The sequence below is a fragment of the Cyrtonyx montezumae genome, unplaced genomic scaffold, assembly GCF_038088225.1.
Source record: "Cyrtonyx montezumae isolate F1298 unplaced genomic scaffold, pur_monq_1.0 scaffold_16, whole genome shotgun sequence".
Taxonomy (NCBI): Eukaryota; Metazoa; Chordata; class Aves; order Galliformes; family Odontophoridae; genus Cyrtonyx; species Cyrtonyx montezumae.
Window position 1 is genome coordinate 4718718 of NW_027071892.1, and position 67355 is coordinate 4786072.

General features: G+C 52.9%; 6 protein-coding genes across 11 annotated transcripts in view; all 6 read left to right on the plus strand.

Moving 5' to 3' along the window:
- Positions 1-274: 274 nt before the first annotated feature.
- On the plus strand, positions 275-2245 carry LOC136046073 (hemoglobin subunit pi). Its single transcript, XM_065732390.1, has 3 exons — positions 275-463; positions 1332-1536; positions 2068-2245. Exons 1-3 carry the CDS (start codon positions 369-371, stop codon positions 2194-2196), a joined length of 429 nt encoding a protein of 142 aa, XP_065588462.1. The 5' UTR covers positions 275-368; the 3' UTR covers positions 2197-2245.
- A 2063-nt stretch (positions 2246-4308) lies between these two features.
- LOC136046074 (hemoglobin subunit alpha-D) lies at positions 4309-5293 on the plus strand. The gene is made up of 3 exons (XM_065732391.1): positions 4309-4454; positions 4603-4807; positions 5118-5293. Exons 1-3 carry the CDS (start codon positions 4363-4365, stop codon positions 5244-5246), a joined length of 426 nt encoding a protein of 141 aa, XP_065588463.1. The 5' UTR covers positions 4309-4362; the 3' UTR covers positions 5247-5293.
- A 2090-nt stretch (positions 5294-7383) lies between these two features.
- Positions 7384-8206, plus strand: LOC136046077 (hemoglobin subunit alpha-A). The gene is made up of 3 exons (XM_065732397.1): positions 7384-7535; positions 7686-7890; positions 7981-8206. Exons 1-3 carry the CDS (start codon positions 7441-7443, stop codon positions 8107-8109), a joined length of 429 nt encoding a protein of 142 aa, XP_065588469.1. The 5' UTR covers positions 7384-7440; the 3' UTR covers positions 8110-8206.
- A 6941-nt stretch (positions 8207-15147) lies between these two features.
- PGAP6 (post-GPI attachment to proteins 6) lies at positions 15148-29660 on the plus strand. 6 transcript variants are annotated; one of them, XM_065732394.1, is made up of 13 exons: positions 15148-15319; positions 19632-19809; positions 20816-21023; positions 21114-21247; positions 21640-21905; positions 23060-23370; positions 24047-24140; positions 24675-24798; positions 25548-25684; positions 27110-27288; positions 27682-27828; positions 28269-28385; positions 28832-29660. In XM_065732394.1, exons 1-13 carry the CDS (start codon positions 15226-15228, stop codon positions 29126-29128), a joined length of 2286 nt encoding a protein of 761 aa, XP_065588466.1. In that variant the 5' UTR covers positions 15148-15225; the 3' UTR covers positions 29129-29660. The 6 variants fall into 6 exon arrangements, 3 of the variants coding, with proteins under 3 accessions (XP_065588466.1, XP_065588465.1, XP_065588467.1); XM_065732393.1 differs by lacking the exon at positions 15148-15319 and adding an exon at positions 16749-16890 and having other exon boundaries at positions 18487-19809; XM_065732395.1 differs by lacking the exon at positions 15148-15319 and adding an exon at positions 16749-16890 and having other exon boundaries at positions 19632-19813.
- Positions 29661-31793: 2133 nt separating this feature from the next.
- Positions 31794-34873, plus strand: MRPL28 (mitochondrial ribosomal protein L28). The gene is made up of 5 exons (XM_065732396.1): positions 31794-32081; positions 32158-32310; positions 32522-32656; positions 33321-33407; positions 34488-34873. The coding sequence occupies exons 1-5, from the start codon at positions 31794-31796 to the stop codon at positions 34578-34580; spliced, it is 756 nt and encodes a 251-aa protein (XP_065588468.1). The 3' UTR covers positions 34581-34873.
- Positions 34874-55852: 20979 nt separating this feature from the next.
- AXIN1 (axin 1) overlaps positions 55853-67355 on the plus strand; it is a 66212-nt gene continuing 54709 nt past the window's right edge. Inside the window, exon 1 of the mRNA XM_065732398.1 lies at positions 55853-56810. Within this exon, the coding sequence (XP_065588470.1) occupies positions 55933-56810 (878 nt within the window). The 5' untranslated portion in view covers positions 55853-55932. The remainder of the gene's footprint in view (positions 56811-67355) is intronic.

The following is a 67355-nucleotide window of genomic DNA, read 5'->3' on the forward strand; positions in this document are numbered from 1 at the left end:
ATCCACTCGCTCCTCAGCTTAAAGTCCTAATTCTCCATTACTAGAATGTTCCAGCACTATCTCTCTGTTCATACGTGCCCAGACAACTTTTTCAGGCCACACGGCCAATCCATGTTAAGAAACAAGAAGCTGATAACACCAGCAAACCAGGAGGGCAGTGCACTGACCCTTACCGAAATGGGCTTTGTTTCACGGGGAGATAAGGGTCTCCCACCTCCATGGGTGGGCCTCCAGAGTGACCAATGAGTGTGGACAGATGCCAAGGCCTGCTCTCCTCTTCCTCTTTATAACCAGGACTGCGAGGGCACTTAGTACATCCTGCTCTGGGTGTTCACTAAAGGGAGCCTGAGCCAGCACTCTCCTGCACAATGACACTGACTCAAGCTGAGAAGGCTGCTGTGGCCACCATCTGGGCAAAGGTGGCTACCCAGATTGAGGCCATTGGGGCAGAATCACTGGAGAGGTAAGTCACCCACAGCACCCACTCCAGTGGGTGCCTGCTCTGACTTTGCTGTTAGGATGCACCTTGTGTCAATGTTGCATGAGTGAAACTCATGCAATCATGTTGGGATTGATAAGAATTGCTTGATAAGCCGTGTGTTTTTTAGCATGATTTTTTTTCCTGCAGTTATATCCATGTTACTAAATTCTGATGGATGGCTTCAAAATCTTACAGCAAAAATTACTTTTTTAACCATTCAGTGGATTTGCTTCCCACTATAAGAGCTCATAGCTAGGAGCCCTGAAGAGGAATTCAAAGCCGTTCATACTCAGTGTCCTCAAATAGGGTTATCACCATTAGGATAGGAACTTTAACTGCTTTATCATATAAGTTGCCACATAATGGACCTTAAGAGAAGGTCCACCAAATTTACTAGGAACTCTTATTTCATTGCTCCAGTTGGTACGTAACAAACAACACAACTGGAATCTGCATGAAGTACAGCACAGGGCAAACTAAGCAGGCTGCCATAAAGAGGGCTGTTGGTCTGCACGTTTCTTAGATGTTGTCATTAAAAGTTATTTTAATGCTATTTATAATCAAGGTAAGATATTGTGATATCCCTGCTGGGACTCCTACTACCACTCGTACCAATCCTAGTTCATTTAGGTCATAGCAGTTTGAAGGTCTTGCAAAACTGGCTGACAGTGCTGTATAGGAAATGTAGTGACTACTTCAAGCTCCCAAACTTCAAGCTTCCAAAACTCAATTAATTGCTGAAGGAGTGTATTTCTGCAGCTGGTGGCTTTACACTACACTTGCCCTGAGGTTTGGCCAGATCATGCATGCCTTTTCCACTGCTTAACTTCATTGTCTCATTCTCCTCCAGGCTTTTCTCCAGCTATCCTCAGACGAAAACCTACTTCCCTCATTTTGATCTCAGCCAAGGCTCAGTTCAGCTTCGTGGCCATGGCTCCAAGGTCCTGAATGCCATTGGGGAAGCTGTGAAGAACATCGATGACATTAGAGGCGCTTTGGCCAAACTCAGCGAGCTGCATGCTTACATCCTTAGGGTGGACCCAGTGAACTTCAAGGTGAGTGAGCACAACTTCAGGGATGAAAACTACTAGCCACAGAACTAGAGGCCTCAGGTCATTCTGACTAATGGTAGCCTGATCCCTGTAGTATGGCCTCATACTGCTGCTGGTTCCCCATCTGATTTTTAATCTGAGACTGGATCTTCTAGCAAACCATATGGTCCAGCTCAAGCAAAGTGTTCAGGTGGTGTTTTTGTGTTAAGACAGGCCTGGGTCCTTGCTGCCTTTGTGGCAGATTATGAGTCTTCCTCACATGTCACCTTTCCTGAACAGTCTTTGTGAAATCTGAATTCTCCCTGAAGAAAGAAGAAACATTTGGATGGAGGGAGTGATGATATCGAACAAAGAGAGTGGATTGGGCACTCTCAGTGGATTGGGTATAAGGCAATGCTGCTTCTTCACAGCTAGCATCAAGCAGTAGTGTTACCTGGTTAGGACATGTATTTTTTCATTCCAGAGCATGTTGCAGACTCTTAGATTGGCTTCTGTTACTGATTACAACTTCTTTCCTTTTTTTTTCCCTTTCAGCTGCTTTCCCACTGTATCCTGTGCTCCGTGGCTGCCCGCTACCCCAGTGATTTCACCCCGGAAGTTCATGCTGCATGGGACAAGTTCCTGTCCAGCGTTTCCTCTGTTCTGACTGAGAAGTACAGATAAATGGCTTCCACACAGGGTTAGGGATGCACATCCGTGGCACACAACAGCTGCCAAGTTCTGGAGTATTCTTCCTATGCAGTCCTTTCAACTCCCTTATGCAGGGGCTCAGCTGCCTGCAGACCACAATAAATAATTCAACTGTGATCTATGGTCTCTGTGCTTTCATCTTTCATGTTCCACCTTAGTGTTCAGGCAGTGTGTTTGGAAATCACTACATAATACAGAGGGGAAAATACTGAGCTGTATAAGTTCATGTACATAATGAGATTAACATACAGTTGTTCTCATACATATTCTCATACAGCTAGGACAACCAAATGTAAAGCTGATCAGGAAACATTCTTTTACCCTGCTAGGACAATGAATGGACACAGGCTTTTTGTTTAGTCTCTCCAAAATCCAGCTCGGGTTGTTCTGAACAACAGCTGCACTGCCCAATGGCGTGATGTGCACAGGGCAACGCTGTGTATTGATCATGTGTGCTCTTCTCATTGGGTGTGGACAAGGCAAACGCCTTGGGCTACCCCACCTGCCAGTCCCAACTGTTTGCTAAAGGGACCATCCCTTCAGTATTACATGCCCTATTTTTGTATCAGGAACTTTACATGCTTTTGAAATTTGGGGAGATTAATGGCCCCTGGAGATCAATGATGATATCTGAGGAACCAAAATTCTGTGTTTGGCACCTTTCATGCCCCTTGTCCAAGTCCCTCCTGACTATACCCCAGCTCCCAGCTGATAAAACACATGGGAATTACTTTGTTTACATCCTTGCTTCCTCTTCCAAAGTATTTCCAAGACTTTAGTACACATTACTTCTTCATATGCACATACAAAAACACTTGGAGTGTTAGAGCAGCTTGAAATTCGGAAGCTTCTTCATTGTTTGTTGGTGTACTCTCTAACTAAGTGATTCAGGTGTTGAGTGCAGGCCAATGAGTGTGGTATCACTCAGTGCATCTTAGGAAGGTTCTGTGTCTAAGGGCAGAGTGATTCCAGCTTCATTTACTGAGCTGTATCCCTGCTCTTCCAGTGAGATACTTACCAAGAGACACTCACTGCTCATGCATGTCTCAGAAGACTTTTGATGTGCAAAGATGGGTGCAAAGCCTTAAGCAAACAAGCACAAGCTGCAGTGTTCAACTCATTTACAAAATGTATTTGGGCCATGGGGAGAGATAAGACACAGAAGTTCTAAGCCACTGAGCTGATCTAAACCTGCACCTTCTATGAGCAGCAAGTTTTTCAAACATTCTGTCCCTGTGGATCTCTAGGTGACCTGAATGTTTAAATCAACAATTTACACTGTAGGTCAGCATGGAGTACATCCCTAAGCCCAAATGTGTATCAGTGTTTTAATGCAGAGGCTAAATGAAGGATATGACAGTCCCCAACCATTGCATGCCTTATGGGATGTCCTAACATTTATGGAGAGTAGCAAGAGCACACATTGGCATTGGAACAAGGCAGCAAGTCCCGGCCTTGTGAGCAAACAAGTACGGGCTTTGGAAAGACCGGGTGCCAAAAAAAAGAGGTTCTTTCTCACCCAGGTTTATCTGGGCTGGTGGAGTAGAATGATGGGAGCACACAGAGGGCAAAGGTGGCACAGGGAGGGGAGGAGGCCCAGGAGCTCTTTGTTTGGAGAGGGATGGATGTGTCAGGGGCTGGAGGACAGGAGGGCTGGGACACGTGTGGGGCAAGGAGCCATGCAGGCCCTTGGTGAGGGAAGAATTGTGCATCCTGACAGGAGCACCAAGCAGCACTGCAAGGCTGAGGCTGCAGCCAGCCTGCAGCATCCTCAAGACCATGGCTGCCAACTGCAGGGTGCAGCCTTGATGGGTGCCTTCCCACAGCCTGGTGAGGGGCTGCCTGGGATCCCCTCTGCCTGCAGTGTGAGGCCGCCCATGGGGGCCAACCCAGCTGGCAGAGCAGAGCAGGGCAGGGTAGGACAGGGCAGGGCAAAGCAACAGTATCCCCCCAGGGCCCCCTCCATGGACACCAGGGCCCCCCGAGGCACTGCTGCTCCCTGCTCCCAGCATTGCACAGCCACGGCCCCTCCGTGTGGATAAGATAAGGCCGGGGCGGGTGTGCAGGGAGCTATAAGAGGTCGGCCCTGCAGGCTCCTCCACCACACACTGCCACCAGCCTGCCCCACCAACCACCACCATGCTGACTGCCGAGGACAAGAAGCTCATCCAGCAGGCCTGGGAGAAGGCTGCTTCCCACCAGGAGGACTTCGGAGCTGAGGCTCTGATTAGGTGCAAACCAGGCCCAGGGGCACCTGATGGGGTGGGAATTGGGGAGTGGGAGCCAATGGGTGTGGGTTGGGTCCCAGAGTGCTGGAGTGTGTGGGCTGGGGCAGGGGGAACTGCAGGGCTGCAGAGCTGACCAGCTTCGTTCCTGCAGGATGTTCACCTCCTATCCCCAGACCAAGACCTACTTCCCCCACTTCGATCTCTCAGCTGGCTCTGACCAGATCCGTGGCCATGGCAAGAAGGTGTTGGGTGCCCTGGGCAACGCCGTGAAGAACGTGGACAACCTCAGCCAGGCCCTGTCTGAGCTCAGCAACCTGCATGCCTACAACCTGCGTGTTGACCCCGTCAACTTCAAGGCAAGCAGTGGCCAGGGTGTGGGGGTCCTGGGGTCAGAGGGTCCTGTGGTTATAGGGTCCTGGAGGAACTGGGGTCCTGGGGGTCATGGCTCAATGGGTCCTGGGGTATAAGGGGTCCTGTGGTCAGGGGGTTCTTGGGTCAGGGAGTCCTGGGATCTTGAAGTCAGGGTGTGCTAGATTCCTGGGAGCTGGGATCCTTGGGGCCAGGAGCTGGAGGCCAGGGGTGGTACCAGGGCCAGGATGAGGGTCAGATTGGGGCTAAGAGCCCTCCATCCAGAGCGAGAGTACTGAGCCCCTGTTTGCCTTGCAGTTGTTGTCACAGTGCATCCAGGTGGTGCTGGCTGCACACATGGGCAAAGACTACACCCCTGAGGTGCATGCTGCCTTCGACAAGTTCCTGTCTGCCGTGTCTGCTGTGCTGGCTGAGAAGTACAGATAAGCCACCATCTACAACTCCAAGTCTTCAATAAAGACACCATTGCTGCAGCACTGTGTCTGTGTGTGCTGGGGCTGGGGACAGGGCACAGGGGTACAGGGTGGGTTGGGGCAGACCCAATGTTTCCCTGCACCCCTGGGGAGGGAGGGAGGAAGGAAGGAAGCTGCCAGCAGGTCTGGCATGGGGCCTCCCTGGTTAAATGTGATCCTGAAGCTGGTAGCAGGAATCTTAGGGCAGAGCTGAGCCTGTGCCTTCCCATGCCTGCAAACCTGCTTGGGGTGGGTGAAGCCAAATGTGTTCCTTTGAACTCCTTCAGTGATTTTCCATGGAGAACGGATTGACCTCTCCTGGCTCTTATCACCATGACTGTTTAGGACTTGACCAACGATGCTGTGGGAGCTAAATGCCTGCATGAATTCCGTGGGCAACCAGATAAGGTCACAGAGTGCAAAAAAATCCATTGTAAACCATGAAGTACAATCACTGTTCATAGCCTCAAGCCCCTGAGACACAAATCTCTAGCAATTATCTGGGAAGGGCCCCTCCAATCCTGCCCTCGGTGCCTGTTTCTCCCATGGCATCTGGAGAGGGTGGAAACAAGCCCAGGCAGAGCTGTTGTCCAACACAAGTCCAACACAATTTTACATCATTGGCTTTAGATCTGAGGGAGATGGTGGGTTATAAGATAGTGAACGAGCCCTGGGTTTGCTCTGCACTGTGACCAGAGGAGGAAATCAGGGTTGTGAGGAATGAGGGAAGCTGCACCAGGAAATCAGCACCTGCTTTGGCAGGGAGTCCCCATACCATGTGTGCACACTCCCAAACACACAGTGCTTTTCCTCTGTACTCTGAAGCATGTACTATGTCTCAGCATGTCATTTACACCTAGTTACTCCTGTGCCTTCAGTTTGAGGAGCTCTTCTGCCTTTGCAGTTTGCCACACTGACGTGTGCATGGGCAGCAAATACACAGCCTCCCCATCGTCTGCTTCCCAGAAGAGCATCCCCCCCTCCTCCACTCTTCCCCTCCTCCTGTGCTCTGACATGGTGCCAGGTCAAGCTAATCTCCCCCAAACACAAACGATAAGAACCTCTGGAAATGGAGGAAACATGGGTGTAAACTGTCCCTCCCACATTGGCTCTCGAACCTACTGGAACCACTGCAGTCTTTTCCACCTTCCCAGCCCTCCTTATCCTCCTCATTCTCCTCATCTTCCTCCTCACCTTCATCATTCAGAGCATGCAGAGCTCACCAGGGGCTGTTGTGGCCATACATTCCACTCTTCCCCGCTGTGAGCTCCTGTGGCTGCAGGACAGTGCCTGCAGCAGGATCTGGCACTGACCCTGTGGCTCTTCTGTGTGCCCCATTTCCAGCAGTCAGGGTCACCCCATGCCCCTGCAGCAGCAAGGGCTGGGACAGAAGGAGTTCTGGGGTCTGTTTGCAGAGGAATGAAGCTGTGGGTCAAGGAGCAGGACATGAAGATGCACTGGGGTGCACTGGTGTGAGGAGTGCAGAAGGAATGAGAGCAGAAGGTGCAGTGAGAATGAGCGGTGGTGTGTAGGGGCTACAGTGCATAGTGGTGTGTGAAGGGACATTGTGAGTACTGGGACAGTTCACATGTGTGCATGGGCTGTGCTGGAGAGGTCAGTCTGCATGTGCACAGGGCATCACAGGGATAGTTCCTTGGGGCACAGGCTCCCTCTGTGCACCTGAACCTACAGCCCTCTCTGTCTACAGTTCCCCTGGCTCTGCCTACTCCTCCTGGGCAGAACACAACTCAGCTGGTCTCCAGAGTGTCCCCCATTGGTACCTCAGCTGTAACCCCACACCAGGGGGCTGGGATCGACTGCTCCACCTGCTCCAAGGCAGACCCTAACCTCAACCCATGCCGGTGCAGACACTAACCCTAATCCTAACCCTAAATCCAGTTTGTGCCAGCATCACACTGCCCCAGCCCTAACACCGAGCCTGAGCCCAACCCTAACCCTAACACTAACTCCGGCTCGTGCTGGGGTCCAACCCCCCCCCCCCCGGCTAGTGCAGTGTTGTGGGTGGGGCAGGGCGGCAGCCCTGCCTGGCTGGGGTCCAGCATCTATGGGGCGGGCTGGGGGGCGGGCAATGGCCAGCACAAGATATAAGGCTGACAGCAGAGGGCAGGGGCACCCGTGCTGGGGGCTGCCAACGCGGAGGTGCAACCATGGTGCTGTCCGCTGCTGACAAGACCAACGTCAAGGGCATCTTCTCCAAAATCTCAGGCCATGCTGAGGAGTATGGCGCCGAGGCCCTGGACAGGTAGGTGTCTTTCCCCCATCCTCCAGCTGCCCCTCTCCTGTCTGTCTCCGATCCTCTTCCTGTCTTTGCCTGTCCATGTCCTGTCCTTCCCTGTCTTGTCTGTCCCCTTCCCCGCATACCCTGCTGGCCCTGATTCACTGTGCTCCACAGGATGTTCACCACCTACCCCCAAACCAAGACCTACTTCCCCCACTTCGATCTGTCACATGGCTCCGCTCAGATCAAGAGCCATGGCAAGAAGGTAGTGACTGCCCTGGTGGAGGCTGCCAACCACATTGATGACATCACAGGCACTCTCTCCAAGCTCAGCGACCTCCACGCCCACAAGCTCCGCGTGGACCCTGTCAACTTCAAAGTGAGTGTCTGGAAAGGGGTGACCCATCCCTGTCCCATGCGGCCGTCCCTCGCCTCACTGTCTCTCTCACCCTCTCCTTTTGCCTTGCAGCTCCTGGGACAATGCTTCCTGGTGGTGGTGGCCATCCACCACCCCGCTGCCCTGACCCCGGAGGTCCATGCTTCCCTGGACAAGTTCTTGTGTGCTGTGGGCACCGTGCTGACCGCCAAGTACCGTTAGACGGCACAGCGGCCAGAGCTGGAGCCAACCCATCGCCAGCCCTCCAACAGTGAGCAGCCAAATGAGATGAAATAAAATCTGTTGCATTTGTGCTCCAGCCCTGGTGTCCTGCTCTGGTTGCTGCCTGCGGGGAGGGAGTGGGAGGGATCTGTTCTGGGGCTCCGTTCAGCAGAACTGGGCGTCCCTGGGCCAGGTGGGTGTGTGAAGGATATGCGCTCAGGTGGTGGTATTTGGGTGGTGGTGCCCAGAAGACAGACACATATCTGCTGTCTGTGTGCATGAGTAGATCCCTTACAGGTGCTGGTGAACAGGAAAGCCTTATAGCAAGTGGTTCCTGAGGGCTCCCCACAGGGTCCCCTTCCTGAGCTTCCCACCAGAGCCCCATACCCATGCTGGGATCTTATGCACCCCTTACCCCATGAATCCTAGACGTAGGGAAATAGATCTCATTCTGGAAGTGCTTTGTGGGAGATGGTGGGGAACAGTTCCCGACATCTGCCACCATCTGTGTGGTGGCACAGCGAGGAGATGCTGAGGACCCTCTGCACTGGAGCAACTTTTTGTGCATGCCCATAAACTGTGGCACTCATAGGACTTCTCTGCTTCCATCTCATCGGCCTGCCACACACCGAGTGTGCAAGCAGACTGGGGAAGACCACAGCACTCCAACAGGAACTGTCAGCACCTGGGGCTCAGTTCCTGCTCTTTGGCCTCATCGGGGCAGGGGGATGAGCACAGGTAGTGAAGCAGTGCTGAGTGTTGTGCATGGCCCCCAGCTCTTATCACAGCCAGCCAGCAGCGGGGCTGGGGATGGTCATAGCCAGCAGGGGCTGCAGCTGGCTGATAAAGGGCTGCACGGGCTCTCCTCCAGCCCATGGGTGTGGTGAGGGACGTGGGCAGCAGATAGCCTCCAGAGCAAAGCCTGCCAGGTGCTGAGTAACTGCAGCCTGTCCCTTCAAGAGCTCTTAATGCAAAGATGAAGGTTTGAGAATGCCCAGGGTGTCTGGTACAGCAAAACACAGCACGGAGCCAGCTTGTTACCATGGGTCCCCTCCTTCCTTGCCACAAATACCATACAAGTGGATCCAGATGGAAGGATGGACACTTGACCCTGTCCCACATTCTGCAGTGACCATCAGTGACCAGTGCCCACAGATGACATCAGAGAGCTTCCAGCCCTCAAAGGTTCCTCCTACAAAGCTCTCATCTCAGCCACCACAACTCCACCAGGCCATGCTCCAGTCTCCCCTTCCACCTCACACCATCCTGACACATCTACAGGCATCGCTCCTCTCAGCAGAGAGCCTCTGCTCCTGGGGAGCACAGTGAGCAGGGGCATGGTGCAGGCAGGACAAGCATGGCACTGGGAACCAGCATGCAAAGCACTGGTAAGAGCCAGTGCCAAATCCTGCAAAGATCTGGGCTGCTCCAAACCCTGCTGCAGGGGATCCTTGCAGTCTTGAGTGTAGCAAGCTTTTGGATGGGCAGTGCGTGTGCAAGCAATGGGCATAGCTGTGTGTGTCCATGAAAAGAAAAGCAATGCAGGGGGACGACGTGTGCCAGGTTTGTCTGTTGTCCCTGCTGTCTCTGCCAGGCCTCTGCCTCTAGTTGCTCTCACACCTTGCTGTGACCTCAGGCAGGACTCAGCAGGGACAGTGTTTCAGAGGAGGCAGCAAGCAGTGTCTTGGCTCAGTCTGGCTAAAAAATGCCATGCTGCAAACAGCTGGGTGTTTTGTCCCAGCTACTTGTCCCTGCTGCCACAAGATGGAGGTCTCAAGCCGTGGTGCCTTTATCAGAGCCAGCCAGGCAGCTCAGCCTTGAGTTGGAGCCTCCAGCCTTGGCCAGGGCAGGCTTCCATTAGGCCCCAAGCTCCTGAGCACCTTGGGGTGCTGGTGCAGGCTTGGAGGGGTGCATGGAACCTGGTGCTGTCTGAGGGGCCAGACCTGATGCCAGGGTCTGCACCCCAGGCTCCCACCCCCCTCTTTCTACAGTCATAGAAATCACAGAATCATAGAATCACAGAATGGTTGGGTAGGAAGGGACTTTACAGCCCCCAGCCCTCCCCTACCTTGGGCTGACTGTCCTTCCCAGCTCAGGCTGCCCAGGGATGCTCCATGGCCTCAGGTACCTCCAGGGCTGGGGCACCCACAGTTCTCTGGGCAGCAGTGCCAGCTGCCACCCACAGAGTGAAGGATTTCCTCCTCACATCTTGCCCAAATCTCCTCTCCTTTAGTTTAAAACTATTCCCTTTTGTCTTATCGCTATCTACCAGTGTAAAAAGTTGATCTCTCTTCTGTTTATTGGCTCCTTTTATGTCCTGGAAGGCAGCAATGAGGGCTCTCTGGACCCATCTCCAGGCTGAACAAGCCCAGCTCTCTCAACCTTTCTTCATTAGCAGAGATGCTGCAGCACTCTGAGCATCCTTGTGGCCCTCCTCTGGACCTGTTCCAACAGCTCCATATCCTTCCTGTGCTGGGACTCCAGGCTTGGATCCAGTAGTGCAGGTGGGGGCTCAAGAGGGCAGAGCAGAGAGGGACAATCCCCCCATGCCCTGCAGCCACTCCTCCCCTGATGCAGCCCAGGATACAGCTGGTCCTGGGCAGTGCTTCCTGGAAAGGAACACAGTGATATGTAGCTATGGAAGAAGGCAAGCATCCTAGAGGAGTTTACCAAGAATTTCCCATTCAAAACATGCTTCCTCATTTTGCAAAGAAGCAATGGGAAAATAGAGAATTTTCTTCCCGAAGGCTGATTGAAAAATACAAGTTGAGAGATCTTCATGCTGGAGAGATGGGGGGAAAACATCACATTTACAGAATTTTCTTCTATGTTTACAGCTGCTATTGGCATTCAGTGGGCCAATAGCAAAGCCCATGATTGGTGCAACCTGTCTAAGCAGCTTGTTTGCCTTAGGTTTAGGCTCTCTCTAAATGTCAGCCTTTCCATACTGAACTCTCTCTCTGATCTTTGTAAACCATTTTTAACCCAGTGCTTTGGGGGTGCTCACAGCCCTTCCAGCTCAGACACATCTGAGATTTTAAGAAGCGTATTCTCTATTACAACACATAAGTTATTGATGAAGAAACAGTGAATAACGATGTTGAACCAAGAACTGGAATTTGTCACAGAAGGAAAACAGACTCATCTGAAATGATTCATTCTTGGCAATAGCAATGGTTATTACTCATCTCTTACTTCGATTAAATGTCCCACTGTTTGTTGTGAACTGAAGTTGACTGCCTTATAGTTCCTGGTTTCCTCTTCTTACCCTGCTAATAATAACAGACACTATTGTCTTGTTCTGCAACCCCATCACCCTCCACCATTTCTCAAAGATTCTGATGGAGTGAGACGGCTTCAATCAGTTGCTGAGGTAAAGGAGAATGTTTTCAGGCAAGCAGTCTGGAAACACTGAAATGATGGAACTGTACTTTAATCCACTCTTTTCAGGACCTATCATCTTCCTTAAGTGTTAAGTCTGTTATGAAAAATGGCATTTTAGTGAAGGCTGACTCTATTTTTTCTCTCCTGAATACTTTTCTGGTCCCTGCTGCGTCAACACCTTCCTCAGGGGATATTTTCTTTTTAGGCTTCAAGACCCTTGTGAATTTTTGTCTTGATCTTTTGATCATGTCCCTGTGTGCCCTGTATTCCTTCACCATAATGTCAGTTTTGATGGAGGACTTAAAGTATTTTCTCTCTGTCCTTTCCTTAAAGCAGAAACTGCTCCCAATGGAGCAGCCACATCAAGCATCAGCTACATAGGTCCCTAGAGAGGACAGGGCTGATACAAACAAGCATTATCAGATCACAAAACACTGTCTGTGCTTTGTCACCATCACAAGCTTAATATCACAAACAATATCTCAGAAAAACTTTTTTGCTCATTCCCCTCCAAGTTGACCTGTGAGTAATCCAAGTCCCACTCTGTGAGTTCCCTTTGACCAAGGAGAAGCATGCTGAACACCCTGCTGCTGGAGATACCCATGGCAGAACCCAGGCCTTGGTTTTTACAGCTGAGAGGAGGTGGAGCAGACCTGCGGTAGTGTGATGCTGGCCACAAATTCCCTCTCAGGGCTGTCACTGCTGCATGGGAGCCACTCACCAACCAAACAGCAGAAACTTACCACAACTCCCTCCCACTGTTTTCCTTTTTTTTCTTTGTGTGGCTGACCATGTCTATTTTGGTAATTAGATCCAGCCAGACTTCCACTGTGGCTGTACCACTGGCTTTTTAATGAAGCAACAGCACTTTTCTGTCATGTCTGTCATATGTTGTCCACTAAGGATTGATCTGATTCTTGATACAGAATGGAAATACAAACATTTCTTCTTACCAGTTGCCTATCTTCCTACCACATGCCAGCCACCTGAAATGACATGAATATGCTTAGGGATGGTGACACAGAGAGCATAAGAAATGCTCTGCTGGACCAGATGGTTGGTTCATCTCACCCACTGCTGTGTTCAGCAATAGGAGGTGGCATTAGGAAGACCACACGAGCCTCGCTGTTTTAGGCTGTGCTCCTCCACAATCTGCAGCAGCAGTAAATGATTTCAGACAGTAAGTTCCTGCATGTTGCCTTCAGCATCCGTTTATTGACCAGTTGTTCATGAATTTGCTCATCCCTTTCTAAAACTGCTGACCTCATTTTTTTCCACAGCCTCCTGTGGCAGCAGGTTCCAGAAGTTCATTCTCCCTCCCTGCCTCACATGAAGTCCCTTTCATCCGTTTCAAACCATCTACTAGACTCATCAATGGCCTTTAATTCTAGTACTGTAGAATCCAGTGAGCACCAGATCCTCGTTCCCCTTATGACCGTGTAAAGTTGTCCCTTTCTGTGCCCTCTCCTGTCAAACCCCAGTCTTCCCAGACCACTGTCATGTTGCAGCTGCCCCACGCCCATCTCACTTGCTCTCAGGACAATCAGTAGATCTTAGGACTCCCTCTGTGTGCATTGTGTCCATAGATCTAGAGGCCAGAACTGTACATCCATCACAGGCCAGCCACAGGTGGGACTCCCAGGGCAGAGCAAGAAAGGCAAACCTGCAATGAATTTGATGCATGGGAAAAGACCTGAGACGCTACTGGATCACATGAAGCCATACACTACAACAGAAAGCCTTTCATCACTCTCCTGCAATGAAAGAACAAAGTCTGCTACTTCCATCTTGAGTTGAAGCATACAGCTCTCAGCTTTTTGATCCATGCTCCTGAGATGCAGTTCTTCATTGTCATCTTACTTTCCAGATCCCCTATCACTGTGAATTCAGTTAGGCAATGAGCTGCAAGTCAGACACAACACAGGCAGGCTGTAGCTGGAGGTGGATGGAACGTAGGGTTTCCCACCCAGCTCTGCTTTTTGACTGCTTGTGCCAGAACCAGACAAACAGGGCTGTGTGAGCAGCTGTGCCAGCTCTGTGCTCTCTGCTTATGGCCAGGAGAAGCCCAGCGACGGATTTATGGAAAGCAGTACAACAAAATGTGCAGCTGCTTAGTCAGGAAGATTTTATGCCTCCTTCAACAGTTGAGCAGCTGAGTGCCTTTTTTAATAGTAGACGTGTGTTTATCAAAATTCATGGGTCAGCACTGTTAAAGCTCCATGGTCTGAGTTTGGACAGGGCACCATTACTTATTTTTCCACGTCATACCTTCAGACAGGAATGCTTTCAGTACACAGTTCCAGTTTCTCCCCAGGCCTGTTTGAAGCCCTGTAGGAAATGCACACAACAGCAGATTGCTCCACTAGCAACTTCCTGAGCAGAGGCTGAACTTGAGGACTGGTGGGCTGATGAGCAGTGAGCACATGTGGGCAGCCCTGGCGTTGCCCAGCCCGACCTGTTGGCACAGGCACCGTGTTGAGTCAACTGCCTAAGCTGGATGGAAACCCTAGCTCTGGTGTAGCCATCCTCCCCTGGTGCAGACAGAAAGAAGCTCACCAGAGGCTTTCCAAACAGTGAGATTTTTGCTGACAACACCAAAGAAGACAGATATCACTGCTGCTGGGTTATCTGCCGGGAAAAGCGCTGCAAAAATCATCACAAACCCCAGAGAAACCCCCCAATAGGCTTTTACCCACACAAATTAGCAAATTCCAGATGTAGCCCACGCTGGAGATGTGTGGGAGTTTTAATGGTACACAAGGAAGATAAAGGATTTCTGTCGGTTCACTAAACAAACAACAACAAAAAAAACCATTCTCGGAAATTGTTGACATTCTCTTCGAGGCGGAATGAAAGTGAGATCACATCCTCACTTTAAAGGCCAACCTGACTTGTGACAACAGAGCATCACCTCCGTGCAGGATGAGCTCAGGAAGATGCTGCTGTCCTTAGGAACACGAAGGCTCGGAGGTGTGACTGAGCCGGGGCGGCTCAGTGGGGACAAGGGATTTTCTCAGCCTTGGTACACACGGAAGGTTATTTGCAAGAGGCGAATAACCCGTCCCCTGTGTACACAGCAGCCGAGGCAAGAATAAACGCGGGGTGCTGTGCACTTCCCGGTGTTACTGCAGCTCAGCAGGTACACAGGTAGCATCGCCGCAGGGTGTGGGGGCTCACCGCGTCCCAGCACCTGAGGATGATGGCGTCAGCGAGCTTCGAGCCCTTTGTTTGCCCACCTCTGCCGTTCCCGGGGAGAGGGGCAGGGCAGGGTCAGCGAGCTCCTGCTGTGAGCGCCGGGCAGGGCAGGGAGGGCGGCTGGAGGTGAGCCGGCACCGGAGACCCGTGGCACTCCTGGGTGCTTTGGAGCTCCCAGGGGGACGAGCCAGGATCGCGTGAATTCCGGATCCGTGGGTTCCCCGGGGTTATCCGTGGGCACAGGGGTGCCGTCAGGACTCCCCCAGAACCAGGCGGGTCATCCTGAGGACCGTCCCCACGATGGCGCTCCGGGGCCAGGATCCGTCCCAGCGTCCCCAGCGGGCTGCCCCGGGGGCTCCCTCACGGCCGTGCCCCCTCCAGCCCCGGGCCGGCCGCGGCTGCCGGCTCTCCCGGGGGGCGGGGCGGGGCGGGGCGGCGGCGGCGGCGGAAGCGGGAGGAGGAGGAGACGGCGGCGGCGGCGGCGATGGCGCTTCGGGGCGGGCGGCGGGCGGCGATGCCGGGATAGCGCGGGCGGCCATGGCGCGGGGAGCCGGCCCGGCGCTGCGCCTGCTGCTGCCGCTGCTGCCGCTCCTGGCGCTGCCCGCGGGGCGCGGCGACCGCACCGGCGCCGGTAAGCGCGGGCACGATGGGCTGTGCGGCGGGACGGGGCTGCGATGTGCCCGGCGGGTGGGCCCGGCCCGTCACGGGGAACGCTGAGGGTCCGCGAGGGCCGAGCGTCACTTGGCGGTGGGCGGAAAGCTTTGTCAGGTGCAGCGTGCCGAGATCCCTCCGCTCGGAGCCGGGAGGTGCTGTGAGCCGCTGAGCTTCGCGCGGTGTAAAGCGTCCTCTGTGCTCCCGTCGGGCCGGGCCGGCTCCTTCTGGGGACATCGGGGCCCGGGCGTGGATGGAGCCGAGGGCTGCGGTGCCTCTCCTGTGCTGCCAGGCTGGGGGACGTGGGCCCGTGCGGCCCGGAGAAGACAGGGCTCCGGGGAGACCTCATGGTGGCCTTGAGGGGAGCTTGTAAGCGAGAGAGGGACCGACTTGATACGTGGCTTGAGAGTGACAGGAGAAGGGAGAATAGCTTTAAGTTGAAAGGGAGATTTAGGTTAAGATGTTTTTTCACTCAATGGCACTGCTGCCCAGAGAGCTGTGGGTGCCACTGCGGCCCTGCTCGGTCTGAAGTGGTGAGGGGCAGCCAGCCCATGGCACGGGGGCTGGAACTCGACCATCCTTACGGTCCTCTCCAACCCAAGCCATCTTATGGCTCTCAGATTTTCCCCTCTGTGCTTGGTGGTGGTGGCAGTTGTTTTGTTTCTCAGGTGCTGTGCTGAGGCGGATGGGCAGGAGCAGGCTGGAAGCAGGTGCGATGGTTTTGGAGGAGCGAGAGCTGCTCCTCGTGGCAGTGAGCCCGGAGCTCCCGCTGTGTGCACGGCAGGGGCTGTGCTGGGGACCCATGCTTGCCAAGGGCTTTTCCTCAGCCTGTGGAGAACCAGCCACACTTCTTGTGGTGTTGGAGAGGTGTAGGGATGACAGGTTGCTTGCTCTCTTCACCCTGATGTGGAGGTAGGTGTATGTAACTGTGGTTATCAGCTGCTGAGAGTGGTTATCATGCTGCACTTCAAATAGCCCATGGAGCACACAGACTGCTCAGGGAGCTGCTGGCGCCAGGGTGAGATGTCACTTTGCCCCAAGGCCAGCCCTGCTCCAACATCCTGCTCGGTGGGTTCCCAGCCCTGAGGAACCTCCCCTGTGTTCAAGGTGTGATATCAGGTTCTTCTTGGCGTCATCCTGCCAGATCAGAGGAATGCCACATCGCATGTGAGAGCTGTTAAGGATCAGGTCCTCCCAAGAGGAGTGAGGAGTCCTTCTGGGATATGTAAAGATAGGGTTTTGACATGGGTTACATTATAAATAGCACAAAAAAACCTGCCACAGTCATCTCTTGTGTTGAGTCAGACTGATCACTGTCCGTGTAGCTGTACACAGGGTTTTCATGCATTCTTTATGTCCCTTTAGAACTGCTGCTTGACGTAAGTTCTGCACCGTGTTGAGCCTGCTGGCTCTTCCAAAGCCCCTGAGATGCTTGCATCTGCTCTGAAACTGGGACCTCGTCCTTTTCATGGGGAGCCCTGAAACCAGCAGTCAACATGTCTAGAAGCAGGATGAGATAATCTTTGGATGAACAAATCCAAGCTGTCGCAGGTGGTTCTTTATTCAGGAATTCAAAGAATGTCTCTCCTCTGTGCATCTGTGACTCTCCTTATGCTTTGTTTTCTTAAAATCTTTTCTGCTTTCTGCATCACGTTTTTGAAACTTTTAGAAGGAGGCTGTGGTTCAGCATCAAATTATGTAGTTTCCATCCTTTCCCACAGGGATTTCACAACTGCCTTGTTGAGTTCAAAGAGCTGTGAGCACGGCTGGGCAGTCAGGTCTGACTTCCCAGGTGTTGCTATGCTCTTCAGAAGAAGAGCATTCAGAACAGAGTAGAAACAGCCACACACAGAGCACAGCAATACTGAAATGCCCTCTCAGTGCAAATAGAGTGCAGGAGTACATGCCTCACTTGCACATAACCTGTCTTTCTGGCTCTTCTCTACTAATAATGTTTTATCTGCATGTAGTATTTCCTCCTCAGCCCAGGCTGAGGGTGAAGCAGGAATCAATTCATCTGTTTCCTGGGTGCCCAGCATAGTGAAGCCTGTGAGTGGAGCCTTGGTTCTCTCCAAGCGGAACTGTGCAGTTGGACTTTGTCCACACTGCTGTACTGTGGGTTCAGGTGCTTACCTTGTCAGCTGTCACATGCTGAGCCCAGGTCTATGCCATTCCCTCAGGCTGTAACTGCACTTCAGTCAGTATAACCGACCCATCCTTAATATGACCCGTGCTTGACTTCTTAATTTTGCAGCCTGCCAGCCCTCTATTCCTCCCTAAAGACTCTCACAAATAATTCTTTTGTTTCCGTGGCCCTTTGAGGGTGAGGAGCTGCTGGTGGGTGCTGTTGGCCGTGCAGAGCATGGCTGGAGGGCTGGAGCAGGTTTTGTCAGGTGTTGGCAGAACAGTTCATCCCTGCCTGGGCTGTTTGATGTGACGTGCAGGGCCACAGCTATCCAGGCTCTGTCTTTGTCTACCCTTGCCTTGTGCTGGCACCCAATTGTCACCATGGACATCCAGAAATGAATACACTGTGAGCATGCAGAGTGCCACTGGGTGCAAAGAAGCTGCTGATTAAAGGCTTCTTTCTTCTGTAGTTCCTATGCATGAAATAAGACTGGGTTTGTAGGAAAGCACAGCTGATTCCTGCCTCCACTCTTGTCTGTAGCAGCCCGTACACTGTACTGGCATCACATCTGTGTTTGCTTGAAGAGTCCCTTCAGTGGGGTCTGCTCTTTGCTGGACCAGAGAGTGACCTAACCCTGACCTGAGGACAGTAAGTAGCCAGACAGCTGTTGTCACTGTGCAAGGACTGCCTGTGTGCTGTGCTTTGCTCTGTGAGGACTTTGTGCTGCCCTGTGCTGGGGCACAGCCCAGCCAGATGCCCTTGTGTAGCCCTGAGTGGGCTCTGATGCAGGACCCCAGCATCAGCTGGGGCAGCCTGTAGCTGTGGTGCTCTGCCCTTTTCCTTGGAGAGTAAATCCTCCTGCTGGCTTATTCTTTGACAGCAGTGAAAGCTGTGTGGCTGGTATTTCTTGCCTTCCTGTTTCCTCCTGTCTCAGTTGGGTTTGCAATGTGCCTGGAGGCTTTAGCTTGGTAATTTGCCAAGAAATTAAACCCATTATGACTATTCCTGTCTCTTTGCAGTGCCGTGTGTTCAGGTCAGCATGCATCCTGCTCTGGGGCATGAATCGTATTTCCTGCTCGGATTAGTTTCCTCTTGGCATGAAGTACAACCCAAGGCTCTGCTCCTGCCTGAGGAGCGTTTTTTCCTCTTTTTCTGGCACCTCACTGAAACTCAGCTGTGTCCTGCATGTTTCCACATGACCCTGAGCAGCATGTGATGAAGATGAGCTACACGACACTTGCTGCTTTATTTTCTGATCATGTGGTGCTTCCAAGCCTGAGAGCTACCAGAGTTTTTTTCCATTTCACACAATTCCAGAGTAGAAAAGGAGCGCTGGGGAGGGCAGTGTTGAGATATGAAGGCAAATTCTTCACCTTGCTGAGTGTGAGGAACCTCATTTGCTGGTGGACAGAATGACCTTGGCTCCCTTCCTAGTGCGGATTTGCCCTGTTCCCTATCCTGATATGATGTTCCTTTTCGATCCCTGATGTAGTCTGGCTGATTTCTTGCTGGCAGTGACAGCAGTGTAGTTCTGCATGTTGAATTATTTGCAGCCTGGGAGTGATCTGTAGGCACAACTGTGCAGAGGGATGGATGAAGGCTCTAGTTAGTCCTATGGCACTCTCACTGAATGACTCTTGTCCTTTTGCACGGTCCTTACACTGGGGCTGTTGTCACTTATTCCAGCAGCCTTTCCTCCAGGTGTGAATGTCTTTAGACACTGTAAAGTATACCTTTGAGAGCAAAGTTATGTTTGCAGCGTGTGGATTTTCATCGTGTTGCATGTCACAGGAAGACAGTGTGTTGTATAGAGCACGTGTCTTCAGCCAGTGTGCCCAAGTGCTCAGCAGAAACAGATCCAGACACAGCTCTTGCTGTCGTCTTCACATTTTGTGGAGCTGGCTGAGGCTCTTTCACTGCTCTCTGGCTGTAGGTGACAGTTTTGCAGTGAAGATCAATGCAGCTCTGGTTACTCAGTCTCATCTCATTCCTTGGACTGGGAGGAGCTCAGTAGCTCACAGAATATCTAGTGGAACTGGGCTGAGAAGTCAGGGACACAAAGGGCTCGTCTCCAGTGCCGTTACAACTCTTGTGTGCTCCTGTGGGTGCAGTGTACCCAGTGCCCCCAGCCACCCCAGCAGCTGCTATGCTCTCTCCCCTTCAGGCTCCCTGTTTGTCTCCGAGTATTTCTCGCAGAGTGCACAGAGGCTGTCCTTCTACAGCTGGTATGGGAACGCCAAGGTCTTCCACTTCCACGTGCCAGAAGATACCGTGCTGCTTCGCTGGCTCCTGCAGGCATCCAGGGGGAAAGAACCTGAGTGCACCAGCATGGAGGTCACAGTGTATGTATGTCCCTGCACCAGTGCTTGCACATGCACTCTTTCTTGTCTTTCCTTTGTCCTTGCCACTTGTGACTGTAGTCATTTGTTTGCAGGAGGCTGTGAATCTGTTCTCCAGTTGGAGCAAACATAATTTCTTAATGTTATACTACACTGCATCTGTGGTTTTAACCTGTGTGTTTTAACCTGAGCATTTCTTATTATCGTGGATCAAGGAGCTATCAAAGTGCAGCATCTAAGAGGGGCCTTAGAAACACTGGAGGGAGCTTCACAGTGAGACTGTTGTTGCTCTTCAAAAACAAAGGTGTTCCTGGACCTTTCTGTACCAGAAGAGGTGGCAGAATTGCAGAGGGCTTGAGAGGATCCAAAGCAATTGTGCTTTCTGCATCCCAGAAAGGTTAAATAAATATATCCTATATTACTTAGCTGCCTACTTTTCTGGTATTTCACGTTTTGAGATACTTATCTTGAAAGCAGAGGTGCTGGTGTTCTGAAGTCAGTCACAAAGGCCTTTCTCGCTGAGCATGTTTTAATCACTGCCCTTCTTAGGGGTGGAAATGGGGAAGGTGCAGATCTTAGCTATAAAAAGAAAGCTCTTAATTGATGGTTTAGCCTAGCTGGCTACACAGGGAATTTGCTGATGCTTGTTTTCTGTTTTGGTTTTTTTTTTTTTGGTTTTTTTTTTAAAGCAGTTTTGTGATTGGGGCTTAACCTCAGTAAGTGTTAGGGAAATTTGCTTTCAGGCTTGATGGAGTGATGTAAATCCTTATCTTAATAAGCAGCCAAGTTAAATCAATCGCTGAATAAGTCCAAGATAAGGTAATGCCAGCCAGTCCTCACCAAATGAAAATGATGGCTCTGTGCTCCACTTAAAATGCGGGTTATTTCTAGCCTGCACCCTCTCTGATCTCAGGCCAACCTGGGTATCTGTTCATGAGTTTGTATTCCAGTTTATCTTGCACATGTATTTACATCCTTTCATTTATTTGGATTCTGGTTTCTCTTGCAGGCACTTTCGCTACGGAGCCCCTCCTGTGATTAATCCACTGGGCACTCATTTTCCTGCAAATGCAACCGTCCGACCTTCCTATAACATCAGCATCACTCTGAGCAGCACAGTGCAGAACACCACCTTTGTGAACATCACTACCCCTGCTGCAGGAGACTGGTTCATTGCTGCACATCTCCCCGAGGCTGCTGGCAGAATTGAAGTGAAGGTAAGGGCTCTGATGAGTGCCTCGTACAGCCAGCATACTCTGTCCAGTGCGTCTTGCCACAGCTGACCAGTCTGCTCTCCCCTCCTGCAGGGTTTCTCCACTCCATGCACCTATATGTTTCAGGCAGATATGTTTGTGCTTAGACTCACTGATATGCCTGTTCTGGAGCCTGGTGTTGCCATGCCACAAACCATCGTCTCACCTGCTAAGCCACTGCATGTCAAGTGAGTGAGAGCAGTGGCTGGAAACACTTGGGGCTGCAGGTGGGGGGGGGTTAGATTTCTCACTGGTGCTGCTTAGGGTAAGCCACTGTTGTTTCCATGCTGGGCTGGACTGGATTGTGCTCTGGATCTCAAGGGCCTTTAACCAGCTCCATGTGGCAGGGTGATGAGGTATGTATGGGTACTGCACGTGAGGGCCCTTCTCTAAATCTTTGCAGGTAGATTTAAAGGTTTAGCTATGGGAGTTTGTCAGCTATGAGAGACCCTTCCCCTGGGAATGATACTCACGACACAAATCAGGGCATTCTAGTTCTTGTCTGGGATTCTGTGGTGGGTTGTGGCTGTCCTTTGTTCAGAGTACAAACCGTGCAAGTGGCTGGTTCCTCTTCCTGCAGGGTTTTTGTTCCCAAGTACGCTGCCAGAATGTGGTTTGAGCTGCGAAGCTGTGTGACAAGTGAGCGGAAAGCATGTGCTGTGCGGGTAGTGCTGGGCTCAATCACACTGCCACAGTCCTTCCAGAGGATCGTCACCTGCACGGGGAATGTGAACTGCAGCATAAGCCTGGATTCGCTCCCCTGGGAGAAGTGGTTGCAGATCATGGTGGAGAGTCTTGGCACTGCCAATGCCAGTGTGTCATTGGAGATGCTGGCTTCTTTCACAGGTGAGCTTCCATTTTCTCCAGCCACGTGGGGAAGAGACCAGCGAGAATTTTGTGTCTGCTATGTCTCTTGAGCCTTTGTGTGAATGGCTTAGTGTCCTGTGTTCCCCAGCATGCTGTTTGCCTGGATATAATCTTGAGGGCTAAGATCTAGGTGTTGGTTGGGGGTTAAAAGAGTAGGCTCCAGTATTCAACCAACACCTGCCTGTTTTGGAAATGCCTGAGAAGTTCAGGATGTCTGAAGCAGTGATAATTTTCCAAAGGATGTTTGGGAAAGCAGTGTCTGGTTTAAAATCTGGTGGGGACGGCATCTACTCGAAATTACACTAGTTTCTAATGGTGTGCTGACTACTTATTGGCCATAAGCAGGCTTCAGATGGGAAACCATCTCATGGAGGTTTACTTAGGGTAATTTGTGTTGTAATGAGATGTCACAATTTCGTGTGCCTTTGGAGGTCACAAGGTCCTGTGGCTGTGATTAAACACCTTTGTGTTCTCTTGTAACATGACATTGATCTCAGATTGAGTGTTGGAGCTTGGAGCTCACCAGCTAGGTGCATTTTTAAAAGTATTCTTTGGCTAGGGCCTGACACTGGCAGCTGAGCTATGAGAGGGGCATTAGAGTCTCTGGGAACTACGGACAGGCTCCAGCAGTGAGATCCAACTGTCACGTTTGGCTCCAGTCACTGTGACTTTGTGTTTTGTGCCTGTAGCTGGGGCTGAATTAGCTTCTCTGTCCAGGTCTGAGAAGCAACTAGAGCCATTTTTGCAGCCTGTGGTTCTGGGATGCTTAAGTGTTGTGCTCAGTCAATGCCTATTGAATATGCCTGTCTGCTGGGTACACTGATGTTGTGATGCTATGTATTATTCCTTCTTCAGTTCCTCTGCTTCCTTTCTGTTTTTCAGCATCTCCAGAATAGTGTCATGCACTGTACCATTTGTCTGGCTTTTGTCAGTGTCCCACATTTGGATGTGATACTAGGGTTTCCTCAGCAAAGATGGTGCCTTTCAGGGTCTGTAGCAAATTCTGAAGTGCCTGAACCAGCTGAAATACCCCACAGTTTGTGCTATAACATGAAGGTCTTGAAGTTACTGGGGCCTTGGTTGAGATGCTAGTTCTGACTGTGCTGATTCCTCTCCACTTTTTTGCTTAACAGATTGTAGACCAGGAAGTACCAGTTCTTTCCTTAACTTCAGCAGCCTAAACCAGAGCCAGGCTGGTTCTGGACCAGGGAGTCCCACCCCACCTACAGGAATGGCTTTGCGCAACGCTTCTGACCAGAGGAGCTTCTGCCTCCAGAGCCAGCCTGTTGTTCGTGAGGACCTGGATGTGGTGTCTGTGCGGTACAGGCTCTTGAATGGTCCCAGTGTAGCTGTGTATTCCATCTTCCCAACCCTCCTTCTCCTCAACTTGAACAGTGGCATGGACAGCGGGGGTTCCCTTGTGGTGAATCTCCTCCTTAACAAGGTGCAGTAAGCTTCTTCACGTGTGTGGTTCTCTTCTCTTTGCAGTGCTTATCTCTGTCCCAGCTCCTGGGTAAATTCAAGGGGCTGTAGGTACCAGTGGGACTATTTGCCTTCCTTTTTCGATGTTGTGAAGCACTCTCGTCCTGTTTTAGCTATTTACAGCATGTCCTGTTTGCCAGTTCCAGTTCAAATGCTACAGCTTACTGGAATGTGGTGTCAGGGGAAATGGAGAAGCAGCTGCTTTCCATCTCTTCCACGGAAGCCTAGAGCTTTGCTGCCACGAGAGCAAACTGACAGGGAAACCCAGGGATTTCCTGAGTTGCTGATTCCCAAACTCCTCTGGTGGCACTTAGAAATTATTTCTCTGAAAATGTTGGAAGAGCTAGAAAATGCCTTCCTGGTGTAAATATTCCATCTGAGAAGCATTTCCAGCATGCAATCTCCCTGGGAAGCTCTATTCCTGTGCCTTTCAGCAAAAAATACAATGCAGTGACAGTGCAGGGTGTGGGGAATGCAGGTTTGGCCAGAAAGAGCTGGGGAATAGACGGATGACTTTTGGTCGGCAGGTTTTATTCTCACCTGCTGCTCCCATAGGTTGTGAGCAGTGTGGAAGATGAATGGGGTGTGGGGGGTGGCATCGAGGTGCTCTGATGTGGGATATTTTTCTGTTTGCACAGACGTCGCTGAGCCAGGCCAATGCCACTGTGGTAGCATGTGTGAGTGCTGCTTCGCCGGTGCTGTCTCTCAATACCACACAGAACTGCAGCACAGGTATGAGAGCCACTGACAACCACCACCAGCTCAGCTGCAGTGTCTCAGGACTAAGCTTTTAGACCTTTGCTTTTAGGAGCTGCTAACTGACTCAAGTCCTTTGTGCAGTGTATTGGGGAAGATTATTTTGGTACAAGCCCTCCTATGGCCTTCATCACACAGTTATGGTGAATGCCCTGTAGTGTGAGGGTGCAGATGCTCGTCTGGAACCAGGAACCAGGCTCCATCAATTAAACCCTAACTGTGGTTAGCAACTGAGACTCTTCCAGCTTTGTTGGCAGGCTTGGAGCTAGTCAGGGCCTTGCTGGTGTGCAGAGAAGCTGAACTCTAGATTGGAGGACTAAGCAAGCAAACAGGCTGTTCCACATGCCTTGTGCTGTCTAGGCAGGTTCTTTCAATGCCTCAGTGTCCTGTGAGGATGGGAGTAAGGATCTGTAGGAGCAACTGATTCCTGTGCAGCTGGTCTAAGTCAAGGATTGCTGCAGGCCCTTATCTCCAAGTCCTGATATCTCACAACACCCTCTTCTCTTTAAGCTTTCTTCCAGGGCTACCCTCTGAGTGTGAGCACGTCCTCTGCGGAAGCAATGCTGATTGTCCTGTACCCACAGACAGATGACTGGTTCCTTTCCTTGCAGCTCATCTGCCCAAAGGGCCGGAGGTGAGTGGTGTGTCATCCAGCCATGAGGCTGATGCAAAGCACTGTACCTCCAGGTCCTGCTGCCCTTGACTCATGTAAGCAAAACCAAACCCACTGTCCTGCCTTCTGCCACAGGCACAATGCAGTGGCTACAGAGAGTGAGGAAAGAGGTGAGTGGCAGTGCTGCTCTGTGATAAGACTTCAAGCAGCTTGTCTGGTGGTGACCTGCTGTGTCTCACGCTGACTGCATGTGGGTGGTAGAGCCTGCTTGGACGAGCTTTCCCAGATGTATGTTGAGGTGATAAATTGAAGAGAGCAGTGTTGTAAATCAGAATGCTGTTACTTCCTCAAGGGGTCTTCGAAATGCACTCAGTTGCTTTCATAGTCTAGCAGTTTGCCTTCCTGGTGATTCATCTGTGTAAGGAGTCAAGCATGCTCTGTGGAATGGTGCTGGCAATTGCGGGGTCTGAGAACCAGTCATGAGAATCTGAGACTGTTACGGGGTCTGTGGAAGAGTTGAGGCCTGCCTGTACATCGGTTGGCAGTCTGAGTGGAAAAGGAGTCTCTCTTCTTGGGAGCCATGAAGCAGATCCACAGCTGGCTGTGGTGTGAGGGTCCCTCTGCTGAAACAAAGAGCTCATGTGAGTGGGAGCAGCTTGATGGCATGACACAGTGAGGGCAAGAGCTTTCTAAAACCCTCAAGCAGAGTGCTCCTGTGGCACAAGGATGCCCAGAAGGGCCAGGGTACCAACAGCCTCTTCTCACTGCAGTGAATGTAACGCCGCAGAAGCCAAAGTGACCGTCATAGCATACCTCACCCCCTGCTTCAACGACTGTGGGCCATATGGACAGTGCAGTCTCCTGAGAAGACATGGCTACCTCTATGCTGGCTGCAGCTGTAAAGCTGGTGAGTGCATTTTCCTAAAAGGCCTTGCTATCTTCCCCCACGGGAAGGCCATTCTTCCATGTTGTTGTTTAAATAGGGGAGCCAGGACTGTCACCTCTGTACAGACATCCTGGAATCACAGTGCCTGCCCAAAGTGCCCTCTGTACCTGTGGTGCCCTCTATGGACAGTGTCCTGATTTCCCTGAGGAGTGTCAGGTTCTGGGAAGCTCCCCATGGGGAACAGTGAATCAGGCTGAAAACAGTTTTCAGCTGAATGGTAATTTTTCTTCCAGCTTTGTGTCCCCAGTGGCCTTGAGAGGTGCTTCTGAGCATCCCCAAAGAGATCAGGATGCTGGCAGGGCTGCCTGAAAGTGTCAGCATCAGAGCCTACCTCTCACAGCAGTGTATTACGTAGTGTCCTGGTACAGGATATGATGAGACTGGGCTGGCAATGTCTGTGCTTTGCTGTGGTGCTGTCTCATGCCAAGAGCCAGAATTCCAGCCAACACTTATGCTCAGAGGTGCCCCTGAAGGAGGCACGTTTATGTCAGCTGCTAATCATAATGACATAGGAGAACTAGGCAGAAGTCACTAGCTTTAGGGAAGATGATAGCTGTTCTGTGCCTGGATGGATCCCTGTATCTGTTCTTAGCAGAAGGACAAGGTGAAACATGGTTCACTGCTGCTTTGGACCTGAGCCAGGGTGCCCTTGCTGCCTTCTGCAGTTCTGCTGCTAGGCTTAGACTGTGACAGAACGACATCCTAATTTCCTCAAAGGGTGCCATGTTCTGGGAAGTGTACAGCACCCCAGGGGAAATGAGGAATCAGGCTGAGGGCAGCTTTCTGCTGAATCACTTGGAGCAAAATGCCCCAGCTGAATATTCATGACCCAGAAATAAACTGAAAGAGAGCGGCCTCCTGTGGGCTGTGCAGGGACAGCAGGGGGAAGGAGGCAGAGCTGCTGGGTGGTGGTCTTGTGGCACTGTAATGGGATGGATGCTACTCTTAACTATTCTTGTTGACAGTGGAGTGTCTGCATGTAACCAGGCTGCCCTGTGACTGACCTTTCTCCAAAAGGAGGATATAGACATCCTAATCTTGAATTAAAAAAAATATATTAAGTGGCTGATAGAGCATATTAGAAAGAAGGGCTGTGGCAGCAGAACTCATTAGACAGCAGTTGAAAACATCAGAACAGTTAAAATCAGCTGCTTAGTGTAAATGCTCTTTGGGTCCACAGTGAAACATCAGTCTCTCTGTGAGCTGCCCCAGGTGCTGGGCGTCTGATGGGCTCCCATGGGGCACATGGGTTTGTTCTTCCTCCTCCTGATGTGCTGCCTTCCAGGGCAGTGGAGACAAGGCTTGGGAGGTGTTCTAGGCTCCTGCTGCGTTCTGCAGGAGTACAAGGTGGGGCATGAGATCCACAAAGTCCTCTCTGTTGTGCAGGTTGGAGCGGGTGGAGCTGCACAGACGATACCAAGGCCCAGTCTGTTGGTGCCCAGAACCTGGCCACCCTCCTGCTCACGCTGAGTAACCTCATGTTCCTGCCTGCAATAGTGGTTGCTGTTTATCGATACTACCTGGTGGAGGCCTCTGTCTACACCTACACCATGTTCTTCTCCACGGTAGGGATTGCTTTTTGTCGGGTCCCCCTGCCAGTTCCCCCTTAGTATCAGGAGTTTGGGGAGCATTTAGTCCAGTGCCTGCTCTTTGGTGGAGAATTCCATCCTGGAGCTCCAAGATGCCTCTAGGATCATTGGACATGCACCTCCATGGGCATGTCCTGCCCCTTCTGAGCTTGGCTGAAGTGTTATTTGCACTGGGTTCTTCCACCCATGCTGCAGGTGCTCCCATTTGGGAGCAGACCCCAGGGAACCAGGATGGGAACCCAGCACAATGCCAGGAGCTCCCTGGGGACGCTGCCAGGAGGGGAGGGATCCTGGCTACCATTCTTCTGCATCTTTACAGAAAGCTGTGTGGTGGTGCTGGATTCGTGTTAGGCTTTGTTTTTCTTCCAGTTCTACCATGCATGTGACCAGCCAGGAATCGCTGTGATGTGCATTATGGACTACGACACGCTACAGTACTGTGACTTTTTGGGCTCTGTGGTGTCCATCTGGGTGACCATCTTGTGCATGTCCCGGGTGAAGAAGATTCTGAAATACGTGAGTGCCAGATTGCATTGCGGGTATCCCCGTGCTGCAGGGCCACAGGTGGCCGTGCTGTGCCCTCTTGTGGCAGCACTTTAATAACACAGCACATTCAACAGCTCCTCTGCTGTTTGCAAGGTTCCCTGGATAACCCATCTTGGTAACAAAGACTGTCATCCAATGCCACTCTAATTTTTAATCCGGTGTTGTTTTATCCTAGGAGCCTGGACTGTGAGCCTGAATGCTTGTTTGTAGGTACTGGGCCCTGAAGGGGCTGAGGTGAAAGATTTGTGGATCCTCTCGTTTCTCCTTCTAAAGGTGGTGCTCCCCAGTCATGTGTGCAGAGCTGGGCCAACCAGCAGATAACATTCTCCCTGTCTTAGGCCTTTGGCGTGGCCAGCTGTGCACTGGCGGAGGATGAACTGCTGATATTTGTAATGTTGTCTCATTCACAGGTTCTTTTTGTCCTGGGGTCACTGCTAATCGCCATGTCCCTGCAGCTGGACCGCAGAGGGGTGTGGAACATGATGGGTCCCTGCCTGTTTGCCCTTGTCATTATGATCTCAGCATGGGTGAGTACTGGTAGCCAGATAACCTACTGCCCTATGCTCCCCTCCAGAGAAAATGGTGGCGGAGCAGTCCCTTGATGCCAGCCCATCCACACACAGGCCTGATTTTCTTGAAACGCCCTGATGGACAGAGCATAGGGCAAGGAATTTACCTTCCATCCTTCCAATATCTGAGAAATCACCTGCTTATGGATCTCAGCAGGGTCCAGCTGCTGCTGCTCCGATTTAGATGGTGCTGGTGGCTGCAGTGTCATGGCAGAATGGCTGATTGTTGCCTATGCCCTGGACAGGAACTCTGGCATCAGCATTGCCCTCTTCCTGCTGGGCTTTGGTGCTGCAGCTGGATGCGAGTCCTGCATCCAGCCCAAGATGGAGGGAGGCTGAAGTTTTCCAGAGGCATACTCTCTTGCTGTGGAGCCTTTAACCCTTCTGTGCTTTCACACTTCCAGGTTTACCACGGAGTGAAGCGCAGACACTGCTACCCCTCCTCGTGGAAGCGATGGGTTTTCTACCTCCTACCAGGGATCACTTTGGCTTTCATCGCCATCTCAGTATATGCGTTCATGGAAACCAATGAGAACTATTACTACACTCACAGCATCTGGCATGTGCTGGTGGCTGGCAGTGTTGCTTTCCTGCTTCCACCTCGGGACAAGCATAAGAAGCCCTGGGCCTGGTCTCAGAAGCTCACATGTCGTTATCAGATCTGCCAGAATGACCGTGAGGAGCTCTACGCTGTCACCTGAGCTGCTTGGCTCCATGTCCCAGAGGTGAAGGGCTGGTAAGGTTGCTCTTTGCCAGGCCAGCCTGGGCTGCCCCTCTGTAGCACACTGGCAATCTTCTGTGCTCTTTCACTGTCTGGGGCAGCACAGTTAGCTGCACTGGGTTTAAAGATGAAGACGGTGGGCTTGTCTTGTGAAGGCAAGTTTGAGGCCCCCTCCGCTTTTCTGCTGGGATGAGGCAGGCTCTTCATGGTTCCAAATCAAGGAGCAGTCTGCCCAACACCTCCCCCATGGCCCTGGGGGAAATTGCCAACCCTTCTTCCTTTCCTACTGTATCAATAAGGTTTGGACTCAGCCCATGCTACCCTGGAGCCAGAGTCTGCAGGGCTCTTCCCTGCACTCGCTTTCTTAGCAGGGGTCTGTGGGACAGAGATTTTCCCCTGCTATCCTGCAATCACAATTTGCTTTGTCAAGAGAAGAACAGCTTTCTTCTGCCCCTGACCTGGAGGTAGATGCTTTTGATTGCTCTTGGTGCTGAAAGGCAGGGAGCTAATCACAGCATGCTGATCTCAGCATCAGTCTAGAGCCCCTCTCTTTTTGAAACAAGTGATGCTGCTCTTACCTTGTCCTGTTTCTGGAGGGGATGAGTGAGACCTGAACTTGGGCCCTGTATTCAGGATCAGACTTGCCAAGAATGTGAAAAAAATGAAAAGTGAAAAAAAGAGCATCAGCAGCATCTGCCTCAGAACTGTGACACACACAGCAGTGCGAGTTTAGTCTAAATTTTCCTTTTGTCCTTCTTAGTTCATCTGGAAGGAACTAGGCTACCGTACCGTTCCCCTTCCTCTTCTCACGTTCAGGTATTTGCTGTCTTCCTTTCTTTTGCGGGTGCAGCAGCTCTGCCCAGCTGACACAGGTGGCAGAGTGTCCCTCTGGACTCCAGCATGGTTGGTGGTGGGCTGAGGTACTTCACCTGCAAGTTAGAGCTAGTTACACTACCCCCAATTCCTGCACCTTTGTCAGCAAGAGTTCACTCTGTATCTGTGTTAGGGTCAACCTGTGCTGAGCTGGAACCCAGAGCTTGAAGGCATGCTCCAGTCCTGCAGTCATCATAGCACAGTGTGGTCTTACAGCAGGTTTGTTAACATGTGCTTTGAATGTGTGCTGCACCCAGCACCTTTCCTGTCCTCGCATACAGCATCACATTGGAGCCGTGCCACCCCTGCACTTGGCCTGCTGTGGGGCTGGATGTGCTGCAGTCACAGCTGCTCTCAGGCCATTGGAAGCGTGCCAGTCCCTCCAAGAACCACTTCCATGAGCTCCCAAGGTAGCTTTAGTCTCCTTGGGTTCATCTGTCTCACCTTAGCCTTATTGGAGGGCACTCAGACAGAAGAAAGTGTGACCAGAAACAGAATTGGCAACTAGGAAAGTAGTCTTTGCCCATCCTTATTATGTAGATAAGGGCTCAAGTAGATGGTTCCCTGCCTGTTTATTCCAGCCACGGAGGATGGCTGAGGGAGATCATCTTAGGACTGTACAAAGGTCTCCTTTCTACACTAGAGTTAAGATAGTTGAGATGCTGATGACCATGTGTTCTTGTTGCAGCCTGTGGTCTGACTGCCTGCAAGCTGACTAACTTCCATGCAACTGTGACCCCAGTAATTGGTGCATATCCTCCCACTCTGGGATCAAACACCATGTGTGTGGCATTTAATCTGTCTAATTGGGGAAGGTGAAGGTTCACACGGCGTTGCTCCTGTCTGATGCTCACAACTGGTCTGCAGAGCCAGGGATCCTTTTGGGAGGAGAGAGCTATTAACGAAGGACAGCGCTTCCAAGCTCATAGGAGACAGATTTCTTTCTTTGCTCTGAATAGCATCCAGCGTTCTGTTCAGCCCTGCACTTTAACTTCTTGCAATTAATCTAATCTCTACCTAATTAATCTGCCTGCTAATCCACCCTCTGCCTTTGCACCGGGGAGCAAACAGCCCCGGGCGCCAACAGGGGGTGCAGGGGCTGCCCAGCTGGAAAGCAGCTCGGCAGGAAAGGCCCGGGATGGGGGGTCCTGCTGGCCAGCAGCTGGAGCACGCCTCAGCAGCGCGTCCTTGCCGTTAAGAGGGCTGCAGGGGCTCGGGGCCACCTCCTCCCGTCCCCCCTTTCCCCGCCGCCGTGTAACACCCTCAGAGCCGCAGGGCCCTTCCCCTGCGCGTTCCGTCCGTGCTCTGTGCGCAGCGGCGGCAGCGGCCCCTCCGCGCCCACCGGTGCTGCCCCGACCGACTGAAGCAATAATCCTCCCGCGGCCTTTAGCGCTGGGGCTCGGCTGCGTTGGCCGGGGAGGGCCTTTCCTTCCTCATTTCGGGTCAAATCGGAGTTTAAATCCCCGCGTCCGGAAGAAAAGGTATTTTGGGGGGTTTGGTTTGGTTTGGTTTTCTTTGCTGTTCATACCTTGTGATTATTTTATACGGTAAATTTTAAAGCTTCCGATTTTATAATTTAATAAACGGAATGGTATCTGAGGGCAAGCTCGACTCGCGCTCTTGCTGTGAGCGGGGCGGGGTCTGACGTCCGAACGCGGTCGCGGATTGGCTCCTGCCGGCCGCCGTCGAGCCGGCCCGCGTCGCGAGGGAGGCCGCTTCCGCCCCGCCCTTCCGGCCGCCGCCGCCTCTGGGAGCGGGAGCGGGCGGCGGCCATGCCGCTGCACAAGGTGGCGCCGCGGCTGTGGTCGAAGCTGCGGCTGCAGGAGGGGATCTGCGCGCGGCTGCCCGCGCACTTCCTGGCTCAGCTCAGCGATGACACGCAGCCCGCGCCCGTGCACTGGCGGCCGCTGGGCGTGCGGTACCGGCGGAACCCGCGCACCGGGGAGCGGGAGCGCGTGCAGGACGTGCCGGTGCCCGTGCACCTGCCGCGCGCCGCCGACGAGGGGCTGTGGGGCGGCGAGGGCTGGATCCGCGGCTTCCGCTACGCGCGCAACGACAAGGTGAGGCCGCCCTTCCTCGCCGCCCTCGGGCTGCTCGCTGTGCTCAGCCCGGCCCTGACCGCCCGCCCGCCCGCAGCTCTCCACGCGGTTGCCGAAGATCTGGAAGCCGCAGCTGTTCGAGCGGCAGTTCTACAGCGAGATCCTGGACGCCAAGCTCACCATCACCGTCACCATGCGCACGCTGGACCTCATCGACCAGGCCTACGGCTTTGACTTCTACATCCTGAAGGCAAGGCCCCGGGGCCGCCCCGGCTGCCCTCGGCACCCCTGCACCGGCAGCTGCAGCCGCTGGGCTCTGGGGGCGGCTGAGAGGATCCTCTGCCCTGTGTCCGTCCCGGGGCCTGTGGGCGGAGTGCCAGCACTGCCCGTACCATGACACCCCCACGTGTCCTATACCCGCTGCCCTGTGTGTGTCAGTGTAATTCACTTTCTCTCCCCAGACCCCAAAAGTGGATATGTGCTCGAAGTTGGGGATGGATTTGAAGCGAACGATGCTACTGCGACTCGCACGGAGGGACCCCAAGCTGCACCCTGACGACCCAGCCAGGAGAGAGGCAATTTATGACAAGTACCAGGTGCGTGCCGGGCCTGTGGTCCTGGCTCTGGTGCCTGCAACCCCTGCTCTGGCACTGCAGCGATGTCTGCTGCTTATCCCCACTGATGTTGTGCTATTGACTGTGTTGCAGTGCATGTGAGCTCATCCTCCTCTGTTCAGGGTGACAGGCATGGCTGCAGAAGTTCTAAACATCCCTGCCAGCTGTTTCTCATCTCCCTGTGGGTTGCTGTAGTTTCCTTACTGAGCAGATAGGAAGGCAAACGTCTCTTTTTGATGTTAACCCACACTGAGCACTGGTGGGAGCACACACTGCCTACAGCAGGCAGGAATTTGGCAAGGATCCCAGACTGCCTGGTGCCTTTGGTTCACTCTGTGTAAACAATGATGGGCACTAGCATAGAAACAACACTGACATCCACAGTCTGTGGAGCTGTGCTGAGAAGCAGCTACAGAACAGTTCAGAAGAGAGGCAGAGCAGTGTATGTGATGCTGTATGCAAAGGGAAAAGGGGTACATTGAAGAGGACTTTGGCTGCAGGAAGTGGGATGAGGAGGGGAACAGTGCTTTCAGGCTTGTCCGTGGCAACGTTCCTGCTGGGTCACTTGTGGGAGTGGGCCTGGAGGAGATTTGCATGTTACTCACCTGGGAAGACACTAATCCACCTGGTTTTCCTTTTATCACAGGAATTTGTGATTCCAGAAGAGGAAGCTGAATGGGTTGGTTTGAGTTTAGAGGAAGCAATAGAAAAACAGAGGCTTCTAGAAAAAAAGGTGAGTTTCTGAGGCAGAGTTATCCTGCAAGCACAGAGGTATCTTAGCTGCATTGGGCTGTGTGTGCAGTTGATCTGAACATTGTGAGTGCTCCTTATCTAAGGAAGTAGCACTCCAAAATCCCTGAGAGCTGTTTGAGCCCACTTAAATCTGGGAGTTCAAAAGACAGTGCTGTGTTGAAATCCTTTGTAACACCTGACCCTCCAGTCTGGGGATGGATGTGTAGTGGGGGGGTGATTCTCTCCCTGCTGGCACAAACATCATTGCCTTTGGCTGTGTTCTGCAGTACAACTTGGATGACATTTGGGGCTGACTCAGTTTTGTGACCGTCTGTCACAGCAGCTTTGTTAGAAGCAGTGTGTCAAGGAGAGCTGCTGAGGTGGGGTAGGGTCTCTTGCTGGTATTTCTCCCAGACACGTTTGCTCCTGTTGGGAGTGCTGGGCCCTGCACTGTGTAGGGCTCCAGCTTCTTCAAGGAGTTTGTTCTTCTGACATGCCTCGTTGCAGCCCTGATGGCAGTGGGAGAAGGGAGGCAAGTGTTCAGAGAAGGAAAGGAGTCCCTGGGAGCTACTGTTGATTCTCATGGATGGGCAAAACTAGGAAAGCTGAGGAGTGTCCCACAGAGGTTCCTGTAATCTTAGAGGCCACATTACAGAGCTGAACAGCAGCTCTATGTAGAGGAGTAGCATAGCAAGTTGATTTATTCATGCACTTCAAAAACCCAGCCCATCTTCTACTGACTGTAACCATCAGCACTCCTACAGCACTGGCTCTCTGGACCCAACTGCGTGCAGGGGAGAAGGCCCTTGTCTTGAATGAGGCATTCATCCATCTCACCAACATCAGAGACCACAGATGAAGTGCTGTGGGTGTTCTTTCTTCCTGCACTTGTAGCTGGTACTTCCCAAGCTGCTTTCTATTGCCCTTGTCAGGCTGTATACTGGATGAGTGATGCACAGTTTGCAAGCACGTGTGTGAGGTTAGGGTTGGTACAGCTGGGCACCTTCCTGGCACTCATCATTACACTTGCTGCTGCTCAGGTTCAGGCTTTCAGAGTAGCTTTGTTTCCTCTTTGTTTCAGGACCCTGTCCCACTGTTCAAGGTGTATGCTGAAGAACTTGTCAACCAACTGAAACAACAGGCACTGGAGAAGGAGAAGGAAAGAAATGTCTAGAGCAAAATCCCTGCTACAGGTGAAGCTGTGGGGTTCAGAGAGCCCTCTGTGTGAACCACACTTGTGGAAGAAGCAATGTAATGAGCATGCCCAGGAACATTGCAGTTGTCAACATCTTATAACAGCAGCCTAAGTTCAACTGAGGAATTGTCCCTGTTGTCTGAGGAAAAGTTTTCAGTCCTCTGAAAGCATTCTTGTAAGACTGACTTCACGTGGTGGTTCTGCCTGTGCAAGCAGTTGATTGCTGTTTAGTTTGATCCTGATATGAAATGAAATATTATGTATCTTGAGAATACGTGTAAACTTTTCTCTGATACTCACTGGTCGTTAGTGTTTCAGGAACTGCAGGATGTAGCTGTGGTGCATCAGCCCATGGTTCTGTTCTGCAGAGGAGAGAAGATGTGCCCTGAAAACGACCTCAGATTGCATTCTGCAGCCTGTGCCTGCTGAGCTCCCTGGCTGCAGTTGCTGTCCACTCCAACCTCATGAGTACCATTGCCATTTCTGTTTGAAGATGATGGATTTTCCATCTTAGATCTTAAAAAAAAATGGAGTTAAAATGGATGTTCAGGCCTTTGCTGCTCTCTGGAGATGAGGGACTTAAAAGCATTTAGTTACATGCCAGTGAACCAGCAGTGTGTATCACTGATGCTCTCTGTAAACATCATGGTCCTGCATTGGTTTTCTGGCTGGAGAAAAAGCAGTTCTCCTTTGCCCTCCAGGTAGGAGGTGAGGGACAAGCACAGAGCTTACTGGATGTACCTTGTATAAGCTTGGTCTCTGGAGTGTAGCTTGCACCCAGTAAGAGATTTTGCCTCAGCCACATCTGGGGATGAGTTATGCTTCCTCTCTCTAGTATATAAGGACAAACATGCTGCTTTGGTTTCTGAGCCACGATGAGAGAGAAGATGAGCCTGAAGAGAAGTGTGTGGCTGCTCCCCTTTGTGCTGAAATGAAGGACTACAGAGAAGCAGAAATTCCTGGTGTTTCTCCAGTCTTAAGACTCAGTGAGGTGCTGCACAGGAGGTTGTTGGGTAGGCACAAAACCTTTATAAGGCTGGGGATGAGAGAGGTCGAGGTAAAGAACAGGCTTATCTGCTGCTTTGGGGGCCTGGGATTGTGTTGGAGCCCTTGCAGACTGCATCAGCCAGCAGATGAGCACGGCTGCCCTGCGTGGGAGCAGGAGGCTCAGCACTGCTGGGGACAGCTTGGGTGGCAGAAGCTGGGGTGTTTCCAGCCTGCTTGCATGTCCCAGCTCTGCTGAGTCCAAAAGCTCTTGCTTTCCCAAGAGCAAACTTGCATAGAAGGTCATATTTGCCTAATTAATGATTTCTTAGCCAGGCCAACACAATGACATTTGCTTAACTTCCCCCTCTCCCGCAACTGAGCAGAGCAGGAAGCTGCTGCCCAGCTCCTCCAGGGACCCTGACACTCTGCCCTCATTAGAGATAATTAGCTGGGACAAGTTCTTCATTGACAGCTCTGCTCATCATTAGGGCCAGCTCAGCTCATGCATTTTAAAGCAGCTCTGAGCAAAGCTGCCACCAGTGGCTCTGTCCATCACCATGCTGGAACATGCTGGTTCTGGGGCCGCGTGGTTGGACCTGCCACGTCCTGGCATCTCAGCTCTGCTCTGTGTTGGTGGGGGTGTTTGGGATGGCTTGGGGGGCAACTATCAGCTCCTTCTACCTGGGCCAAGGTTTTAGGTACAGAAAGTGCTCTTGCAGTCCTGTGGTGCCCGTATCCCTCAAGGGAGAGCTTTGGCTTTGTGTCGCCCCACGCTGTCCTTGGAGGTGGCTCTGTTCTCAGCACTTCTCGTCAAGTGTGTGTGTCCTGCAGGATTTGCCATCTTTGGAAGGGGGAAGGAGGTGGGGGCAATGGGTTTGGCCAAATGGAGGGCAGAGCTCCTGTCCCACTGGGGCAGGGCTAATGCAGGCTCTGCAAAGCTCGTGTTAGAGGCGTGCATCATCCTGCCTCAGTTATGGTGGCTGAATGGATTCTGCACTTGGCAGCTAGCAGGGAGCCTGGGCTTTGCACTTCTGCCTTCCCAAGCCAAGGATTGTGCCTCAAAACCACGTTTCAATTTTAGTCTGTGTCACTTGTGCTTCCCAGCAAGTCACAGCCACTGATCTGAGAGCCCACTTCAGGTTAAGGCTGCGCTCCTCGACCAACTGAGCCATTCAAATTAATTAATGAGTATTTTACTTGTAAATTCTTAACAAACCCATCTGTGCTCCAACGGTAAGTAATGCTTTGGGAGCTCTGACAAAAGCAGTGGGACAGAGATGGAGAGGTGGCAGCATCTTCATCTCTGAGGCGTTCAGGACAGCGGGGCTGGGCCCTGAGCAACCTGCTCTGGCTGCAGCCAGCCCCGCTGGGAGCAGGAGATTGGGCTGGAGACCTCCAGAGGTCCTTCCAACCTCACTTTTGTTGTGATTCCACTCCCAGGAGCTAACCCACCCTGTGAAGCTCCACGTAAAGCAACCACCAGCTTGAAGAGGGGTTGTCAGCAATGAAGCGTGAGGGCTGCACACTGTGCTGGATGGAGAGGAAGAGTGATATAGCTCAGCGTGGGCTGGGGCAGGAGGAGCGTGGGTCCCGGCCATGGCTGCTTCTGCTTTAGCTTGCTCTGCTGTTCTGTATGAGTCCATCACACGCCTTTGCTAAGCAGCCATCGCCATGGCAACGCTTAACACGGTGCTGTTTCAGTCCAGTTAGAGCACAGCAAATGGCACTGGGGAGGTGGGAGTGGGGCGTTGCTTGCAGTCAGCCTGCAGGGCACCCCGAGGTGCTGTGGGTCCCATTGCCCCGGGGCTGGAGGTCCCAGCCTGGGATGGATGGGAGGCAGTGAAGATGGAGCTCCTGCAGTGTTTTCCAGCCCATCCTGCCAGCTCCTGCGGCAGCTCCTCCTCATCAGCCCTCTCCTTCTTGCCCTGCTCCAATTCTAAAACAGATTCCTAAAGACTTTCTTTCAAATCTGCCTATTTTTCAGAGCAGCGAAGGAAAGCACCCAGCGCGGCAGCGTGCACTGGGGCTGAGCCCGGGCTGCGCTCCCAGCACTGCCCTCGCTGCCTCCGCTTTGCGGTGGGCCGGCAGTGCTTTGTTTCCTGAAGCAGCTCTACGCAACGGGGAGAAGCGCTGGGTCCCGTGGGGATGGCCGGGAGCTGCCTCCTGTTGGCTGGGAGCAGCGCCGGGGGGCAGACAGTGGTGGGGAGCGGTGAAGCACGCGGAGCTGCAGCGGGGCCGGCAGTGGCCGTGCGGGCAGAGCTCTGCGGCTCTGAGCCAGGAGTTGCCATGGGAACCGACAGAGGATGCTCGGTGAGTGCAGAGGGCAGAGATGCCGGCGCTGCTGCACAGCGTCGGTACCCGCACGGCATCGAGCCTTCAGTTGGTGCCTGCGCTTTACCCGAAGCCACCTGTGGCCGTGCGGCAAGCAAGCCCTGAGCTGGGGCCGCAGCAATGGGACCTGCGTGCCGCCCATCGCTCCGCTGGGGCCGAGCCGTGTGCTCAGCTGGGGCCAGCCGTGTCCCGCGTGCAGCTGGCGGGCGTGTTTGTGTAAGCAGAGCCTGCCCGGCTGTACCAACAGCCGCCTGTTTGTCCACGTGTGGGTGGCGAGAGCCCTGACGTCAGGGCCTGCCTTTCATCTCCCCCGCACGGCCGGGCTCCTGCCGCTCCCCGGGCGGTGTGCCCCGAGCCCCGGCTGAGCTGAGCTCCTGTTCCGCGCAGCAGCTGCAGACGGGGCTGGAAGAGGTGGTAGCACGGGTGCTGTCCTTGCTGGTGCACGCCCACTGCAGCAGGGCTGCTTGGCTGCTGCTCTTCCCATCAGCTGCTTCTCCAGGCATCTGTTCTTGGTGGGGCTGCAGGCAGTTTAGGAATAGACCGCATCGCTCATCAGTGGTGCTCATTCTTTAGGTTGTGCTACTGGACTGCACCTCTTGCCCACACTGTGTGCTCGTAGCAGCTGGGACAGCTCTCCGTTTGGCTCGGGGAGGATGGAAGAGCCCATCTGCAGGTCGGTGCTGCTGCTCCACGTCTCTGAGGGCTGTGCTGCCCGGCCACCAGTGCAGTGTCTGCTCCGCTGGTGTCATCCTGAGCAGTGCTGGGGGGTGATATGTGGCACAGGGACAGGTCTGGGACATGGGGGTGTCCTGCTGGCACTGCGTGGCAGCTGCAGCCTTTGGAGGTGCTGCTTGGGACAGCTGGAGATGAGGACACAGCAGTGTGTCCTGAGTCTGCTGATAGCTCCGTGCATTTACATTCCTAAAAGGAGCCCAGAGTCTCCTAATTCCTTGGGACAGTCCTATGAAGTGTCCCGAGTGCTCCCCGTGTGCTGCCTCACAGCCACAGCCCCACTCCATGCCCTGGAAGCCTTCGGTGGCAGTGCTGTCACCGCCCTGCACAACTGTCCCGCACGCACCACACTTTCCTCCCTCACTGCTGACACCCCCCAGGAGGCAGACATCCCTTTACACATCGCCCAGCTTTCCCCAGAGATTACTTTGCCAGTATTTACACAGGTGTCCGCACACTCTCTTCCCAGCAGCATTTGTGCTCGCCTGCAGGGCTGGGTGTCTGACACAGTGCCCTGCCGTTTCCTGGATCTCCCTGCAGGAGATTAAAGGGAAAAGGGGTGTTGTGTCCACCGGGCCGTTCAGGGCCGCAGGATTGGTGCTCGTGGCCGACTGGATACTGCCTATGGGACCCAATGGCCACGAGCACCAATCCTGCCCCCATGGGCCTGGTGAGCTGCATGCATGGGGCTGCAGCAAGGCACCTCTGCAGCTAATTGCATCGTGTATTGCTCTGCCTCTCATCATCAAACACTGCCCAGGAGTATTGAGGGCCTCTGTGCTGGAAATAACGCAGCCAGCAGGACAGGGGGCTGACGGCACCTCTGTACTCAGCGCTGGTGAGGCCGCACCTCGAGTGCTGTGTCCGGTTTGGGGCCCCTCACTGCAGGAAAGACACTGAGGCCCTGGAGTGTGTCCAGAGAGAGTCAGTGGAGCTGTGAGTGGTCTGGAGCACAGGTCTGAGGTGGGCTGGGGTTGGATTTGATGACCTTAGTGGTCTTTCCCGACCTAAATGATTCCACACTTGGGCTCAGTGCCCGGCACTGATGGCACAGCCAGTCCAAGGGCAGAGGTTCGAGCAGCCTGGCACTGCCCTTGTGTGCCACAGGGCCGGCAGCACCTCGGCTCAGCACAGCCCTGCTCCCAGCCATGTTCCCATTCCCAGTGCTCCACACTGCTTCCCTGCTCACCACCCGAAGGTTGGCTGTGCCTGGGCACAACCTCAGCACTGAGGAGGATGATGACAGCGATGATGAAGGCAGCACCTCATGGAGTCATTGTGCAGCTGGCGGGGAGCGGCCGGCCTGGGGGAGGCAGCGCTGTCTGCAACCACGTTCAAAGAGTTTTGCTTAAGTGTTGCTGCTCTTCAGGGCTTCCTCCAAAAGAAAAAAAAAAAAAAGAAAAAGAAAGAAAGAAAGAAAAAGAAAAAGAGAGAAAAAGAAGATAAATCTTTCCATGCTGGATGAAAGCGGCCTGTCTTGACTATTTACCCAGCAATTATAAGTAAATCGGTGGTGCCTAAAGGGGCTGGTTGCCATAGTTACAATAGGATTGGAAGGACCATCATTTGGTCCTGGCCGCAGCCAATCAGGCTGAGAAGCCAAAGCTGCAATATAAAGTAAAGATTCCCATCTTCCAGCCACACACTTGCCAAGAAAGGGAAATAGGTTCAAGAGTGTTGGAAAGTGCTCCGGACGGCAGAAGCAGGGCGGCTGCTCCCGTCATGGCGGACTGCGAAAACCCGGGCGGCGCGCGACGCAGCGGGGCAGGCAGGTGAGAAATCCCAACGCTCCCCATCTCCCCGCTCATTGTTCTCCTTCGCCACGGCCCCCGCCGCCCCACCCCACCCGCAGCCACCACCGACCCCCTCGCCCCAGCCCCAAAACCCACAATGAAACCCCCTTCGGGCGAGAGACAAAGAGATCCGTGCGGAGAAACGCTCCACCATTCCTCCCCAAATTGTGATCGTAGGCCTTTCAAATCAAATTTCGCAAAGCAGCTTCATCAAAGGCCCCCGGCTGGGAGGCGCGAGCCCCATATTCCTGCCGCCCACACGGCCCCCCCAGGCCTCGGATGGTGCGACAATCGCACACAAAGTCAGCGCGGCTCGAGAAGAGTGTTCGCAAGAAAAGGGGGGAAAGAAAAATAAATAAAGGGGGGAAGGAAAAGAAAAAGAAAAAAAATGCGAGAGCGAGAAAGAGCGGCGCCTAAATTGATCATAGTCTCCAAATCTCATTACTCGAGACTTCTGAGGACGGATATTTCCAAAGGCTGCTATGAAAGACTTGTAAACGGAGCCCCTTTATGAGATCAAAGCCCAAGGGCCGGGCGCGGGGCGTGCGGTGGCGGAGGGGGCGAGCGGAGCCGCAGGATGCTGGGGGAGCCTTCCTCCCCTGCTGCTGCTGCCCTCCATGTTCCCAGCGCCGCCGCTGCCGCTGCGTGACCCATCTTGCAATGGATACTGCGGGCGTGATGTCGGGCAGAGCCGAACGCCGCCCCGCTTCCCAGCGGCTGCAACGGAGATGGGCGAACTCCAGCACCCGCGGCGCCGGGGATGGACGGAGAGTTCCCCAACTCAAGCAGCTCCCTTCCAAAATTCCACAGTAATCAATGAGCTTATTCCAGTCCGGACCTCTCGGGACGCCTCGATCGGCGCGGGGCCGTCCCGCCCTCAGGTCTTCTTCGTTGGGTCTCTTTTTCTGCCGAAGTTGCGGCACGTCGCTGCCTTGCCGGCCATGGGCAGAAGGGCCGAGGACAAAGGGAGGTGGACAGAAGTTGCACGACTTTCCCTTCCTGCTGCCTCCCCTCGGATGATTTCTGCTGTCGGTGACACGTTGGGCCCCGGGCAGCATTCCCAGCACCGGCACCGCCAGCAGACGGGCGCCCCGTCATATTCATGGAAAGCAAACTCACAGATGGTAAAATAACAGAGTCGTGTAGGTTTCAAAGAGACCTTCTATGTCAATTGTTATATTATTAGGTAAACTCTAAGAAGAAAATCTTTTAATCCACTGTGGCTAATCCAGTCCACTTTTGTTGGCCAGGACATATTCAGCATCAACAAAAGGCTCTGGCCGACGAACACCGGCATACATAATGTATTTATAACTCCGGGAGCTGGCTGGGCAGCTCCCAGAAAGAGACGCTCCTCGGGCCCGCAGCAGGGGCCGGAGCAGAGGATTTGCCCGACTTTTATCAGTTTTATTTTCATTTCAAAGAACCCGACCGATATTTTCACTGCATTGCTTACCAGGCTGAGCACAAAGAGGGCAGGGATGTTTCTGGCTCCATCCAGCCCCGCAGCCCCGGACCTGCCGGGATCTGTGCCCCTCGGCTCCATCTGTGTCCCGGGCAGCACAGGGAGCACGGGGCCAGGCCTGAGGAAACGCATCCAGGCAGCAGGCAGGGAGCACGGGGCCACGAGGTGCCTGGAGCAGCGGGATGGAGGCGGATGGGACAGGAGCACCGTGCCCTGTGGGAGGATGGAGTGCTTCGGTGACGCAGGCAGGTCTGTATATCCCATATATCCCACCCAGCCCCTCTGGGCCACTGCCTGCTGTGTGCTGGGGGCAGGGAGAGCTGCAGCAGTGCCCCAGGACAGGCTGCGAGGTGCTGTTCCCACGGGACAAGCTGTGGGAGCAGAGGGTCCATCAGGAGGTGTTGGCACAGCCAAGGTGGCCGCCTCCAGAGTGGTGATGCTGGTCCCCTGGGATCTATGTGGGCTTCGCTCAGAAGGCATCATTGCTGTGGGACTGGAGGGATCACCTCCCTGCAGGACAGGGGATACCACAGCACTGCGGGCACCGAGCACGGGAAGGCTGGGAGGTGTGTGGGGCTGCTGGGAAGGGAGATGGAGAGCGGCACAGGGACAGACTATGTCCTCACAAGCTGGACAAGCTGCTGCCACATGAAGATGTTACAAGGTCTGCAAAGTTTGGTGTTGCGTACCCAGCACCACATTTCCTCCTGCTTCAGCCAATTGTAACTGTAAGAATCGGGACAACGTGTAATTCGAGGCCTGGTTCACTCAGTTTGCCTGCCCTGGGCTCTCCTGTCTCCTCCTGCAGCATACGGGGCTGTCTCCATGCTGCTCAACACTTGTCCCCATTGCAGGACCCGTTGTAGAGAAGATGTGTCAGTAAAAGCACACCCAGAACAGCCAGAACAGGGAATTTGTCCTCTGCCTGAAGATGTGGAGTGCACCTCACAAAGACTGTGGGTCATCAGGCTGCTGTCTGCTCCCACCGTGAGAGAAGTGCTATGTGAGCTCAAGGACACAGCTGGCACGAGCACAGATGGTGTGAGATGGCTGCAGAGGGTCAGATCCTTCCAAGTTCAGCCCTGCAGAGCACAGGAGACAGCAGTGACCACAGTGTGCTGGTGGGGGCAGGAGCCCCAGGGCTGGGAGGCAGCACGAGGACAGCCCAAGTCCCAGTGCTGCAGAACTGTCACTGATAGCCATGGGCACTGGGTGCTTCCATCTGTGCAGAGCGGGGCTTTCTCCTCCCAGGACAGAGCAGGCTGCAGCCTCCTCTGCTGCTCCCAGCCCATGGCTGCCCTGCTCCTGTCCTCCTTTACCATGGGGTTTGTGGGGTGGCAGAGGCAGTATGAGCTGTTTCCCAGCAGCAGTCAGATGGTTCACCTGCCTGCCGCAGCCTGGGGAGGGGATTGTGGCACTGAAGCAGGCTGGGGTTTTGCACAGGTCAGAAATACTGGAAAGGGACCTCTGATAGACACAGAAACACTGATGGATGGGGCGTGGGGAGCCCCATACTCACATCCAGTGCTGGAGCAGCTCAGCCCTGACCTCAGAGCAAGTCCCGGACCCCTCCAGAGGCAGAAGCCCCCACCTCTCTGTGTTTCCTCTCACAGGGATCTATTTTCAGAGCATTTTTTTCAGCTCTCTGACAACTCTGAAACTCCCGGACACGCACTGCTCCTCGAGCCATCAGGTGGCAGAACAGAGGCCTGCCCTGCTGTGTGGAGCCCCACCCCAGCACGAGGGATGCCCCCCTCAGTCTGTGCTGCCAGCACGGAGCCTCTCCTGGCACCAGCCCTGGGGACCTCCCAGCAGCACGGGGATGTGGCACTCAGAACTGTCCCAGCTCAGTGGTGGGGTCCCTGGGGGTCTCCTCATCCCAGCCAAGGTGGTTTTAAAGGTTCAGAGGCCTCATGCTGATGTGAAGTCCTAAAATATGCCAGCACAGATGTAAGAGGAGGGAGGAAGTGCTCTATCACCACCCCCAACCTCTAATGTGAGCTGTGATTTCCAGCTGCTGAAGGAGCATCTGAAGAAGGTCCCATGGTTCCCTGTAGCACCTTCTGCAGCATAGCCCTGCTGGCCTCCCCCACAGCAACCAGAGCAGCCAGCACCTCCTCCATCAGCTTCTGCCCCCCCAGATACGTCCCATGCAGCTCCCCATGGTCCCAGCTCACTGCTTCTTTGGGTTCCTCTCCACCAAAAAGCATCTTGTGAGAGGTGAGGCAACTCGGTGCGCCCAGTCCTCCAGCTGGCTGCTGTGGTGCTCCCGGAAAGACGCCCTTACCTGAACACATGTGAGCAGAAGCTCCTGGACTGCACCGTTAACATAATTAAACACTCATGAAGAGGATAACAAAGAGCATCCATAGAAAGGGCTGAGCCCTCTGGCCCTGCTCAGTGGGACCAGGGTTTGGGCTCAGCTTCAACTGACTTGTATATCTCTGGAGAAAATGCCAAGGGGTTTCCATCAGCAGCACCCAGTGCAGTCCCCTGTCTCAGCCCAGGTTTGGCTGCTTTGGACCCGAGTAAACCTGCTCCAGTATCAGCTGCCATTGTAAGTGCATGGGCTGGAAGCTTTCCTGGAAGGGGACAATGCCAAACTGAGAGCTGAACTGTGTCATGAACATGTGCAGCGTGTGCAGGTAGAACAATTCAGAGATTGTCCTGGATTGTAGGACAATCCGGAGCTTGTCCTGAGTGCAGGAGTGCTTCAGAGATTTCCTCACAAGGCTCACTGTGCCTCTCAAAGCTGACCAGAAACCCATGGGCCACTGCAGGACTCACGATCAGGAGTTCACTGACCATCTGCTGTATCTCTGGGAAGAACCTCATCAAAGCAGGTGCCCTGGGTGTCCTCACCCCAGAGATGAGATCTAAAAGAAACACTGCGTGCATCCTTCTTGCATCACCAGCTGCAGGCCAGATGTGGGCTGAAACACAGTCAGCAGACCTTGCTCATTGGGAGCCTGTTGCTGGCTCGCTCAGAAGAGCAGGGGAGCTGACCCTCCAGGATGGGTGAGCCAGGAACGTGGGACACGTACTCACACTCTGGGCTGAGCTGCTGATAGGGATCATATCAAAGCATCCCAGCTGAACGTCTGTGCAGGCTGTAGGACAGACATCAAGGCGTCGCCAAGTGCTGAGCTTGCTTTTATCAGCTGGGCTAGTGACCACATCTAAACCAGAAGATATTTCACAGTATTGCAAAACAGAGTGGAGCAACAAATATTTCCAGCAGTGCTCTTGGCATCAGCTTCTCCTTACCACTGACCAGCTGATCGGGATCATCGATGGATGGATAAAAGAGCTGCACCTGTCCCACCAGGATCAAACAGCTTGAACTGACATGGGTTGCTCCAGGGCAGCAGGGCTCAGCTGTCCCAGTGCAGCTGACAACGATGTGAGCAGCATCACTGAGCTGTCAGCCCTGTGCTCCTCCTGAGGACGGTGACCGCTGTGCACTCACCTCATCCCTTCGTGTCATGGAGGCAGACAGCAGCCACAGCCCAGGAGCAGCAGCCACAAAGAGACAGCAAGCAGTGCCCTGCAGCAGGTGGGTGAGAGCAGCAGGGTGTGGGGACACGGGACAGGAGCAGCTCTGCTGCCAGCACTCCTTCCTCTGGCTCTGTGTGACCAATATTACCACGAACCACTCGAGTTCCTGTGAGCAGAGACAGGTCCAGCGCAGCATGGCTTAGGGCAGGTGGGGAGCCCAGGCACTTGGATCCCACACCATTCCTGGATCCCAACCTCCTGGACAGCCCTGGGGCCCTCCTGGCCCCCCCGGCTGCTAACAGGCTCTGCACCACAGCTTTTTTGTATCCCTCACAGGGCAGCAGGGCTCCTAGGTCACCAATTTCAACGTCCTTCCCCACTGACCATCACCATGCGTAGCACCCAGCACCCACAGGGGACAAGCTGATATCTTTTTTCTCTGCAGAGCAGCTCTGCTGGGACGCATGGAGACAGCATCCCATCCACGGCCACCCGAGAGGAGCACCGAGCCCGGCGGCACAGAGCATGGAGCAGCAGGCCTGGGGACACAGACCCCACATGGGTCCCGCAGGTGGGTGTGGGAAGGTGTGTCGGGCTGGGCTGTCACTTCGGGGTGCCCCTCTTTACTGACCAGTGATGAAAAGCCCTGGCCACGTGTGGCCTTGCTAGAGGCATGGCGTGTTCCTGAAGAGAGGCTCACCCATACCCCCTAAGCTTCATTCCTCTGGGAGCAGTCCTACTGCTGCTGCAACATCCCAGTGGTTATTTTCTTCTTCGTCCCAGTTGCATTGCTCAGACTGCGCCTGTAGGTGTTCTCAGGCCTCAGGGTTCGAGCATGCTGCTGCCAGCAGCCAGCCTGGCAGAACCCAGCAGACAGGAGGCTGCTGGTACCCAAACATCCTGCACCTTGGGAGCCTGGTGCCCTGCCCCATCCTGCAGCAGGGCAACATCCCCGTGAGATCTGGAGGCGCTGGGTTCCCCCTGTGCATGCCTGCCTACCTGGCTGTGCAGGCATCACAGGGCTCTCTGGGCACGCAGGGCTCAGCACCCAGGCAGCAGAGTGGCTCCATGGGTGGCTTTAGTTTCCAGAGGCAAGGAGGCAGAGTGAGTAGGTCAGAATGGAGGAGTTCTCAGTTGAATTTCTGGGCTTGAGATTTAAGGACTTGAATTTTGACTCTCAATCTCACCTGTAGCTTCAGTTCCATCGCTTTTGCTGCAGTTTTTATGCTGCCCCTAAAGCACCATTGGACGGTTCATCAGTCACAGATGGTGACTCTGCCTACCCCAGGGCACTGGCACTGTGAGACAGAAATAGCTGTCACCTTATTGACAGCTGCCCTCAACCTCCTCCTAACAAAGGCTGAGGGTATGCTGCTGGTCCTTCTACAACAACTTCTAATACATACCATGTCCTGCTCTACATGGACTTAGTGGTCAAACCTGAGCAAAAACTGGGAGATATTTAGGCAGAAAGATGGGAAGGGAGCCCAGGAGCTGCTTGAAGAAGTTGGTCCAGAAACTCGTGGAAAAAAGCTCATCCAAACCAACCCGTGTTAGCGCAGCCAGGGACTGAGCTGGAGCAAACGTTTTTCTGCTTCATCCCTTTTGCCCAGCACTGGAGGCAAATTCAAGCTGAGGAATTTGGGTGTGTTCTCTCCCAGGGCAGTGCATTGAAACAAGGTGGGATGCTCAGGCACCCTGCAGAACCTGCACTGCAAGCCATAATGTGAGAACCAGAGAGCAGCTCCCACTGCACTGCAGATGCCTTTGGGATGGGCTCACAGCCCACATCCACCCCTGGCACAGCTCCTTGGGTATCTCCACTGTCACTGTGAGACAGGAGCTGCCCTCCAGCCTCCATAGTGGTTCCCAGGCCCTCTCCTCACCCTCTGCTCTCACACCAGCCGTGCCCATGGCTCTGGGTGCCCTCCACACCGGTGCCACAGGCCTGCAGGTGCTTCTCTGTCACCTGAGGTCTTCAATGTGCCTGGCCGAGTTTTGAGGCAACCTGGCTGTCTGCAGTGCCCAGCAGCTTTAACCCAGCGAAGTGCTTCCAGGGCCCTGTGCCATGACATTGATACCTTTTTCTTGAGTGCCAGCAGGATTTCCTCTTTCTGCTCTGCAGATGTCATTTTGCCAGTGGTCCAGGAGCTAAAAGCATCCTCTTCCATCCATTTCTTGCATCCCTTCACCTTATTTGTTAGCAGCCCTCTTTTCCATTGCTGTTTATGTAGCCAAACTGTTTCCAGCCTATTAAATGAGTGGACTTCAGGCACAAGGAGAGGATTAAGTGAGCAGAGGTGAGCTGCTCCTCACCTTCATTAGGGATCATTTATTAGGGATCTGTGTCCTGGTCTCTCAAGCTTTCCAGCCCCCCAAGAGGCCCATGGGGCTTTCAGCCCTCTTCACAAGGATCCCTGCTTGGAGCCCGTGGTTCTCCCAGCCCTTCCCATCAGGCATTCCTGACCACCACACACCACAGGCACCCACCTGCAACGCAGCCAGACAGGGCTGAGAAGCTCCAGGAGGCTGTTGGCCCTTTGCACAGCTGTGGTGGCTGACGGTTTCATACATTTAGGACATCTCTGTGCAGCCGCTCCCCGAGATTTCCACAGCTCACACACTGGGGGGAGGCAGACCTGGGCAGGGGGAAGGCTGCCTGAAGAGAGCTCTTTGGGTTATATGTCTGTCAAGCAGCTTTGTCCCCAGTTCCAAAAAAGCTTTTCTATAAAACCGAAATTTGGCACCATCTGTGGCCTGATGGGGTCCTTTCAAATTACAGCCAAAGGTTGAACAGCACCATCTAGTGCACTCTGTCCCAAAAACGCCTGTGCTGGAGGAACACCATCCCTCACACGTGCACCACCCGTGGCAGGGCTCTGCCATTAGAAGTGTGCATGGGATGTTATCGTGCCATCAGCTGTCAAATATCAGCACTGTGTCTGACCCACCACTCTTCGGGCAAGCCAGGCAGCAGGTGACATTAAAACCAAGCTGCACAGGCTTAACGGCACAGAAGTTGATCCGTGCATCCAGATTTGCAGATCTGACACATCAGAGTAAATGGTTTGCAGTGGGGCTCCGCAAGCCACACCACGCAAGCTCTGTATGGGATGCTTGGATATGGCCCCAAACCCTTTAGAACAAAGCAAGGCTGCAGGGTGTATCCAAGCTTTCCGTCAGCGTCAGGCGGCAGCAATGAGCACACCTGTGGGATGTGCACCCAGCTACAAGGAATGCTCGGCTCAGCAGTAGGGCTTTGGGAGGAGGTGGGAAGGCTGAGAAGGAGTTGAAGGAGATTGGTGCCATCGTGCTCTGCCATCCTTGGGACAAAGTGGTTAGCCATGTGCCACAGGGGAGCCACTCACATCTCCCCACCATGCTGAAGGTGGTGACTTAAGAGAGGGGAAATAGAAACAAGTTTCTGCTCAGGGTGGCATGTGTGTCCCCTCCCTTCCTACCTCACCTTCCTGGGTGCCTTTATAATAGATGTGAGGCCCAGGAGTTTGATAGACACTCCACTGTGGGAGTCTACCACAGATCACCTAGCCAGGATGACACTTCAGTGAATTACTCTGTAAGGAATATGATCTCTAGCTCAGCTGCCCTTGTCCTTCTAGGACATTAACTTCCCAGACATTAACTGGGAATACCACACAACTCATGCAAATAGATCCAGGAGATTTCTACAAGCTCTTGAAGCTAACTTCTTGGTGCAGGCACTAAGGGAATGTCGTAGGTTGAGCAAGAGGGGCAGAAGGTTGGCTTGGATGAGCAGGGATCTATCTGTAGAGTTTATGTGGAAAAGGAAAGTGCACGGCCACTGGAAGCAAGGTCAGAAGATGTGGGGGCTACAGAGATGATGCTTACCACTGCAGGGAGAAAATTTGTGCAGCCAAAGCTCAATTAGAGTTGGATCTAGACAGTAGTGTAGGGGACAAAAAAAAAAAGGGGGGGGGGAGGGCTATTTTAAGTATAGAGGATTTGAGATAATGCTGTTCTGTTACTTGATGAGGACAGTCACCTCACAAATAGGGATGGTGATAAAACAGAGAGAGTTAATGTTTTCTTTCCTTCTGTCTTTAAGACCGATGATGGACCCTGGATCCCCCAGAGCCATGACTTAGAGGACCACGGCTGTGGTACCAATAAACTCCCAGCCAACCTTGAGTTTGTGCAGGATTTGCTGCTCCATCTGACTGAAGTGTCTGGAGCATCATGTGTTTCCTCCCAGGGCACTGGAAGGGCTAACTGGTGTCATCACGAGACCTAGCAATAGTTTTGGGAATCTGGAGAGGTCCCAGATGGTTGGAAGCTGGCAATTGTTGTTCCAGTTTTCAAAGGGGTAGAAGAGAAGGCCCTGATAAATACAGGCCTAGCAGTCTCATTTCAGTGCCTGGTAAAATTATGGAGAAGGTTATCCTGGAAGTTATTGAAAAACACCTGAGAGACAGTGAAGTCATTGGTTACAGCCAACGTGGCAAGGCAGGAGTCCTTCCTACTCAGCTTAATGTTCTCTTACAAGTTTACCTGCCTAGTTGACCGAAGGGAACCAGTAGATGTGATCTGGGATTTCATCAAAGCTTTCAACATTGTCTAAGATTTGGTGGCTCTTTGAGATAGAAATTAATGTGTACAGCAGGAGCTGAGGAATGCACACCTCCCTCTCTTGCTTGACGTGGACCAGCTGCAGGCTTAAACCAGTCTGAGCTCAGGCTGAGTGACCCACCTGAACCCGGGCAGCCCCTCAGCTGGTGTAGCTTTTTAGAATTATAAGGCAGGGCCAAGGCTATAAAACAGACCGAAGGGGAAAATGATTGGCTTAGGTTCATTGGCCTTTATCCTTTCAGACACAGAGGGGAAGTGGAGGAAGTGCTGGAAGGTCCTGCAGTCGGATTCCTCACTTGTGTAGCTAGGGACACTTGGTTTGGATTTTCATTCATTTAATATCCACAGGCAAATCCGAATTCGGTCATTCTGGCCCTGGGCAAAACCTAGCAACTGGGCTCCTTCGTGTGGGCGAAGCAATGTGTGAAAAGCAGCAAGGTGACTCCAGAGGGAGCCCATGGCACTCGCTATTCCCCGTCTGAGAAACAGGAAATGAAAGAGGGAGAGCTTGGCATGAGCCCGGAGGGTATTCACCTCTACGGCTTGCAGAGAGGCAGCTGCCTGGCTACATCTTCCCTGCCTTGTAGGCAGACGGAGGACCTGATCCCTCTGTGGATGAGAAGCAATGAATAGCTGGGGGCAGAGATTTCCCTCCTGGATTTCTCAGAAAAGCAATATCGTCTTGACAGGCTGCAGAGCCCTTCTCTCAGCAGTGTCTCCCTGCAATGAGCCCTCTGCACAGTGCCAGCACAGCATCGCAAGGAAAGAAACCAGATTAGGACTTTAGGATTGTGCCATAGCACGAGCACAGCACTGTGACCAGAGATGTGAGATGCTGTGTGGTGTCAGCTCTTACTTACACGGGGAGGGTCCCTGCAGTGAGGGGAAATCCCTTCCTGTTGTGCTATCAAATCCTCATCATCACGGTGTAGTGTGCACAGACAGCAGCACACAGGCTTTATTCTGAAAGCGTAGCAGCTGCAAAGGCTGTAGCAAGAATTTAGGTGCAGTGGAAGAGAGCATTTGAGGAAAACGTGGGGGAGGAGAACATGTCCGCTGTCTGTATCTGAGACTGAGCGCCCGTGCTGAAGCAGGGCAGAACCTCTGTAAAGGACCCTGTGGCAAAACATCGGGTAGTAAGTGGGAGAGCCACTCCTCCCCAACAATAGGCTGGCCAAACTTCCCTACAGCCACAGCCTCCAAGGCCCTGGCTGGCCCCTCTAAGCAGCAAGGAAAAGCTCCTGTGTCTTCTGCCAGTGGCTCAGGAGCCAGAGCCAGCCCTGGCTGGGCTGTCCTTAGCAGGGCTGGCACTGCTGCAGCAGCTGCAGACAGGAGGGTGCTGGCTTGCCACGCACATGAACCCATGCACTTCAGCTCCCCAAGTTGTTATCCCAGCCCTTCTCCCCACGCCTTACCTCTGGGAGTCTCTTCCAACATCACGGTGAGACGTGGCTTCAGTTTCTCATGTTAACTGCGTTTGGGCCACAGACTCTTTCTGGGCCTTTCGAGGAGACTAAAAGCTCTCTAATACCTGATAGTCTCTCACCCATGAAGCTGCTTAAGCACTACAATCACAGGGCATCCCTCAGGTTCCTTTGAACTAGCTGAGGAGGCCGCATTTCTCAGGCAAAGCAATTTCTCTAGAGCTGGTGTCAGCTTTAACTCTTGGAGTTTTTCAACATCCTTTTCCAAATGTGGATGTTGGACTCGGGTATCCTGCACACCTACCGCCGCACAGCTGCTTCCATCGCCCCGTTCCCGCAGCCAGGGCAGGCTGGCCCGGTGCTGCAGCTCCCGGGTGCTGCTCTCAGGGCCCTGCTGCTCCTGCTCTGCTCTCCTTCCTCCCAAGTGAAGCTCCTTTCCCGTCAGCCCTTTGCAGGACGCAGGTTGCCACGAGATGCAGCACTCTGTATGTGTTCTCTGCTCCTTGGAGGCGTCGTTTTGCAGCTGCTCACATCCAACCACATTTTATTTGCCTGGATTCAGCTTATAAAGTTTGCTGCAGCTGTCTTGACCTTGTCCAATGTCTCCTGCCCCCCTCATTTCCCCAGCCCTTGGATTTTTCTCAGCAGGGCTTTTTAATCTATTTCTAGGCCATTGATGAAAATGCTGAATAGCACTGGGCTTCACATCAAACCCTGTGGACACCCACTGAGCGTGCTCCCATTCTGCAAGGATTCCCCATTGATGCCTGTCGGTTTGCCAGCTCCCAGTCCCTTTAAGGTGTCCCTCTTGATGTTGCATTGTGCTAATTTTTAATCGGGATACTATATGGATTAAGTCACACGCCTGAACAGAGTCCAGGTCTGTTATTTCTATGCCATAACCTTTATCAGCCAAACTTGTAATCTCTTCAAAGGATGACATCAGAGTTTGACAAGAGCTATTTTCCAGAAGCCAAGCTGAGTGCATTAATTATATTCCCATCCTTTAATTCTTTACCAGCTGAATCCCACATCAGCTTTTCTATTATTATGCCCGAGATCAGTGTCGCACTGTTACATGTAAATCAGCTTCCAGCATCACAAAGAGCCCGAGGACCCGCACCATCCCGCCGGGCTCTGAGCTGGAGCCAGAAAGGGAGCGCCGCAGCCCGGGGTGAAGCACTGCGCATTCCACGAGGCTGAACGACGTCGTGCATTGCTCAGAGCATTCCCTAAAACACATGAAAACAAAACACGGACGTCAGAAAACGTTGAGCACGCAGGCACATGCAATAGGAGGATGATAGTTCAATCAAAACCCAGAAACAGACCCGTATCAGAGATCTTTCTGAGACGCTTCTGATTTCAGGAGGACTGCCTGGCTGCTTAGCTTCTGGGATCGTACCTAGGGGTCTGCGTGCTCGGCTCCGGGGCTCTGGCTATGCTCGCTTCCTAGGGAAGAAGCTGGCTGTACATTTTTCTGTAGGGCTGCTCTTGCTTGCTCTCTGCACGTGTTAATCCCCTTCGCCTCTTTGCAGCGTCCCCCAGCTCTCGCAGGCAGCACTGCTCTCTCCGTTGCCGGGGCATCATTCCCGGCCAGGAGCTTCCCGCAGCCATCCGCCCCGGGCAGGACTGGGTCCCCCCGGCCCTCTCTCAGCTCTCCACGTCGTTTCCCCCATTTCAGCCCGCGCAGTGCCACCTTTTGGCGAGTTCCCTTATTTCTCTCTGCTGCAGAACTGCTCAGCTCAGAGAAGCAGGACGCAGCTGCTCTATGAAACCTGCAGTTTGCCAAGGCCAGAGCCGCTGCCGGAGCAGTTATCCGTGCCCCTCCATCCCTCGCTCCACGTTCGTGCACTTCTGGGAAGGGCTCAGATAAGTACGTGCCGCGGCCGAGCACCGCAGCTCGCAGGGCAGCGCGGAGGGGCACTGTCCTTTCTCAGCAGAGCCGCACGGCAGCCCCTTGCCGTGCGCACCGCTGGAAGTCTCAGCAGCGCGAGCACCTCCTGCGCTGCATCCTAGGACGCGCACAGAGCCCTTCTGGCCTTCTTTTGTCCAGAACGAGCTGGAGGAGGGGAAGAAAATAAAAGAGATAAAGGCAGAGAGGCAGCCGTCCGCCCCCCACCCCAACCCCCAGGGCCGCCCCGGCCGACGGCTCCCGGCAGCGGGCTCCGGACGAGCCCCGCGCGGCGCCTCCCACGGGCCGGGCCGGGCCCGGTACCGCTCCGCCCCCGAGGCCGCTCGGCGCGGGCTGGCGGCGCGGCCGGGCCCGCAGTACCGGGCGGGGGCGCGGGGGGCGCGGCTGAGCCGCTCTCCCCGGCGCTGCGAGGCAGCGGCGCAGGCGGAGCGGTGCGGGGCTCGCGCTGCTCTCCGTGTCGCCGCCACAGCCAGCGGCCGCGGCCATGGGCGTCCCGGGCCGCCCGCTTTGTGCCGCCCCGCCCGCCGCCCCGGGCCGCCGCCGCCGCTGCTGAGCCGCATGGGCCGGGCCCCGCGCCGCCGCCGCTGCTCCGTGCGGGTGAGTGAGCGGGCGGGGAGGCGGCCCCGAGCCCAGGCCCCGCGCCGAGGCCGCGCCGGAGGCCGCCGCCGTGCGGGCGGAGCGGGGCCGCGCCGGGCGCCGCCGCGCCGGTACTAGGCCGCCCCGGGAGCGGGCGGGCGCGGGCCGGGCCGGGCCGCGGCGGGAGGGGGAGCGGGGGCGGCTCCCCGAAGTTGCTCGGGGGCGGCGGGGCGGATGGAGCCCGCGCTCGGCGGGGCAGAGCCGCTTCCCGCGGAGCTCCGCGCGACCGCCGCGGGCCGCGTCCTGCGGGGAACTTCGAGCGGGGCGGGAGGCGGCGGCGGAGCGGGACCGGGGCCGCGGGGCAGCGCGGAGCTCGGCCCGCCGAGCTGCCCCGTGTCGGTCGCGGGGCTCGGGGCTCGCGGCTCGCCGCGACAATGAGCGGCGCGCCTCGTGTGCCCGCGGCGCCGGGTCCGCTCCGGGTCGGGATGGTGGGAGCCCACGGGGGCGAGAATCGCACGCGGCCGCCGCGTGCTGAGGGGTACGGCCTCGTTCGGTGGTACCGCGGCGAATCGCAGCGCGGTGTGTGCGTGTTCCGCGCGGCTCGGGCCGGCCGTGACAGCGGGCTCGCTCTGAGGGCAGAGCGGGCAGAGCCCGGGGCCGCGCGGCTCCGGCCCCCGTGCTGCTGCTGGTCGGTGGTGTGCAGGTGGGCTGTAAGAGCGGCCCTCCCGCTTAGCGGAGGCTTTCGGTTCAGCTAAAAGGAAAGGGGGAGGGAAGGCAAAACGTCCAGAAGATGCGTTCATTTGGGTGCGGTGAGCTCAGCTGAAACGTGTGTCCCCCCTGGATCCTCACGTGTGATTTAGTGCAGTGCGAGGAGCGGGGTGCCGGGCAGCTGGTGCTTCGCGGTACTCGGGGCCTTGGGGCTGATGGTGTTCGGTAAAACAGAACTTCTGCTGCTTGCAAGAGCCAGTCAGCTGCTTTGAAGTGGCGGTTACCACGTTTAGCGGGGAAGCTGGCAGCCCAGGGATTGTCCTGTGCTTTCCCCTCCCTCCCCACACCTCCCATCCTCCATGTTGTTTCGCTACCCTTGCTTTAAAACATTGTGTTTGATGACATCTCCTTCTAGAGATGATCTTCTCATCTTCCTTTAGTGACCTGGGTAGGATTTCCCAGGCTGTCAGCATGCTGTGTTGTTAGCTCCAATGAACCTTTTCTCTATGTCCTCTACAAGAAATGATGGCAGACCCAAAGTCCTGAGCTGACATGCCCGTTTGGAGCAAGAATGTTGTTCATGTGCCCAAAGTGTTGGGGTCAGCGATGCATCTGGAGTCCCCTAGAGCTCGATGAGGTGATGGGTGTATTTCTGAAATGCAAAGAATGTCACAGCGGTATCTCACTGAGTGTGTGGAGGACACCTGTGTTGGGTTAAGGTGTAGTCTCAGTTTTGGTACCAGCGTAATGTTCCTTTAGAATATTTTGCACGAACCTTAACATAAATCCCTTTTTTGGCATGAGCAATTCCTAGATTGGTAGCCAGATAGAGGCACACTGCCTTGGTACGACTTGGTGCATGTGCTGGCCAGGTAGGCTTAGCAGAGAGGTTGACGTCAGGCTGTAGAAGTGAACGTGTGTCCTGTGGGCTGTTCAGCACTCAGCACCTGAGTGCACATCTCTTGCACATGGGGAATACCACATCCCACAGTCCTGGGAACTGCCCATAGTGTGGGCTGGGGGCTGTCAGCCTGGTGCCAGTGGTGTCGGTTGCACTGAATGCTGGATGTGAGGTTTTGAGATGTTTTCTGTTGTTTTTAGAAGAGGAGGATCGAATATAATAATCAGGCAGGTCAACATTAGCAACTTGTAGCCTTAGAATATTTGTTTATAGTGATACTTAATGGATTTCTTTCTCATCTGTTTCAGCAGAACGGACGTGTTCACCTTGGCGATACAGATATTGGCGATCTGAGATTTTGGTGCTTCCCCCGCTGTTCAAGCAAGCGGAAAAATGAATATCCAGGGGAAGGGCTTCCCTCTGGACCTCGGAGGAAGCTTCACTGAAGATGCTCCAAGGCCACCGGTCCCCGGTGAGGAGGGTGAGCTTGTGTCCACAGATCCAAGGCCAGTCAGCCACGGTTTCTACTCCAGTAAAGGCGACGTTGTCAGAAATGAGACCTCCACCGCAACGCCGAGGCGCTCTGATTTGGATTTGGGGTATGAACCCGAGGGGAGTGCTTCACCAACTCCACCCTACCTGAAGTGGGCTGAGTCTCTGCACTCCTTGCTCGATGATCAAGATGGTATCAATCTCTTCAGGACTTTCCTGAAACAGGAGGACTGTGCGGATCTGCTGGACTTCTGGTTTGCCTGCAGTGGCTTCAGGAAGCTGGAGCCATGTGTGTCCAATGAGGAAAAAAGACTCAAACTGGCAAAAGCCATTTACAAAAAGTACATTCTCGACAACAACGGCATTGTGTCCCGGCAGATCAAACCAGCCACAAAAAGCTTCATAAAAGATTGTGTCATGAAACTGCAGATTGACCCTGACATGTTTGACCAGGCCCAAACTGAGATTCAGTGCATGATAGAAGACAATACCTACCCTTTGTTCCTTAAGTCGGATATTTATTTGGAATACACAAGGACAGGTGGGGAAAGTCCAAAAATTTATAGCGATCCGAGCTCAGGGTCTGGGACAGGTAAAGGGCTCCCTGGTTATCTGCCTACTCTGAATGAGGACGAGGAGTGGAAATGTGACCAAGACACCGAGCCTGAGGCCAGCAGGGACTCGGCTCCCTCAAGCAGGCTCACCCAGAAGCTGCTTTTGGAGACCGCAACCCAGCGTGCCACCTCGACCCGGCGGTACAGCGAGGGCAGGGAGTTCAGGTATGTGAGTGTGCTGGCCAGGCCCTTCCTCGGGGGCCTCCGGGTGCCCCAAGGGGCTGCTGTGAGTTTGGAGGTGCTGGGAGGTGTTTGGCAGCTGGGAGTTCTTGGGGGCTGGCTGAGCATTGGCGTGGGATGGTGTCACGTGGGCTAGCAGCTCTATCCGAACGTAGTGTGAGTTATTTGAAGAGTGTCTTTGGCTGTTCCTGTGCTGTCCATGTCCTGCAGCATGTTCTTTGCTGTGAGAAAGTGCTGCTAAACGTGGTCTGGGTGTAGGTAGGAGGTGGTGGTCGGTGCAGGGCTGTGCGCAGCCCTGGTGTGTGCTGAGCGAGCAGAGGGCTGTGGTGTTAGGCTGGCTTGTAGTGGCAGAAGGTCAGTGTTCAGTTACAGGAGTGCAGATGAGTATAGCTTGTGGTAAAACCCCTTGTAAATATACAAGGAAATGGTGATGAGCCACAACTAGAGGCTGCAGGAAGCTTGTGGGAAATACCCTAACGTTTGTAATGCGCACATGGGTCAAATGGGGTTCATGGTGCTCCCTATAAATGGTATTGCATTGCAGTCGAGATTTCTGACAGCGCATTCCGACTGTGTAAAAGGAGGAATCCCCAAATCCAGTTAAAGCTGTTCCATGTTGCAGCTTTCCCCCTCACCAATATATCATGTTTTTTTTCCTCTAGAGGAGTTGCTCAGTTTTTCAGGCTGTGCTTTTCTTTGGGTCCCCCACCCACCCTGGCCAACACGCGTTTTGAAACTTGCTGAGAGCTCAGTTAAAATTCCAGACAATTAACTTAGCAGAGAGTTCTCTGGGATCAATAAGCGTGCGTGTGTGTGTAACCCTTGCTGAATCAACACAACACAGCCAGACACACATTCCTCCTTCTTTAAAATAAAATCTCCTTATTTGAAGACCTGCTTAGGCTGTGTCACTCTGTGAAGGTTATGAAGTGGAGTAGTCGAACTGTCCTCTTCAAAGCTGCATTTCTGTGCTTCATCTCCCTGCGCTGTCCCTTGAGGTGGGCAGCTGGACATGCATCCTGCCCTGCTCAGAGTCTTGGTGCTTTTCAGATGGTGAAATGGTTTCATTTTGATGCCTGTTATACAGATTTTTAGGAGGGGACATTGCATGTGAAACTTGGGATTAAAAGAATAAAAGGGAATTGGTGTGAACTCATGCTGTTTTAGTCAGGAGTCTGAAAAACAGAGTCCCAGGATCCTGGGGTTTTCCCATGGAGTTAATGTTTGTTGCAGTGGGTTTGCACCGAGTGTTGGGTACTCACTGGATAGGATTAGAAAAGCCCACGATTCAAATATCCTTTTATTTAAGCAGGAGTGACTTGAGATTGACAATAACTTGCTTGAGTTTCTGGTCTAGAGCAGGTAGTGAAAGCCTGTGTGAATGAATAAGAAATATACACTTTACGCATTACCTGAATGCATCCATGGCCCAACTTGGAAACGGTTCAGAAGTACGTTATGAGATGGAAATATCTTGGGGTGGCATTCCTCAGCCTCGTGCTTTTCCTTGCTAGATTGGAGCAGCGTGAAATAAAATCTTTACCTAGGGGATGGAGGTCAGGAGAAACGCGCTGCTATTAATTTGTTGTGTCTGACAGCCTGTCATTGTGGCTGCAGACGCTCCATTGACCTGCTGGGTCGGGAGGCAGGGACGTGTTTACTGTTCTCACCAGAGCAGGAGTCATTTTGAAGCCCGGAGTAACTGAAAATAAGTGATTATTTATTTTAAGTGCTGCTCTGTCAACCGCAGTAGTGTCCGGAGCATCTCTGTGGGAGTGATGCTGCCTGGCAGTGTGAGCCATGCGTTCTGTTGTATCAGTCTGCCGAGGATCGCTGAGGAGTCTTGGTTGTTCGTCTCTGTGCAAGCCCTTGTGGTTGGAATAGCTTGCTTCCTGAACGCTGCGTAGAAATAGCTGCCTGGAACAGACTGTTTTTTAAACAGTGGCATCTTTATCGTGCAAACATTTCTGCTTTCTCCTGCGAGGAAGAGCGTCGGAAGCTGGTGGAGCTGCGTGCAGCAGCTGGAAGGCTGGGGCTGTCCCCGTTTGGTTTGAGCATTTCCACAGACTTCATTTTGTTGTTGTTGTTGCTTTTTGTGGAAGAATCTCTCGCCTGTGTTCCTGAGGGAGTGTCGCAATGAGCTGTTCCACATTATATCTGAAGGCCTGTTTAATCTTCACGGGATTGAACGTCTATTCCTTGGCTTCCATGGAAACTCCAAATAAAGAGGAATCTGACCAGATGCAGTAGAAGTGTGTCTCTGTTAGCAAAGGAGCATCTTGAATCCGCTCCAAATGTTTCTGCAGCAGAAGGTTCGTAAATCTTAACGCTGTACTTCTGTGCCCGTGAGTGTTAAAGTGCAGAAGACAACACATTATTAGTGCTGGGCGTTTTGAAGGTGTGCAAGTGTGCACGTATGTGAGAATATCCCAAAGCCAAAAGCACCGCTGTTACCCACTGCGTTTTTGTACGCGGAGGAAAAGGCCAATAGTCATTATAGTTAGGCTCCTGCAAATTAATTGGACATTGGTTATGGATCAGTGAACTTCAAAGAGGGCAACCCCCGAAGATCTCAGGCATTAACTCACAGCTTCCGAAACCGACACTAACGTGGTTATGAGCGCGGCTAAATCTTTCATTAACCTTCTTCTGACACACCAGGGCTGGGTCCTTCAGATACGAGGAGCAGAAATGAACGCCGTGCCTCAGAACCGCCTTGCAGCCTGGTTTTCAAGCCATATAAAACAGACATGTTTTAAAAATTAGGGAACCCGGCGTGTGATGCCAAGCTGTCACATCACGGCTGCGTCTGCTGCCTGCGTGGGTCCCTCCTGGCATCTCTTCAGCTTTGCATCAGAAGGGTTTTCCCCGTCTGCTCCCAAAAACCTGCGTTCCTGGGGCTTTGGGGAGCAGTGCTCACAGGCACTGCCTTTGCTTTCCTCCAAAAGCCCAGAGGTTGGGGTTAGTTCTGCCCATTGCTTTGGTTTGACCTGCGTGTTGTGATGTATGCGGGGTGTTAAAAATGAAACCTGGGAGAGGGAGTTGAGAGGATGGGTGATGGTGTTTGCTTCCACAGTGCTGAGCTGACCAAGCTCACGGCTTTCCCCATGTCTTGGTGGCTTGAGTGAAAAGGCCACATGCCACCAGGACACTCCTTCACTGATGCCCATGCGCTGCAGCCAACCTGGGCACACGCAGGAGCAGCTCTCCCCAGGATGCAGCCTGTTCTTCATCACAGTGCAGAGCAAGAGGAGCAACAGCTGAGGGAGGCTGTAGCGGGATACAACGCCTCTAGTCAGAGACTCATTGCAAACCTCAGTGAGTAATGTATTGCAAGAGAGAGGAGCAGCGGAGCCTGGTTCAGGGCAGGTGTGGGATCGCTGCTGCCTAGGTTACATCAGCAGGCTGACAGTCACAGGTTTGGCCTGCATCAGGAAGGAGCTGAAATTTAGCTGGCAGACTTAATTCTGAGGCTTGCTGCTTCATTAACCATTAAATATTAAATTGCATGCTTCTAACTCAGATTGGAGCGGTGAAGGAGTTGGAGTTAATTGTGCCGAGTGAGTGGAAGGCCAGAGATGTGCAGTCACAGCAGCTGGTGCAGAGCAGTCTGCGTTCAGGCTGCTCCGGGTGTGCACTGCCATCTTACCAGCACGAGTCTGTGAGCTGAGCCACTGGAGCTTCAGGAGACAGCTTTTGCTTGGAAGGAGCTGCTCATTAATGTTGTGCCTGTATGTAACAGCAGAAAGAGAAGTGTTGGCACCGAGGGTGGGTGCGTCTGACCCTGAGGCATCTCATTCAAGCACTGTCAGCATCCGCGGAATGGAAGATAGACAAGTGGACACGTTCAGTACAGGAAGTAGCCAAAAGTGCTGCCCACCACCTTTGCCTGACTCAGGTGGCATCTCTGCTTGCTTGCTCTGTCTTTTTTTTCCCTTTTGCTTCTTAAATCTCTTTTCGTGCTGTGCGTCATACTCATTTTGTTGAGGAAACACTACTAGTGCCCCAGTGGTGCTTCCTTGATAAGCAATGCTGCAGTTAGCCTGGAAACATCCAGGAGAGTCCATTTCTTAATATATTCACATTTTCAGTGGCTTGGGACGAGGCTATCAGAGAAAACCACCCCTTTTCTTGTCGGCAGGAGCAGAAGTGCCAGACAGCAGCACTTCTCCTTATACCATGGGCAGAAGGGCCGCTGGGCTCCGCGGGCTGGGGTGGTACAGCGAGTGCATGGCTGCTGCCTCAGAGTGCGGGGACCCCTTGGGTTGTGTGGGTCTGTGTGATGCCAGGAGCACTATTTGGGTCCCATTTCAAATTATTTCAACTCAAACAAGCCCTAAACTTTATTTTTTCCAGTGGTGACCCTGCATTTCTGGTATGGAGTACTGGCTGATGACTTGGCTTGAATTAAAACTACTGGGCCTGCAGCACCACTTGTAATTGTTGCAGTCCCCAACAATGTGAAGAGCAGTGACTGTTTCCAGATTGAAGAAGGTTATAATAGAATAGTTTGAGTCCTGCGTTGTTCTTGACAGAAGTTATGGTTGTAATGAGGGATGCAGGGTCTGGAGCTAATAGCAGAAAGTGGTTGCGTTGTGACACGAGAGCTGTAAGGTATACAGGGCGAAGACACACTGTGTTTGCACAGAAGTTACACCAGCTTTTTTGAAATACATTGTTAAGCTGATGAAACTTCAGCATGGAAGTGCTTACAATAACAGTGTGAGGCATTCATACTGGCATTTGCTACAGATTTTTTTCCTATCTTCACGCATACTTATGGCGATGACGCAAATCATGAAATCCTGTATTTTGGGAGTGAGGTTGCAGGTTGGGCTGATTTGAGCTCTCTGTTTGGAAGGAACTGTGCGCAGAAAAGCAGAGTGAGAAATGGATGTGTCCCAGGAAGCTGAGGAGCGTGGCCAGGAGGTGAGCCACGTGCTGCACCTGGGGTTTGATCTGCAGTTCAGCCTCAGCTTGGCTTTATGTTTTAACAGTTTCTTTGTTGTCACTATAATGAACGAATCCCTTGAATGATTAGTTACTATTGGGTGTTTTAAAAGTGACTGTCTCTTGGATTTGTTCTCTTTAATAGTCCTAGATTTATAGTCCTTTCTTTAATAATCCTGGATTTATTAACAATCGGGACAGGGTGTGAAATCCTGTTACACCAAGCTTTCTTGGTGAGAAAAGAGCTGAGGAAGATGCAGGAGTCCTGGGGAAGCACATGCTGGCCTCATGTTGTGGTGGAGCTTCTCACCTTTCCCACTGAAGCTCTGGGGATTCAAAAAGTGCCCCCAGAAGTAAGTACCGTGGAGCAACCTGGTTTAGTCTTGTCCACATGTGTAGTGCAGAAAATTGCTGTTTAATTTCTCAGAACAGAGGTGCTCGTATCCTAAATCAGTTCCTGGAAGTATCATTGGATTATTAGGCTCATCCTCAAATCCATTAAGCAAATTACAGTTAATCAGTCAAATAAAAGAAGAAAGATCTTTTGCAAGGCCCTGCCTTTTGAGCCGCGTGGAGAAGCTGTAGCAATATTTTAATTTTCTGTCTGTCAGTGAACATATTCAATCACTTCACTTCCTTGTGGAGGACTGGAAATTAGAAACTGAGGTTAATTATCTGCATTAAATGAAATATGTGACGACCACAAAAGCGAAAACCTTCACAATTCGGTATGGTCTGTTAAGCTAGGCAGACTGCTTCAGAAAGAGAAGGGTGATTTCTTTTCCTTGTTTTGTTCCAATTGAAGGGTTTTAGTCACAGTAATTGAAATGATTAAAAAGTCAAATTGCTTGTGAGTGTAGTTCTGAGCATCTCTGAGTAGATGCAATGGGTGAGAGCTGCAGCAGCAGGCGAAGGGTATGTGTGGGCTCGTAGTGAGCCTTGTGGGCTCATAGTGGGCTCATAGTGGGCCTTGTGGGCTCATAGTGGGCTCATAGTGGGCCTTGTTTGTGAGACCTTGTTGGGTTGTGCTGGGCTCCTGGGGTTATTTGGTTGCAGGGAGTTCTGCTGTTGTAGCATGCGTGTAGCTCGAGCTTGCAATGGCCTGGGAGACATTTCTGCCACTGCTGGAGGCCCTCAGGACTGCAGGAAGCTTTGCAGCATCACGGTCTGCACACAGAGGTTTCCTTTTGCTGTGTGTTTCAAGTGTTTTTCCTGGGGTCGCTCTCAGAAAAGGAACTGTAGCAGGTCGTGCTTGTGCATGGAAGCAAAGCCATCATTACTCTCAGGCCTTGTGCGAGGTTTTCTCAGTTATAAGGCAGCGATGAATTTAAGAACTGCTGTAGTTTTAAGTCAGATTATCCAAATTCTGTAAATCCTACATGGAAATTGGATTTTACCTTTGAAGGCTCCAGAGTGTGATTTTCTGGTAAGGTCTGGAGTTCTTTGGTCCTGTGGCCCCCAGGATACAGCTGCCTTCACAGTATCAGCTTTTAGAATGTGTTGAGCTTGTTTAGATCAAAAACAGTGAGAGGTGGGGGAGAAAACTCTTTGAAATATTCCACTGAGGTGGTTAGCATCAGGACCTCATTAGTCCCTGCACTTAACTCCAGAGCTAATGACCTGAACCTACTGGGTTTTGTTTTTCCTTCTGTCCCTGTATCTTCCACCTTCCCTGTGCCAGGATGAGAGGGAATGGCCACAAGTTGTGCTGGGGAAGATTTAGATAAGATTTGAAGAAAATTTTTTTCTTTGAAAGAGTGGTCAGGCACTGGAATGGCCTGCCTAGGGAGGTGGCTGAGGCACCATCCCTAGCGCTGTTCAAGAAGCGTTTAGATGAGGTGCTAAGGGATTTAGTAGTTGGGTAGGGATGGTGATAGGAGGATGGTGGGACTAGATGATCTTGTAGGTCCTTTCCAACCTTATGAACCTATGAATCTATGAATCATGGACCAAGGAAGTCTGTCCGCTCCCTCTTTCCATCTTCCTTTTTGGTTTCTCTCTTTTTCTGTAGGCTTAGCTCTTTTTCATTTCATCTCCAGTGCTGGAAGGAGAGCAGTAGGTGTGGGAAGGGTGGAATTGCTTTTTTTTTTTTTTTTCCCAGCAATCTACACTTAAAGCAGTTTAGCTCTACTGGAAAACCAAGCCTTTGCATTCAATAGATTTACCCTTTTGAATCGTAAATTTAGGTCTTTTTCTTGGCTGGCAATCAGCTTCACAGACTGGGCGAGACTTATCTAGAAGAGTGGCTTCCTTGTTCTGCTGTTGCTGCCAGCCCCGTGCGCGTGCTGGCTTTGAGAGCTCTGGCCAGCACGTGTGTTCCTGTGGGATTGGTTTTCTGATGGCTGAGGACCTCGCTGGGCTTTCATAAGGGAAATGCAACTCAGCCAAGTGCGCAGAGCTGCTGGGAATTGCAGTTAGGGTGCACAAGGAGATGCGCTGTGTCTGTATCCTGCTGGAGCTCCCGAGTTTGGGTAGTGTTGCCCTGGATGCGCCTCATGGAGGTAAAAGCTGTAAGACTGTTTGGCACCAGATATGCAAACGGATGCTGGGACGAAGCGACTGTTGCCCTCGAGGATCCCAAAAGAGGAATCAACAAATAGAAATTATTCTATTAGCGGGGGGCAAAGTTCACAGGTTAACCATCATGTCAAATCAATGAAATGCAGCCTTGATCTCCTGCACAAGGGCTTTATTGTGCATAAAGAAGAGTGCCCAAGCAAAGACATCAAGTTCTTGCACTGTAACATTGCAGTGTCTTGAAGAAGAGGAAGCTTTTTACAGAATGCAGCGTGAAATGCCTCCATCAGACACCAGCTTCATTCCTGCTCCTAAAGATCATAAAACATGACCCCGGAGCCTTCTTGCTCTCCCTATGGCCAGACTTGGATTGCATTTCCACTGAGCGTGTATTTTTTTCAATTTAATATTTTTTTTTTTAATAAAATGCTCACATCTTCTGCTAAGAAGGCTTTTCTTTGTACTTCTAACTCAGTCCATGTGACTGTCATAACATTTATTTCCTTAGGAAATGAAAAATGTTCCTTCACGAGCAAAGCCACAAAATGAAGCTGGCAGGCTCAGGTACATGCAGCATGTATCTTCTGCTGCTCTGCAGGCGTGGGGCTGTGGCTATCCCCCCTCACTCCTTGGCTGCTTAGTCCTGCTCTCTGCCATCCTAAGGACAAGCAAAGGACTTCTCTGTTGTGGAAGCATTTGTATTTAATGTTTCTTTGAAGGTCTGCACACTCAGGGAGACTTCGTTTCCCTCTCTTGGGAAAAGCTGTCTTGAAAAGACACTCTTCAAGGTGTGCCAGGGCTAGGAAAAATCCACAAGCTTGAAACAAGATAGAAATAGGTGGCAAAGGATGCGTGCATGTGTCACCATAGTGGGGGATTTGTCACACCATAAAATAGCGTTGTGGTTTTCCCCTCAAGGTGTGTGCAGGGAAGTCTGTGGCCTGGGGTGCTGTGAACGCTGCTGCTGGATAAGGCAGAGCATCCTGCTGGCCCTGTCCTTGTCCCTGCCTGCTGGCTTTGGTTCTTCCCAGCACGGGCTGCAGGAGCCTGCTCCAACTGATCAGCAAACGTTCCTCCTTCTGGAGAGAGGGAGCTTTCCATATGGGCCTGGGAAAAGCTTTCCTTTTGTAATCCTTGAGATAACAGGTCACGCAGCTTCACCCAGTGATTCTTGCACAATAACTTGTGGTCAGGCTGAATGTGTCTATTTTAGAAAGGCATCCAAGTGATGGGAGGTCATGCAGCATTTTTGTTACCCATGCCTGTGGTTAGTTACTCTCACTGTTAGCAGTTCGCTCCTTCACACTCCCTTCAGGTTTTTGCAGCTAGAGCTTCTCGCAGCTCCCATTTCCAGCTGCTGCCTTTTGGTACTCCCTTGGCATGTTTGAAGAAGCCTGCTGAATGGGTGTGAATGCTCTCCTGAAGTGGCAGAAGCTTTGTTATGGAAGGCCCTTCGGTTTTATGAGACTTTTCAACCCTCCGGTCGACTATTAAACAAGCTGTAGCTTGTCACGGTTGACAAACCGTACCGCTGGTCTCAGACCTAACCTACCAGTTTAAAAGGCAGTATTCTTTTGTGTGTAGGTTTCTGGGTGGGGACCGTTGGCTTCTGAGGGAAATTAACTCGTGGCCTCTCTTTCTCCCTCCCACTTCGAATGAATTTAGTTTTCTGTTAGCTGTTGTGTCACTTCTGAACACCGAAAGGAAACGTCAGCCCGTGGTTCAGGAGGACAGTAGATGGGAATGTGTAATTGCAAACAAAATAATTAAAAAGAAAAAAAAATCAGCTGTGTGATTAGCAACTGGAGATAAACTGTAGAAAGTTTTTTAGGATGATTCATCTGTAATTATTCCAGAACAAGTCAAATTTATTCTTATGCTTTGGAGAAGAGTTCTTGCAAGCCTGGCCCGTGCTGTTTATACACCTGAGTAAATGGCTGTGTCAGCAGTTTGTTGGAGTGCTCCAGATCTAAATCCCTTCAAAGGTAAACGCAGCACACCTTTGTCTGTGCCGGGGCTCCTGCCTTTAAAGTGCAGGCAGGTGAGGTGGGGCTCCTGCCTTTCAAGTGAGGTGGAGCCAGTCCTGGCGGTGGCTGTGGACAGGCAGGGTGCTGAGCTTCTGTAGGTTCTCTGTAGGTTTTTTCGTGTGCTCTCTGGGATGCAGAGACCAGCTGCATCTTTTGCACGGATTTTAGGAGCCTTGGAGTGCATTCCTTGTGGCACAGCACTGCAGCTGCTGGCGCTACCTGCCCAACCAGGCTGAAGTTGGTATTTTATTTTCAGCTCTCTCTTTTCCATGGAAGCTAGTCTGCGCTGAGAGGCCCTTTTCAGATGCTTCTCGTGCTCTGTGATTGCCAGGCAGTTGGAAACACGCTGTGCTGAACCGGCTGAAATCCGTTGGTGGCAGTGGTTGTTTTTGTGCTGGCTGCTCACCGCCCCGATAAGCATCCACAGGGCAGGGCTGCTGGGGCCAGCAGGGCAGCACGCCGTGCTCAGCCCGGCCACAGCGGGCGTCACTGCGGAGCAGTGCGTGGTGTTTCCTCACACCTGGGCCGTGTTTTCCTCCTGTGAGAGCCACGCTGTGGCTGCACCGCCTCTCCCAGCAGAGCAGGGCCATGGGCCTGCTGCAGCCCCAGCCTGCCTGCGTGCATCCGCAGTTCAGGTCAAGAGCTCAAGGAGGCTTTTCTGATCCTTCAGCAGCCCTGGCCGAGCAGCCAGCTGGCCCCATCTTGATCTGTTTTCCTTTCTTGTTGCAGCGCTTGTGCTCCCCTCCTCTGGAGCTTCTATCCCTTGCAAATGTCACTGCCTTGTGTTTGGCATTCTGGGCTGGGCAATGTGATTGGTTGGATATGTAATGAGAGCTGATATCCCACCAATCTTACAGGGCAGATGATGGCCTTGCAGTCCTGCAGTGCCTTCCCACAGGTCTTCCCCAAGCTCAGAAGGGTAGATGCATCCTGCAGCTCGATCCTCCTCCTCTAAAGTAAGATGCGTCTGACAGTCAGTGGGTCATATGGGTTTTGGTCCCTGATGGCGATGCCCTGAGTCAGCTCTGTGAGGCCT

Bases quoted from the DNA above. Each gene is read 5' to 3' on its own strand.
- LOC136046073 (XM_065732390.1), top strand. From the start codon at position 369: ATGACACTGACTCAAGCTGAGAAGGCTGCTGTGGCCACCATCTGGGCA. The intron at 464-1,331 runs GTAAGTCACCCA...ATTCTCCTCCAG, and splicing joins GGGGCAGAATCACTGGAGAG to GCTTTTCTCCAGCTATCCTC. The intron at 1,537-2,067 runs GTGAGTGAGCAC...TTTCCCTTTCAG, and splicing joins TGGACCCAGTGAACTTCAAG to CTGCTTTCCCACTGTATCCT.
- LOC136046074 (XM_065732391.1), top strand. From the start codon at position 4,363: ATGCTGACTGCCGAGGACAAGAAGCTCATCCAGCAGGCCTGGGAGAAG. The intron at 4,455-4,602 runs GTGCAAACCAGG...TCGTTCCTGCAG, and splicing joins GGAGCTGAGGCTCTGATTAG to GATGTTCACCTCCTATCCCC. The intron at 4,808-5,117 runs GCAAGCAGTGGC...TTTGCCTTGCAG, and splicing joins TTGACCCCGTCAACTTCAAG to TTGTTGTCACAGTGCATCCA.
- LOC136046077 (XM_065732397.1), top strand. From the start codon at position 7,441: ATGGTGCTGTCCGCTGCTGACAAGACCAACGTCAAGGGCATCTTCTCC. The intron at 7,536-7,685 runs GTAGGTGTCTTT...TGTGCTCCACAG, and splicing joins GGCGCCGAGGCCCTGGACAG to GATGTTCACCACCTACCCCC. The intron at 7,891-7,980 runs GTGAGTGTCTGG...TTTGCCTTGCAG, and splicing joins TGGACCCTGTCAACTTCAAA to CTCCTGGGACAATGCTTCCT.
- PGAP6 (XM_065732393.1), top strand. From the start codon at position 19,175: ATGTCTTTAGACACTGTAAAGTATACCTTTGAGAGCAAAGTTATGTTT. The intron at 21,906-23,059 runs GTGAGCTTCCAT...TTTGCTTAACAG, and splicing joins GATGCTGGCTTCTTTCACAG to ATTGTAGACCAGGAAGTACC. The intron at 27,829-28,268 runs GTGAGTGCCAGA...TCTCATTCACAG, and splicing joins TGAAGAAGATTCTGAAATAC to GTTCTTTTTGTCCTGGGGTC.
- MRPL28 (XM_065732396.1), top strand. From the start codon at position 31,794: ATGCCGCTGCACAAGGTGGCGCCGCGGCTGTGGTCGAAGCTGCGGCTG. The intron at 32,082-32,157 runs GTGAGGCCGCCC...GCCCGCCCGCAG, and splicing joins GCTACGCGCGCAACGACAAG to CTCTCCACGCGGTTGCCGAA. The intron at 32,657-33,320 runs GTGCGTGCCGGG...CTTTTATCACAG, and splicing joins CAATTTATGACAAGTACCAG to GAATTTGTGATTCCAGAAGA.